At 33.6% G+C, this 72,089-nt stretch overlaps 2 protein-coding genes across 2 annotated transcripts; one reads left to right on the top strand and one right to left on the bottom strand.

The window, feature by feature from the left end:
- The first annotated feature begins 44,968 nt into the window (after nucleotides 1-44,968).
- K441DRAFT_614748 (uncharacterized protein) lies at nucleotides 44,969-47,363 on the top strand. The gene is made up of 5 exons (XM_067645695.1): nucleotides 44,969-45,172; nucleotides 45,305-45,929; nucleotides 45,978-46,538; nucleotides 46,599-46,924; nucleotides 47,042-47,363. The coding sequence occupies exons 1-5, from the start codon at nucleotides 45,034-45,036 to the stop codon at nucleotides 47,209-47,211; spliced, it is 1,821 nt and encodes a 606-aa protein (XP_067501974.1). The 5' UTR covers nucleotides 44,969-45,033; the 3' UTR covers nucleotides 47,212-47,363.
- A 21,920-nt stretch (nucleotides 47,364-69,283) lies between these two features.
- Nucleotides 69,284-69,729, bottom strand: K441DRAFT_663133 (uncharacterized protein). The gene is made up of 2 exons (XM_067649151.1): nucleotides 69,655-69,729; nucleotides 69,284-69,618 (listed from the first exon to the last, which is right to left on the bottom strand). The coding sequence occupies exons 1-2, from the start codon at nucleotides 69,707-69,709 to the stop codon at nucleotides 69,293-69,295; spliced, it is 381 nt and encodes a 126-aa protein (XP_067501973.1). The 5' UTR covers nucleotides 69,710-69,729; the 3' UTR covers nucleotides 69,284-69,292.
- Between the last annotated feature and the right edge of the window lie 2,360 nt (nucleotides 69,730-72,089).

Raw genomic sequence — 72,089 nt, 5'->3', positions numbered from 1 at the left:
TTATAAACTTTATAAAAACTTATACTTAGTAAATAGATCTAGAGCCCTTTAAAAATAAGAACGGTAGCATTTATAAAAAGGAGAAAATCGGGGTTATCTAGGCTAAAATTAAGCTAGCAATTTATAATAAAATAAAGCGCGTAGAAGCCCTATTACAGATCACTATATATACGGATTTTAAACGAGTAATTCTAAACGCTAAAGATACGGTAAAAAACTAGACCTCTTTTAGTAGGAAGCTAAAGGGTTACTAAAAGCGTAGGCACTCTAATAGTAATATAGGGCAGACCCAACCTTTAAAGAAGCCGTTCTTAAAAAAAACTTTAGAAGGGTTAAAGTTAGAAACCTTAAATAATAGGAAAGACTTCTAGGGTTAACCTAATACCTATCTAGCACCTTTATAGGAACACTCTAAGAAGTTAAGAGAAAACTCTAGAGGTAGATTCTATTAGAAAAATAAGTAGGGCAATAACCGCACTAATAATCTAAAAAAAGAAAAGCCCTAGTTGTGGACCTCTCTTAGCTATAACTAGGGCAAGATATAAAAGGAAAGACTCTTTATATCGCTATTAAGCTAGAAATAACACTCCCTATAAGTAAGATATATTAATTCTAAGCACTATATAATAGCGGCGCTAAAATTAATCTTATATAATATAATTTAGTAAAAGAGTATAAACTTATCCTATTATAAAGGTGGCGGAAACCTATTATAGGCTTCTTAGATAAGCATTAGATTAAACTATATAGTGCCTATAAGCTTATAGTGTTAGCGGCCAACATATATAACCGCACTAAGGTAGTTGGCCCGCAACCCTTCTAGGCGGCTAACTTTATAGGTTATAACCTTATCCTTAGATACCCTTAGCTTATAGAAGTAGATCCTAAAATACGCTTTAAAATAGGAGCCTTTAAATAGTAGAATAATAAAGATTTAGAAGAGTGTATATTACTAATAAGCCTAAAGAACATCTTAAAGAATATAGCCCCAGGTAAAATAGTATACGCTCTATACCTAAAGGAGTATTAGATCTAACCCCTATTTAATAGCAAGATAGGTATAAAGCCTAGTATAGGTAATAACCCCTTTATAATAAAGACCCTATAGGGAACTATTAAATAGGTCGCAGAGACATTATAGGGAGGCGGTAATCTTAAGGATCTTATAAGATACTTTAACCGTTATAGGTTACTTTAGCTTAAGTAATATACGGAGAGTATACTATAGCATCTTAAGCGCTATATTAAGGATTTCCTTACCCTTTATTAGCTACTGTATAAAACGGTATAATATATAGTAGTAACTATATATAAATAACTACCATAGTGTATAACGCTGCCTATAAGCATCCTAAGGAAGCTCTAAAACCTACCTAATAATAATATAGAGAACAAACGTAACCCTAATTTATTAATTATTCTAGTAGGCCTAAGGGACTTATTAAGGGTATTTTTAGGTAAGAGAGCTAAAGTCCTACTACAGAACTCGGAGTACGATTATGCAATTAATCTAAAAGAAGGTAAATAACCACTAAATCTTCCTATCTACAACCTCTTGCGTAAAGAGCTTAAGATCCTACGGGAGTACCTTAATAGCTTACTAGAAAAGGGATGGATCTGGCCTAATAAGTTACCGTTAGGCGCGCCAATCCTCTTTGTCCTAAAACTAGATAGAACTATAAGGCTATATATAAACTATCGCGGTCTTAATAAGATTACAATTAAAAACTATTACCTACTACCACTAGTTAGTAAAATACTGGATTAACTATCTAGGGCGAAGATCTTTATAAAGTTAGATTTATAAGACGCCTATTATAGGCTCTATATTAAAAAAGGGGATAAATAAAAGACCGCTTTTAAGACCTAATACGGCTACTTTAAGTATCTAGTAATGCCTTTTAGGCTAGCTAATACGCCTATAACATTCCAATTATATATTTACAGAGCCTTAGGGGGACTAGTTAACCATATATACGTTATCTATTTAGATAACATTTTAATCTACTTAGAAGATAAGAATTAATATAAGCAATATATCCGCGAAGTACTGGAACGTTTAGATAATTAGGGCCTCTACGCTAAGGCGTTAAAGTATATCTTTAATACTAAGTAGGTTAAGTTCTTAGGTTATATTATAACGCCTATAGGTATAGTTATAGACCTAATATAGGTATAGATAATCCAGGAGTAGCTAAAGCTAAAGAGCTACTAGGATATTTAAGTATTTCTAGGCTTTACCAATTTCTATAGGCGCTTTATCTATAACTGCTTAAACGTTACCTAATACCTATCTAACTATATTACGGAAGCTTTCTAAAACCTAACCTAAAGAGCAAAAAGCTTAAAGGCGGTAAGAAAGAAAACTAAAAAGGGACTAACTAAATAGTATAAGCTATGGTTATAGCCCAGAAAAGTTTAAAAGGCCTTTTAAAAACTTCGCATAAAGTTTACAGAAGCTTTATTACTGCGGCATTTTAACCTAGATTAGCTATTAATAATAATCACTAATGCATTAAATTTTGCCCTTATTGGTATCCTACTATAACCTAATAGGCATCCAAACGCTACCCAGCTCTATTAGAGACTAGTAGTATTTTATAGCAGAAAATTCCAGGGACCTAAAATTAGGTATTATACCCATAATAAGGAACTGCTAGCTATAGTTAACTACTTTAAATAGTAGCGATACTACCTTAAGTAAGTAAGCTATACCACTTATATACTCTTAGATTACTATAATTTACGCTACTTTATAACTATAAAGGAGCTTATACCTTAATAAGCTAGATAGGCAGAGGAGCTTATATAATTTAATTTTAAGATTAAATATAAGCTAGGGGAAAACAACCCTACTAATAGACCGTTATAACGGCCAGATTATACTAAAGGCTTTAAAACGGGAGAAGGAAAACAGATAATAGATATCTTACTCCCTATATTATAGAACAAGCTTTAGGTATAGGATACTTAAGTACCCACAGCTCTATACACTAAGTCTTAGGCGGTATAAGCCCTATTAGTTTTTACTAATGTTCTAGCTAGTACCCAGTCTATTACTAATAAGGGTCTAAATATACCTAAATAGGACGTTCCTAATACATTTTTAGAACTTAGTAATACACTATCCCTAATTACTAAGCTATCCCCTTAAACTAATAGTAAAGCTATAGAGCAATCGGAACTTAGAGCCCTATAATAACTAAAGGACTTTAACCTCGTAGCGGCCTTCCTAATATATACGCATTAAAGAGTTATAAGATCTATAGTACTATCTAGTCTTATACTTAGAGTAGTACGGAATAAAATAGCTTTTACTTAAAAACTATTTAAAAGTTTAACGGATTTTATCTGTAAGGTGTAACAGAGGGACGCTTTCTATACTATCCTTAATATAGAAATAAACCAGAAACGTAACAGAAAGGAAGCTGCTAGGCGCTACTATTAGGAACTAGACCCAATAGGCCTACTATATAAAGGTAGCAAGGTTTAGGTACTATAAGAAGCAAATCTATAATAGAAGATTCTTATAAAAAATTATAATAATCCTTTAGGCGGCCACTATAGTCAAGCAAAGACAGTAGAATTACTTTAGCGCAAATACTATTAGCTAAGGCTTAATTAGGAAGCAAAGAAGTATATTAGCTATTATAAGAAGTATTAAGTATATAAAATCCTCAGGCATAAGCTATAAGGTCTACTTAAATTAGTTCCCCCCGCCAGTAAGCTATAGCAACATTATACCATAGACTTTATTACAGATCTCCCACTATCTAAAAATAGCTAAGGACGAACATACAATTCGGTCCTTATACTTATTAATAGGTTTTTAAAGTACGTCTAATACCTTCCTATTAATAAGACAATTAATATATAAGAGCTCGCCAACCTAATTAAGGAGAAATACTTTCTTAAAGTAAATTAGCCGCACTCTATTATTACTAATAGGGGCAGCGTCTTTATAAGTCAGGACTAGTCAGATCTATACTTCCATTTAAAGATAGACTACTATTATAGTACGGCTTTCTATTTATAGACGGATAGGTAAACGGAACGCTAGAACTAAAAACTAAAGTCTTACCTACGGATATATTTAAACTACTAGTAAAATAACCAGTGCGAGCTACTTCTATACGCGGAATACGCTTATAATTTAAAGCAATACATATCGCATAAATACACACCAATCTAGATTACCTATAGCGTCCAACTATTTAGGTTTAATAGTATACCTAATAATCACTAGCTAAGGCCGTATAATTAATTATAGGATCCTACCGGGAAGTTTAAGGATATCCACTAAAGAGTATAAGGATACCTCTAGGAATAGGAGGAGTAATAGAAGTATGTAAAGCAGAGCCTATAGAATACCTAAGAGTAGTAGAAACTCTAGTATAACCGCAAACACTAAAACAAGCATTTTAGAGTAGGCGATAAGGTTCTATTACGTTCAGCGAATATTAAGACCCGTTAACTATTAAAGAAGCTTAATATAAGATACCTAGACCCCTTCTAAGTCAAGGAACAAATTAGTAAGCTAGCCTACTATCTCCAGCTACCCCTATCTATAGCCTATATACATCTAGTGTTTTACGTAAACCTACTAGAGCCATGGCATAAACTACTACTAAAAAAGAACTTCTATCTAGGCCCAATTAAACACCCTAAGGTGGTAGGCGAGTGGTATAAGGTTAAAGCTATACTATGCTATAAGTCTGTTAAGAACAAGCTTTAATTTAAAATTAAATAGCTAGGCTAGCCCGCTAAGGACTTTATATAGGAACTAGAGGATCACCTTAATTATTATAAAGATATTCTAAAAGAATATTAGAACTAAGATCTACAATCTACAAATCGCAGAAAGCGCTCTAATACTATAGTATTATCACAACCTATAAAGAAAGCTTATAAAAAGAGTAAATAGGTTAAATCGGATATAGAACGGACAAGCTCCGGAAACTATAAGAATTAGAGCTATAGCCTAAGGCAGGACTAGTCCTTAGCCTTTTTATATTTATAACATAGAATTAATAGGGCATTTTACTAGAATTGTATACCTATTAATTAATCTATATTATAAGGTATAGCTAAAGTAAAGACTCTTAAACGCTTAATACTAATATTAGGTCTAAACCAATACTAATAAAGCTCTTAGGGAGTAAGCTTATAGTTAATAAAGATACGCTTAAGCCTAGAATAAATAGAGATGTTAGCTAGCTAGTATAATCCAGAACCACCAAGACCTTACTACAGTAACTATTAGTTACCTATCCGCTAGGTACCTAAAGGGTAACCTACCTAATACCGCATTATATTATACTCTTTTAAAACTTAACACGCATACGCGAACTCCTTCCTATAGTAAACGGCAACCTTCTTTTTATTACCCCCATCCCGCACCCTATCCTTAGTATACTAACCTTACTCTTATATTAGGCGTTACTAGCTAGCTTACTAAGAATTATAGGCAGTATAAATAGCTATAGTATAATCTTAAATATAACCTAAATGTTTAGCATTAGCGCTTAAATAAGAGAGAGCCCGGGCGATATAGTAGTTAAGAATATTAAAGGAACGTCGCCACTTAGGCCTAGGCTATTAAAGTTAGCAATAGAAATTTATTAAAGATAGAAAAGCTTACCTTAATGCAACTACCGCTCTTAGTACGTATGCATTAATTATAAAAACTAAAGGTATTAGATCTAACGCAGTATGTCTTATTATAAGCCTCCAGAATCCTATTATTAGATTTCTGGTCTTTTAAAGACGTATAGGTAAAATTATTTAGGTAGGACCAGCACCAGTTATAGGTTAGTGGGGGTTAGGGTTTTATATATAAAGGTAGGGCTAGGATACGCTATAGAATTTGCTTAAAAGAGTAGTTAGCGGGAAAACAAAGAGGTATATTAAATTAATAATAAAAAAGAAGAAAATCTTAATAATATATTAAAGATACGTCTAAATTGGACAAAGGTTAATAATAGGAAGTAAGGTATTAAGGAAAAGGATTAAGCTTAATAAGCAAAGTATCTTTATACTTTACCGTCCAATACCCTTCTAGTAAATAGCCGCAACCTTACCAATATAACTCTGTTATAATAGCGCTATTTAAAAGGAAGAAAATACGCGTATAAGTTATTTAACTATTACTTCCTTATAAAAACTAACTACGCGGCTAGGGGAAGGTAATTAAAACGTTAAATTAAAAACGTATATAGGTTAAATTAGACCTAAAATAATACTATAGTATTAAAGAACAACGTTATAAACATTCTTAACAATCGTATAATAGCTATAATTGCTATCACGAAATATCCCTATTTGCTAGGTAGTAAAGCTACGCTAAATATACAGCATAGGACCACCAGATTTAAAAGCATATACACTAAATCTTAAGAGATAAGTCTCTTTAACTAACTAATTAATACCTTAACCGTATTTAATAGCCTAAGGGTAAATATAGAAGCAATATATTAGTAACGCAGGGGATTATAAGAAAAGGATTATAAAAAAGAATTATAGACCATATCTTAGCAGTTAAAGATAATGGTAAGCCAAGGCTCTATACGTTAAATTCTATACTAAAAGGTTTTACGGAACTATACTAGAACACCAAATTGCCTATAATATTTATAATTAATTATAAACTGGCATAAAGGCTTAGAAGCAGAGTTATATAAAAATCCCTATATTAGCCTAGGTAGTTACTAGTATACTTTTAATAAGCTTTTAATAGGTCTCCTAGCAATCCTTATATCTTTTCTCTAGTTATATTTTTTCCTTATTAAGGTTTTTTAGGAGTTTAAAGTAGGGGTTAGATAGATAGATAATATATAGCGGCATACTAACACCTCTCTAATATCTCTCCGAACCTCTTCCGGGATAAGCCCTTATAATCTCCCTACTATAAGATAATAGCAATTAGGGGCTAACTATAAGAAGGGGGGGTAATATAAGGGATATTATTGCGGACACCTTGGGTTGCCCTTAGGATAACCCCTAAACGCCCTTTAAATGGTCGCCAGTTATATGCTAAAGGCACATGCCCGTAGTATATAGTCTCTACAATTCTAAAGGCCTTACCTCCTTAAGGATTTGTCTCTCTTACTAATCTATCCTATTTTATAATCGTGTCCTTATAGCCCCCTATTTATAAGATCCCCTTATAATAAAACCCTAGAACTATTAAAACTACTCCTAATACTAAAACACCCCTAGTAGTATATTTTTATAGACTTTTATAAATTACCTATAAACTGTAACGGATATAATATAGTTATAATCCTAGTTAACTGCTTTAGCAAGCGCCCGTTTTTAATCCCCTATTATAAGAATATTAATGCTAAAGAGGCGGCCTAACTATATATCTACTATATCTACCAAATTTACAGACTATTAAATACTATTATATCCAATTATAGGCTATAATTTATTCTAGCTTTCTAGAATAAGTTTACCTAGATCTTAGGTATTAAGCTAAAGCTTTCTATAGCATACCACCCCCAGATAAATAGTTAGACGGAAATTATAAATTAATACTTAGACTAGAGACTTCAGCTCTTTATTAACTACTTCTAAGATAACTAGGCTAAATTACTACCCCTAATAGACTACGCCCAAGCGACCCTACCTTATAACTTTATAGGATTTGCCCCTATCTAGCTAGAAATAAGCTACTTACCCTATATAAGCTTTAACTAGGAAAGACTAAAAGAACTCTAAACCGTATACAAAAAACTATTTTATAAGGAAGCCCAGCAGTACGCCAAGCGCTTAGAAGAAGCCTAGACGGTAGCCCATATAAATCTAAAAAAGGCTTAAAAATTAATATAACAGTAGGCAAATAAGCATAGGCAAGAGCCTAACTTTACCGTAGGAGATATAGTCTAGGTTATAATAAAGAACTAAAAGACGGAATAACCTAGCCGTAAGCTAAACTGTCACAGTGCTGCAATGAAGTAGACTAAATAACTACGTTATGGTATAAAGAGGGGAAGAAGGTAGAAAGGGAGTATTGTATATAAATAGTAGGGCCAGCCGCCAAGTCGCTAGTAGTGGGCTAGCTAATAGTAGGAAATAGTACGAGATAGTATAAAATAGTATGCGTTAGGTCAGTGCCGTAACAGTACTCCTCTTCCCTAGATAGTTTAATCCCCAAACTAAACAAATAACTTAAAAATAGGCAGTATATAGGGTTGCCTATTTTTTACCGCAAAGATATTAGTTCCGCTTACCGCCCTTAACTAAGCTAATGGCGATTTTCTATACCGGGCATAGAAAATCCTAATTGGTTAGTTTAGTAAGTAAGGTTAGTAGAACTTTATACCGCCACCTAAATTAATCCGTGTAGCGTTTCTTAATAAGAATTTAGCTAATTAGATAACTTTAACCGCCAGTTAAAGTTCCATAACATTTTAACCACCATAAATTTTAATACGGTAGTCGGCCGCAACCTTAGCGTGACTTTTCTTTATCTTATACCCAGTCTAGGGGTCCTAGCTTTTTAGGGTGTTGCTTATAAAAGCGCTATACAGCTTATTTATAACCCTTTAGGTCTTCCTCTAGCTGCTAGGTTATATCCTTATAATATTTCTATTTAATCTTATAAGTTAGGCCCTAAAGGTCTTCATTATATATATTAAGGATTTTCTTAAACTCCTATTTATCTTCTATATTGCCGTTATTATCTCTCTTTACTACTCGTCCTTATATATTACGGCGCTCTATAGTATTAATATTTGCTTAACTAGGGATCTCTTTAGCAGCCTAGAGGCGGACCTTAGATATATAAAAGGATTTATTTACTTAAATATAGTCCAGGAGGTCTACTATAACTACTTCTTAGTATACTGCGAGTACGGGGTATAGGCCGTCCTATTTCTTTTTAGGTCTGTTTATCTTTATATTTTCTAAGCTAACTATAACTATATCGCCTTCGTAGAATAACGCGCTCTTATCCCTATAGGTATTAGCATTATCTTTATAGCGTTACTATAAAATCTAAGCTAGGGCCTTAAGCTATATTAATATCTGCTTAAAGCGGTTAGCTATAGAGTCTACGTAGAAGAACTCCTTCTTTGCTTATACTAATAGTGTTAATAGGTAGAGGCTAGTAGGCTTAATTCTAAGGTAAGGGTTAAAGCTATAGTTTATAAAAAATAGGGAGATGCCTGTACTCTTGTTAACTTAGTTATTTATAGCAAACTTAGTAAGCGGTAGGTAGTTAACCCAGTTGTCCTATATAAAGCTAACAAAAATATAGAGGTATTTATTTACGGTAGCGTTAATAATTTCGGTTTAGCCGTTTATTTCTAGGTATTAGGCTAAGCTTAGTTACAAGGTTATTTTAAGGTGTTTACTTAGTCGTTGCCAGAAGTCGCTAACAAATTATATACCGTAATTAGAGATAATTGTGCTTAGTGCACCGTAGAGCTTATATATATTATTAACAAAGCTATTAACTAGCTCCTCTATTAAGAGTTTTATTACTAGAATAAGGTATTATATTTTAGTTAGGCGGTCCATAATAATAAGGATATATTTATATACCTTACTATAGCGTTAGTATACCAGCAGCGTTATAATATAGTTAATTAAAATATCGGTCTACGGGCGGGTAGGTAATTTTAGTAGCTTTAAAAAATTAGGCGGGGTAGAATAGGGGGTCTTAGTGCGAAAGTATAGGGTATAGTCTTTAATAAAGGTAGCTATAAACTAGGAGATTTCTAGCTACTAATATATTTAGTTTAAAAGGTTAAGAGTCTTAACCCGGCTAGGATAATTAGTGGGGCCGCTACTATAAGAGCGATAGGTAACTTCTAGGTAAAGGTCTAGGGCGTTAAAGATAAAAAGACGTTAGCGAAAGTAGATCTATCTGTTAACAATACTATATTTTAACTTATCGCAATAAAGTAATTTCCTAATCTTCTTTAGCTAACGGCAAGTTTTTTAATTATATAGGGCTGCCACTATATCTCTTACGAGTTTGTTCTCCTAGTATTTTAGCTAAATTAACTTATCTAGTAACTTTTTAGCTATTTTAGGGTCTAAAGCGGCTATAAACTCTACGTTATTAGAGTTACGGGACTTATATAGTAATTCTTTTAAGATTATAGGGTTAACTTTCTGGGGTGGTATAATAACTTGGGCTTAATAGCAAAGGTGTTTATTATTAGTATACTTAGGCCTTATTCCTAGTAGCTAGCTTAGGGCGTTAGGGAGCGTAGCTTTGCTATTAGGTCTATATATAATTACAAAGTTAAACTATAAAAGAAACTCTGCCTACCGGACTTAGCGCTAGTTTAGCTGCTTAGTAGTTATAAACGTCTATAGGTTTTTATAGTTGGTAATAATTTTAAATGGCTCCTTAGTCCCTTATAGCTTAGGACGCTATTCCTTTAAAGCCTTAATAATAGCTAAGAGTTCTTTATTATAGATCTTATAGTTATACTTTAGTATAAAGTACTTTACGGAGAAGAATGCGACTAGTCTTAATTTTCCGTTATTATTATATTAGGAAAGGACTCCGCTAGAAGCCTAATTTAATACGTCTATCTCTACTACTGTTTTCTTTATATAGTTATAGTATATTAGTACTAGTGCTAAAGTAAAGGCTCCCTTAAGGGCCTTAAATAATTTAGCTTATTCTGGTCCCTATAGCCATCTAATATCCTTCTTTAAAAGTTTTATTATAGGTATAACAATAGCAAAGTAGCCTTAAATAAATTATTGGTAGAAGTTTGCGAAGCTAAGAAATTATTATAGTTCTTTAATTAATGTCGGGTCCTTTTATTTCTATAAGGCCTGTACCTTCTTAGGGTCTATAGTTATACTATTAGTCGAAATAATTAAGCTAAGGTATTTTATTTTAGTAGAGTAGAACTTAAACTTATTAATATTAATCTAAAGTCCAGCATTGCTAAGTCTTTAGATAACTTTATTTATATACTTAATATACTTAGCGCGTGTTTTAGAAAAGTACGAATGTTATTAAGGTAGGCAGTGCAGTAGTTATTAAGGGCGTTATGTAGAATATAGTTAATATAGTTTTAAAACATAGCGGATGCGTTATAGAGGCTAAATAGTATAACTAGTATCTTATAGAGTCCGAACTAGGTAATAAATGCTATAAGCTACTTATAGCCCTTTATAATTTAGATCTAGTTAAACGCAGCAATTATATTAAGTTTAGTAAAGTACTTAGCACTATAAAGTGCGTCAAGTGTCTCGCGGATTAGTAGCAGTAGGTATTAATTCTTAATAGTAACTATATTTAGGCCTTAGTAGTTATAGTAGATTTATATACCGCCGCTAGACTTAGTAGCAAAGAGAAGTAGTACGGCAACTAGTAAGGTTAATTCGCGGATAAAACCCTTATCCAGTATCTTATTAATCCACTTCTTTACACACCTAAGTTTAGTAGGTAAGAGTAGTCTATTTTTATAGTATGGGGCCTAGTTTCCGGGGATGATCTTAATTTTATAGTCTTATGGTTAGTAAGGGGGCAGCTTATCTACGTTTTTAGGGAGGAAGTGCTTAATATATTTACTAAACTTCTTTAGTAGGCGTTATAGAATATTTTCGCGGGTTAATCCTAGTTTGCCTTTTAGGAATTTTTTAATATTAGTGTCGACTATCTTCTAACGTAAAAGCTTGGGTTTAGTTTTTAGATTTATCTTAAGGAAGTTATAGAAATAGGGGGGGAGCACTTTATAAGCTTCCTTTATTATATAGTTGCCTTCTACCAGCTAGCAAAAAGACCTTTTTAATAGGTTCGGTACTTTTATTAGGCCTATAGGCAGCTCTTTAAGTAACTATTAGTGCTTATTTTATTTAACCAGTTCTACTAGCTCTGCTATATAAATCCTTATTACCTTTACATATTTTTATTTACAGAACTAGGTAAAATTAATAGTATAAGTGTATTTAATATCGTCTAGGTTAGGGCGTGTCTAGTTCTCCGGTGCTACGGCTAGGCTAGTATAGCTTAGTTGGCCCAGGGGGGCGGAAATAAGGCGGCGGCCCTATATAGTACGCGCGGGAGACAGGTATAAGGTTAGGCGTTATAGTAGCGCGGTTTCTATTATTTAGGTCTTAGTAGTTCTATAGCTAGTCCTTACTATAACGCGAGCTATAGTATACGTATATAGTATATGGCTTAGTTCTAGGTATTAGGCTAGGCGGCTAGGGTTTAAGTAGTGCCTAGGTTAGGGTTGGATTCTTAGTAGTAGCGGCGTAAAGCGGACCTTCTTCCTTAGTCTTAGCAGGGCTAGCTAGCCTATTATTTTAGTCTTAAGTACTAAGGTAGTCCAGTCTTCTACTATTTTGTTTCTTTATAGCTATACAGGCTCCCCTTTATTAGGAACGTCTTTTATTATTAGGGCTTTATATATAATCCTAGGCACTAGGCTTAATAGTGCTAAGTATCTATATAGGGCGTCCCTACTAACGTTAGTTATCCCCTACGGGAGGTAGTGCCTAAAGTAGTAGTCTAAGTTAAAGCGGATCTTAAGTTTCTTAAAGCTAGGGCAAGGCTTGTGCTTCTAAAGCTAGGGTATACCTAGAATAATTAGGGTAGTAGGCAAGAGTTTAGTAATAAAAAAGAGCATAGCTTTAGTATAGAGGCCGATTAATATTTAGGCGGTAAAGTAATCCGTAATAAGCGAAGTTAGGATACTATTTACAAGGCATAGTAGCCTAAGTGCTAGTAACTTCTTAGTTATAACGTTATACTTTCTTATAATAGACTCTATATTAGCAAATACCATTATAGTACTACCAGAGTCTACTAGGCTTACTATATTAATATAAACTTAGGGGTATAGGTTATATAATAAGGAGAGTTAGGTTTAAATAAGAATTAATTTCTTATTACTATTTACTAATCTAAGATTAAGTAGCAGTTTATTAATAGAAAGGACTAATTAATCTAGTAATAGGGACCTAATCTTCTCGTCTTTCTCCTTATATAGTTTAGACCCTTAGGCGCAACTTAGTCTAAGGGTCTGCCTTTTAATAACTAGGATATAGGGCTATCTTAGCAGAGCGGTCCAGTATCCGTCTAGCTAGCGGTATTGGTCTTAGTTTTAGTTAGGGTATAGGAAAACAATACCTCGCTAACGACGTGGCTATGTTTATATTCGCTAGCGCGAAGTCGCCAATACTAGGCATTATTAACGGGTTAGGCTCTTATATAGGGTATAGTTTAGAGTAACTAAGCTATAGGGTTAAAGGGGGGGGTTATTTGCTATAGCCATAATAGGCTCCGCAGTCGCCGCGTCTATAATAGACTCCACGGTTGCCGCGTCCGCGGTTATTAGTTCGCGTTATTTAATAGGGTAGTATTAGGACTAGGTTTACTATCTTAGTAGGGTTATAGGCGTCCTTCTAGTAGCTAGGTAGGTTATAGGCAAGGTATAGTTTATTATTAACGCGGCGCTTACGCTCCATATTTAAGATTCTATTAAGGTTTATAGGTTCTCTAGTTACTGCTAGGGTTAGGGTTAATATAGGGGCAGGGGCTTAGGTAGGTAGGCGGTGGTTAGCGTTCTTCTTAAGGTTAGTTTAGTATGTATAGTTTATAAGGTTCTTAGCAAATATATCTATCTACTTACTCTAACCTATATAGTCGCTATTATTAATTTTATAGGTAAGTTTAAGTACCAGCTCTTCTATCTTTGGAGAAATAAACTTTTAGAGTAGGTCTACCTTCTATTTATTTATCTTCTTAGCGCGGACTATTAGCTTATTAAGCTCTCCCTTCTAGGACTAGTAATTACGCTCGCCCTAGGGGAAATAGTTAAGCTTATTCTTTGCGACCTAGGTTATATTAAGGACCTTATAGTAGGTAGTAAGGTCTTTAAGCATATCTTCCTTAGTAGGCCATTTTTACGTAGATGTGTTGTTTAGGTTCTTATGTATTAGCTCTAGGCCCTACTTAATAAACTTATAGGTCTTATCCTCTAGTATATCCGAGATATAAAGGATCTAGGACTAAACTGTATTAAAGTAGTCCTAGTTCTAGTTAAAGACTCCCTTAATCTTAATGTGCTAGGTTTTAAAATTAGCTTATTATTTTAGTGGGGTACCTTTTCCGCTAAATATTGGCAGGTCTTTAGATCTCCATTTTTTCTACTAGGTTACTACCATTATTATAGGGGTTAATTGTTTTAGAACGGTAATAGTCTCTGCTTAGGAGTTAATAGTTCCTATTTAGGAAGTAATAAGGGCACTAAGGTTTTTGTTGGCTTTTTTATTAGCGGTGTTTGTATTATATATACACTATAGTTCTGCTTTAATGTTATTAAGAAACTCGTTAGTATAGTTAATAAGGGTAAGGTAAGCTTTGCTAGGCTTAAAGGTTTTAAGGTACAGTAGGGAGCGGCGGATTGTCTACGTAATATTAGGGTATATCTCTATAAAGAGGTCTACAAAGACATCGCGGGGGTTTTAGGTTTTAGCCATTTCGGCATTATTAGTGTCACCTATTTAGGCGCTAGGTAAAAACTAAGGATTATTCTAGGACTATACTAGGGATATATTAGTTTAGTAGAGGCGCGCGTAGGTCGCGATTACTCTAGGGTAAAGGTTAATTGGCTAGGGTATAGGGAATTAGTAATCGCGATAGGGCGTAAATTAAAGATACTACAAACTGTCACAGTGCTGTAATAAAGTAGACTAAATAACTACGTTGTGGTATAAAGAGGGGAAGAAGGTGGAAAGGGGGTATTGTATATAAATAGTAGGGCCGGCCGCTAAGTCGCTAGTGGTGGGCTAGCTAACAGTAGGAAACAGTACGAGACAGTATGAAACAGTATGCGTTAGGTTAGTGCCGTGACATAAACTATTAGATAGTAGGACTGTATAAGGTTCTTAAGAAGATAGGCAATATATATAAAGTAAAGCTCCCAGATTTAATTAAAGTTTACCCTATTTTCTCTCTAGATAAACTACGGAAAGCTATAAATAACCTATTATAGTGGGGTAAAATGGCTTACGCCTAGTGCCTTAGCATTTTCCTGTATATATTAAGCCTTTGGCTTCTCTTCTTCTCTTAATCACGACCTACTAGAATATATTCTTTCCTTTCTTCTTACTAACTACTTTTCTACTAATTAATTATAACTGATAACCGACTAACTAACTAACTAACTAACCGACCGACTGACCGACCGACCGATAGATAGACAGCATTGTGACTTCCTATCTAAGAGTGACCGCGTACACCACCACACTATTACCTAAATAAAAGAATATACCTCCCCTACCAATTTAAGTTAATAGCAATAATAAATAGGAAATTAAAGAAATACTAGCCTATAAGCTTATAAGGGGAATATTAAAATATTATATTAGTTAGAAAGGGTATAACCCAGACCCCACTTAGTACCCTATATAGAACTTTATAGGTAATCCCTATAAGCTTTAAAATTTTTATAGTTATTACCCTAATAAACCCAGACCTTTAAAGTACCTTAACAAGTAAATAGAGTACTAGAATAGTAAAGATAATAAGCTGCCCATTAAGTATAAAGATAAGAATACCTTATAGATATAATATAGACGTATAAAGCTTAAGGGCAGGCTTTTTTAAAGGGGGGGGTAATATTACGGCACTAGTGGAAACTGGTGGATTATAGCTAATAGATATTGGCGGATTATAGCAGACAGTTATAAATAGTTATAAATAATTATAGATAGTTTTATACAGTTTTAAATAGTTGCTGTTATATAACTAGAGGATTATATATAACGTTAAGCGGCGCCGCCCTCCGTCTCCTTTTCTTTCTTTAGTATTACAGTGCTGCAATAAAGTAGACTAAATAACTACGTTATAGTATAAAGAGGGGAAGAAGGTAGAAAGGGGGTATTATATATAAATAGTAGGGCTAGTCGCTAAGTCGCTAGTAGTAGGCTAGCCAATAGTAGGAAATAGTATAAGATAGTATAAAACAGTATACGTCAGGTCAGTGCCGTAATAGTACTCCTCTCCCTTAGATGGTTTAGTCTCTAAACTAAATAAATAACTTAAAAATAGGCAGTGTATAGGGCTGCCTATTTTTTACCGCAAAGATATTAGTTCTGCTTACCGCCCTTAACTAAGCTAATAGCGATTTTCTATACCGGGCATAGAAAATCCTAATTAGTTAGTTTAGTAAGTAAGGTCAGCAAAACTCTATACCACTACCTAAATTAATCCGCATGGCGTTTCTTAGCGAGAATTTTAGCTAATTAGACAACTTTAACTACCGGTTAAAGTTCTATAACATCTTAACCACTATAAATTTTAATACGGTAGTCGACCGCAACCTTAGCGTAACTTTTCCTTATTTTATATCTAGTCTAGGGGTCCTAGCTTCTTAGGGTGTTACTTATAAAAGCGCTATACAGCTTATTTATAACCCTTTAGGTCTTCCTCTAGCTACTAGGTTATATCCTTATAATATTTCTATTTAATCTTATAAGTTAGGCCCTAGGGATCTTTGTTATATATATTAAGGATTTTCTTAAACTTCTATTTATCTTCTATATTGCTATTATTGTCTCTCTCTACTACTTGTCCTTATACATTACAACGCTCTATAGTATTAATATTTGCTTAGCTAGGGATCTCTTTAGTAGCTTAAAGGCGGACCTTAGATATATAAAAGGATTTATTTACTTAGATATAGTCTGGGAGGTTTATTATAACTACCTCTTAGTATACTACGAGTACGGGGTATAGGCCGTCCTATTTATTGTCCCATTTCTTTTTAAGTCTATTTATCTTTATATTTTCTAAGCTAACTATAACTATATCGCCTTTATAGAATAACGCGCTCTTATCCCTATAGGTATTAGTATTATTTTTATAGTATTACTATAAAATCCAGGCTAGGGCCCTAAGCTATATTAATATCTGCTTAAAGCGGTTGGCTATAGAGTCTACGCGGAAGAACTCCTTCTTTACTTATACTAATAGTGTTAGTAGGCGGGGGCTAGTAGGCTTAATTCCGAGGTAAGGGTTAAAGCTATAGTTTGCAAAAAATAGGGAGATACCTGTACTCTTATTAACTTAGTTATTTATAGTAAACTTAGTAAGCGGTAGGTAGTTAACCTAGTTATCCTATATAAAGCTAATAAAAGTATAAAGGTATTTGTTTACGGCAGCGTTAATAATTTCGGTTTAGCCGTCCGTTTTTAGGTACTAGGCTAAGCTTAGTTATAAGGTTGTCTTAAAGCGTTTACTTAGTTATTGCTAGAAATCGCTAATAAATTATATACCGCGATTAGAAATAATTATACTTAGTATACTATAGAGCTTATATACGTTATTAATAAAGCTATTAACTAGCTCCTTTATTAAGAGTCCTATTACTAAAGTAAGGTATTATATTTTAGTTAGGCAGTCCATAATAATAAGGATATATTTATATACCTTACCGTAACATTAGTATACTAGTAGTGTTATAATATAGTTAATTAAAATATCGGTTTATAGGTAGGTAGGTAATTTTAGTAGCTTTAGGAAACTAGGCGGGGTAAAACAGGGGGTCTTAGTATAAAAGTATAGGGCGTAGTCTTTAATAAAGGTAGCTATAAACTAGGAGATTCCTAGCCACTAGTATATTTAGTTTAAGAGGTTAAGAGTCTTAAACCAGCCGGGGTAATTAGTGGGGCCGCTACTATAAGAGTAATAGGTAACTTTTAGGTGGAGGTCTAGGGCGTTAAGGATAAAAAGATGTTAGCGGAAGTAGATCTATCCGTTAATAATACTATATTCTAAGTTATTATAATAGAGTAATTTCCTAATCTTTTTTAGCTAATAGCGAGCTTTCTAATTACGTAGGGCTGCTATTATATCTCTTATAAGTTTATTCTCCTAATATCCTAGCTAAATTAACTTATTTAGTAACTTTTGGCTATTTTAGGGTCTAGAGCGGCTATAAACTCTATATTATTAGAGTTACGGGACTTATATAGTAATTCTTTTAAGATTATAAGGTTAACTTTTTAGGGCGGTATAATAACTTAGGCTCGGTAGCAGAGGCGTTTATTATTAGCGTCCTTAGGCCTTATTTTTAGTAGCTAGCTTAAGGCGTTAGAGAGTATAGCTTTACTATTAGGTCTATATATAATTATAAAGTTAAACTATAAAAGGAACTCTACCTACTAGACTTAGTACTAGTTTAGCTACTTAGTAGTTATAAACGTCTATAGGTTCTTATAGTTGGTAATAATTTTAAATAGCTCCTTAGTCCCTTATAGCTTAGAATGCTATTTCTTTAAAGCCTTAATAATAGCTAAGAGTTTTTTATTATAGATCTTATAGTTATACTCTAGCGTAAAGTACTTTACAGAAAAGAATGCAACCAGTTTTAATTTTCCGTTATTATTATACTAGGAAAGGACTCCGCCGGAAGCCTAATTTAATATATCTATCTTTACCACTATTTTCTTTATATAGTTATAGTATGCTAGTACTAGTACTAAAGTAAAGGCTCCCTTAAGGGCCTTAAATAATTTAGCTTATTTTAGTCCCTATAGCCATCTAATATCCTTCTTTAGGAGTTTTGTTATAGGTGTAGTAATAATAGAGTAGCCTTAGATAAATTATTAGTAGAAGTTCGCAAAGCCGAGAAATTGTTATAGTTCTTTAATTAATGTTGGGTCCTTTTATTTCTATAAGGCCTATACCTTTTTAGGGTCTATAGTTATGCTATTAGTTAAGATAACTAAGCTAAGGTATTTTATTTTAGTAGAGTAGAACTTAGACTTATTAATATTAATTTAAAGTCTAGCATTGCCGAGTCTTTAGATAACTTTATTTATATACTTAGTATACTTAGTATGTATTTTAGAAAAAATAAAGACGTTATTAAGGTAGGTAGTGCAGTAGTTATTAAGGGCGTTATATAAAATATGGTTAATATAGTTTTAGAATATAATAGGTGCGTTATAAAGGCTAAATAGTATAACTAGTATTTTATAGAGTCCGAACCGGGTAATAAATACTATAAATTACTTATAGCCCTCCGCAATCCGGATCTAGTTAAACGTAGTAATTATATTAAGTTTAGTAAAGTACTTAGCACTATAGAGTGTGTTAAGTGTCTTGCGGATTAGTAATAGTGGGTATTAATTCTTAATAGTAACTATATTTAGGCCTTGGTAGTTATAGTAGATTTATATACCGCCGCTAGGCTTAGTAGTGAGGAGGAGTAGTATAGCAGCTAGTAAGGTTGATTTATAGATAAAACCCTTATTTAGCATCTTATTAATCTACTTCTTTATATACCTAAGTTTAGTAGGTAAGAGTGGTTTATTTTTATAGTATAGGGCCTAGTTTCTAGGGGTAATTTTAATTTTATAGTCCTATAGTTAGTAAGGGGGCAGCTTATCTACGTTCTTAGGGAGGAAGTGCTTAATATATTTACTAAACTCCTTTAGTAGGNGTTNTANAATNTCTTTANNGGTTAATCCTNGTTTACCTTTTAGGAATTTTTTAATATTAGTATTAACTATCTTCCGATATAAAAGCTTAGGTTTAGTTTTTAGATTTATTTTAAGGAAGTTATAGAAATAGGGGGGGAGTACTTTATAGGCTTCCTTTATTATATAGTCGCCTTCTACTAGCCAGCAAAAAGACCTTTTTAATAGGTTTAGTACTTCTATTAGGCCTATAGGCAGCTCTTTAAGCAGCTGTTGGTACTTATCTTATTTAACTAGTTTTACTAACTTTGCTATATAGATCCTTATTACCTTTATATCTTTTTATTTATAGAACTAGGTAAAATTAATAGTATAAATGTATTTAATATTATCTAGGTTAGGGCGTATCTAGTTCTCTAGTACTATGGTTAGGCTAGTATAGTTTAGTTAGCCTAGGGGGGCGGAAATAAGGCGGCGGCCCTATATAGTACGCGCGGGAGATAGGTATAAGGTTAGGCGTTATAGTAGCGCGGTTTCTATTATCTAGGTCTTAGTGGTTCTATAGCTAGTCCTTACTATAATGCGAGCTATAGTATACGTATATGGTATATAGCTTAGTTTTAGGTATTAGGCTAGGCGGCTAGGGTTTAGATAGTACCTAGGTTAGGGTTAGATTTTTAATAGTAGTGGCGTAAAGCGGACCTTCTTTTTTAGTCTTAGTAGGGCTGGCTAGCCCGTTATTTTAGCCCTAAGTACTAGGGTAGTCTAGTCTTCTACTATTTTGTTTCTTTACAGCTATATAGGCTCCCCTTTATTAGAAACGTCTTCTACTATTAGGGCTTTATATATAGTCCTAGGCACTAGGCTTANTAGTNCTAAGTATNTATATAGGGCGTCNCTACTAANNTNGGTTATCCCCNACGGGAGGTAGTGCCTAGAGTAGTAGTCTAAGTTAAAGCGGATTTTAAGTTTCCTAAAGCTAGGGCGGGGCTTATGCTTTTAAAGCTAGGGTATACCTAAGATAATTAGGGTAGTAGGCGAGAGTTTAATAATAAAAAAGAGTATAGCTTTAGTATAAAGGCCGATTAATATTTAGGTGGTAAAGTAGTCTATAATAAGTAAAGTTAGAATACCGTTTATGAGGTATAGTGGCCTAAGTGCTAGTAGCTTCTTAGTTATAATATTATACTTTCTTATAATAGACTCTACGTTAGTAAATGCCATTATAGTACTACTAGAGTCTACTAGGCTTACTATATTAATATAAACTTAGGGGTATAGGTTATATAATAAGGAGAGTTAGGTTTAAATAAGGATTAATTTCTTATTACTATTTACTAATCTAAGATTAAGTAGTAGTTTATTAATAAAAAGGACTAATTAATCTAGTAATAGGGACCTAATCTTCTTATCTTCCTCCTTATATAGTTTAAACCCTTAAACGCGACTTAGTCTAAGGGTTTACCTTTTAATAACTAGGGTATAAGGCTGTCTTAGTAGGGTAGTCTAGTGTCCGTCTAGCTAGTGGTATTAGTTTTAATTTTAGTTAGGGTATAGGAAGATAATACCTTGTTAATAATGTGGCCGTATTTGTATTTGCTAGCGTAAAGTCGCTAATACTAGGCGTTATTAATGGGTTAGGCTCCTATATAGGGTATAGTTTAAAGTAACTAAGCCGTAGGGTTAAAGGGGGGAGGTTATCCGCCGCGGCTATAATAGGCTCCGCGGTTACCGCGTTTATAATAGACTCTATAGTCGCTATATCCGTAGTTATTAGTTTATATTATTTAACGGGGTAGTATTAGGACTGAGTTTACTATCTTAGTAGGGTTATAGGCATCCTTTTAGTGGCTAGGTAGGCCACAGGTAAGGTATAATCTATTATTAACGCGGCACTTACGCTCTATATCTAAGATTTTATTAAGGTTTATAGGTTCTTTAGTTACTACTAGGGTTAGGGTTAATATAGGGATAAGGGCTTAGGTAGGTAGGCGGTGGTTAGTATTCTTCTTAAGGTTGGATTAGTATATATAGTTTATAAGGTTTTTAGTGAATATATCTATTTGCTTACTCTAACCTATATAGTCGCTATTATTAATTTTATAGGCAAGTCTAAGTACTAGCTCTTCTATCTTTAGAGAAATAAACTTTTAAAGTAGGTCTACCTTCTATTTATTTATATTTTTAGCGCGGACTATTAGCTTATTAAGCTCTCCCTTTTAAGACTAGTAATTACGCTCGCCCTAAGGGAAATGGTTAAGCTTATTTTTTATAACCTAGGTTATATTAAGGACCTTATAGTAAGTAATAAGGTCTTTAAGTATATCTTCCTTAGTAGGCTATTTTTACGTAAATATGTTATTTAGGTTCTTGTATATAAGCTCTAGGCCTTATTCTCTAGTATATTTAAGATATATAGGATTTAAGACTAAACTATATTAAAGTAGTCCTAGTCCTGGTTAAAAACTCCCTTAATCTTAATATACCAGGTTTTAAAATTAGCTTATTATTTTAGTAGGGTGCCTTTTCCGCTAAATATTAGCGGGTCTTTAGATCTCCGTTTTTTTTGCTAGGTTACTACCGTTATTATAGGGGTTAATTATTTTAAAACGGTAATAGTCTTTATCTAGGAGTTAATAGTTCCTATCTAAAAAGCAATAAGGGCACTAAGGTTTTTGTTAGCTTTCTTATTAGCGGTATTTATGTTATATATATACTATAGTCCTACTTTAATATTATTAAGGAACTTGTTAATATAGTTAATAAGGGTAAGGTAAGCTTTGCTAGGCTTAAAGGTTTTAAGGTATAGTAGGGAGCGGCGGATTATCTATATAATATTAGGGTATATCTCTATAAAGAGGTCTATAAAAACGTCGCGGGGGTTTTAGGTTTTAGCCATTTTGATATTATTAGTGTCGCCTATCTAGGCACTAGGTAAAAACTAAGGATTATTTTAGAACTATATTAGGGACGTATTAGTTTTAGCAGAGGCGCGTATAGGTCGCGATTGCTCTAGGGCGGAGGTTAATTAGCTAGGGTATAAGGAATTAGTAATCGCAACAGGGCGTAAATTAAAGATACTATAAACTATTATAGTGCTATAATAAAGTAGACTAAATAACTACGTTATGGTATAAAGAGGGGAAGAAGGTAGAAAGGGGGTATTGTATATAAATAGTAGGGCCAGTTGCTAAGTCGCTAGTAGTGGGCTAGCCAATAGTAGGAAACAGTACGAGATAGTATGAAACAGTATGCGTTAGGTCAGTGCCGTGATATTTAGCTTTAGATCTTCGTTTATAGACTACCAATTATATAGGCTTACGCGTCCCTCTTATTGTGCTTATACCTTAATTAACTAAGTCGCTAACAAATAGTAGGTTTTAAAGATTATTAATTATAAGGACATTAATAACGAAATATAGTATAAGGTTAAGTAGATAGGCTATAAAGAGACTACCTCGGAACTATTATAGAATTTAAAGAATGCTATAGAAAAGGTATAGGAGTATTAGAGGAAAACGGGTTAGGTAATATTAAGAAAAAGCTAAAGATAAAAGGATTAGTTAAAGGTAATAGATAAACTAGATTATCTAAGGGATCTACTACTAGTATATTAGTTAGTTTTACCTTAACTTAATTAAAGTCCTTTTTAGCCTCCTTAGCCTTAAGTTTAGATAGACCCTACTCTACTAGACGTAACTTCTTTAAGCACACCTTCTTATAAACCTTTATTAGACGGCGTAGGCGAGTATAAGTATCTAGTTACATTAGCATTTTGTTGGGGTGCCAAGATCCTGGAGGCCTCCTGCCAGGATTTTGATTTTCCTAATCGTCCTGGTCGTCCTAACAGGCTCCTGACAGGCTCCTGCCAGGAGCCACCAGGATCTTGATCGTCCTGATTGTCCTGACAGGCTCCTACCAGGATCTTTGATTTTCCTAATCGTCCTGACAGGCTCCTGACAGGAAACTAGTATTTCCTAATTGTCCTGTCAGGTTCCTGGTAGGATACCCCCCCCAAAGCAACACCCTATGCACACCCCTCAAGCCACACTACTAAGGCTCTGCACGAGGCTCTGCACGAAGCTCTACACGAAGCTCTTCACGAAGCTCTACACGAAGCTCTGCACGAAGCTCTGCACGCTAAGCTCTGCACTAAGCTCTGCACGAAAGCTCTGCACGAAGCTCTGCACGAAGCTCTACCCGAAGCTCTACCACGAAGCTCTACACGAAGCTCTACACGAAGATCTACACGAAGCTCTGCGCAAAGCTTCTATACGAAGAGCTCTACACGAAGCCTCTACGTACAAAGGCTCTGCACGAAGGCTCTGCGCGAAGCTCTGCGTCGGAGGCTCTACACGGAAGCTCCGTCATGACACACATTACTATCGGGTCCCGGCTATATTCCCGATAGGCCTACACGTGCCTCTGCCAAGTTATCCCTTAGTAGCCACCTTATTTTTTACCCTTCCTTACATCCTCCCTACCTTAGGAGGCACTAGAACGGCAGCCAGCAGGAGGGACCGTCGCCAGAAACCAGGACGACCCGTTGCCCAGAATGAGATGACCGTCCTAGAGTCAGACGACCCGTTTGAACGACCAGCCAGCAAACACCACAAACGATTTAATTAATTAATCGATCGAATTGAACCAGAGCTTTAATATCGGCCCGTCACCGAATCGAATCAAGGCCTCCTAGGGAGGGCACCCCAGACGACTACCGTTCGAATGTACAGCCAGCGAGCGGCCATAGAGAACGATTCAAATCAATCAGAGCCTTCGATCAGGCCGACTCCTCCCCAAATTAAACCAAACACTAACGCAGGCAGGCAGGCAGGCAGGCAGGCAGGCAGGCAGGTGTAGGTAGGTAGGTAGGTAGGTAGGCAGATAGGTAGGTAGGTAGGCAGATAGGTAGGTAGGTAGGCAGGTAGGAGAGGACCGTCGCCAGAACTAGAGACCGTCGCCAGAACCAGACGACCGTCGCCAGAGCCAGACGATAATCGTTTAAACGACCAGCCGGCGAACACCAACGATCAATTCAATCGATCGATCGAATCGAACCAGAGCCTCGATATTATCCCGTTACCGAATCAAATCGAATCAAGGCCTCTTAGGGAGGCACCCCAGACGACCACCGTTCAAACGTATAGCCAGCGAACGCCCATAGAGAATGATTCGAATCAATACAATCAATCGCAATCGAATTAATACGATCAATCGACCAATCGAATTAAGCAGAGCCTTCGATCGGGCCGACCTCTCCCCCGAATTACAGATACAGACAGGTAGGCATAGACAAGTAGGCACGACAGGCACAGATAGGTAGGTACAGACAGGTAGGCACAGACAGGTAGGCACAGACAGGTAGGACGGTCAGACAGGTAGGACAGGCAGGACAAGCAGGCAGGCAGGTACTAGGCTTAGTTAGGAAATCAGTACACGGCCGGCGGATCATCGGGAACACCGCCAATCGACGGTTTGGAGCCTCTGCAAGAGCCTTACCCCTCGTCTCCTCAATTAATCGCTCAACGCCCGAGTAGACACAGACACAGACACAGACACAGACATAGGTGGTAGGTAGGAAGGATCGATTTAGATTATTTAAATTGCTTAAAGCATCGTGTACATAGAATAGGGCCTAAAATTAACCTAAATTATATATTTTAACTGCTATAAATACTGGAGTATTAATATACCTTATTTTGAAATCTAGAATTTTAATTATTTTAATTATCCTAATTGTCCTAATTGTCCTAATGGTCCTGATGGTCCTGGAGGTCCGTTTAGTCCGTTTGGTCCGGGCGGCCTTCTAATAGGCTCCTAACAGGAAACTAAGTATAAGGGTCTTTTAAAGATCCTGGTAGCCCTAACAGGAGCTATTAGGAGCCTGTCAGTACTATTAGGAGGCATGAACATTTTCCTAATGTAAGCTTTTAGAGCCTAAGATGCCTTATTAGAACGATACTAAACCTTAGTAAGGGCCTTAGCTAGCTTACTTTTTAGTCTTTAGCCGCTACTAATATATAAAACCCTAAGACAAATTAAATAAGGAACTAAACGGTTATAATAAATAATAAAATATATATACTTAGTATTAGAGACGGATTAAACATTATAGAATAACCGTATATTTGCTTATGTATACTTAGTATAAAAAGAAGGTTAACGACTAGACGGAGCCGCGATTATAATATATACTAACTTCTTCTCTATATAACGAGAACAGGACGGTATAACTTTACTAAGTAAAAGAATAAACGTCACTAGCTAGTTATAATGATTAGACGTAAAGGATCTAATAGGAGGTATTAGAAATAATAAAGGTTATTAAATTAAAGATAGGAATGCTATACCTCTAATAAACGACTTAGAGATAAGAGATATCTTTAAGGACAAAGATAAAAAGGAGGAGGATAGTGTTACGGACCTTATATTAACAGTAGTATAACTACTAAAAGGAGATATAAATGGGTTAGTTAAGATAGTATACGAGGCACTAAAACCGATTAAGCTATAAAATAAGGGATAACTAAGTTATATAGCTAGTTATATTATAATTTTGGAACGTAAGAATATAGAAACGTAGAAACGTAACGTATTAACGTACTAATATACTAACGTACTTAGTATATTTCTTAGGCGCAGTATTATATATTTAAAGGACTACAGTCCCTACCTAGATAGTTCTCTTCTTTATAGTAAATCTTAGAATATAATTAGAGTTAATTTATTAGGTAACCACTCTATTAGTTATATTTACGTTATTAACTATTTTATACCTATATACCTAGCCCATTAAAAAGTCTACTATAGTATTTCCTATAAGGCTTTATTATAAGATACGCTACTAAGAAACTTAACTAGGAAAAGTATACCTAGAAAGTCACTAATAGGCTAGGAGCTATACTATAGGCATCGCTAAAGGATATTTAGAGGATTATAAGTAACTACCTAGAAGAATACTGCCTAAAGGCCTAGCCTAGTAAATACGCCCGCCGTATAATGAAGCCTTATAGTAGGAATTACGGTAGACTTATTAATAGGCTAGGTATATAGGTAAATAAGAAGTTAATAATGTAATAATAACTAGTGGAGTAGTTGCCTAATAGATTAACTCTAATTATATTCTAAGATTTACTATAAAGGAGAGAACTATCTAGGTAGGGACTGTGGTCCTTTAAATACATAACCGTACTTCTAAGAAATCCCCTTAGTATATAAGGTACGTATACTCTATCTACTCTATTATAGATCCTGCGGATCCTATAGATTATATAGATTACGTTATATAACCTTAGCTACTATTCCTCGTTATATAGCTCTATTAGCTCTATCCTAGACTATATTTATATTAACTAACTAGCTTCTTCTAACTCCTCTCTAAGTAGTTATAATATTATACTTAAAGCGTCCGTAACACTATCTCCCTCCTCTTTATCTTTATCCTTAAAGATTTAAAATATCTCTAAGTTATTTACTAGAGGTATAATATCCGTCTAATTAATTTAGTTAATATCGTTGCTTATTATACCTAAAGCTCTTTCTACTTCTTTAACCGTTTATTATGCTTATACTATTACTGCAATATTATCTCTTAGTAAGATTATACCGTTTCCGTATTTTCGCTATTTAAAAGAGGGGTTAGTCTGTATTATATTGACGAATCTATCTTTATAATAACCGTCCTTTTACTTAAAGTATATTAAAGCAAATATTTATTTATCCTACGACGTTTGCTCTATCTCTAATGCTAAATATATATAACCTATTACTTTTAATAGTTATCTAGTTCCTTAATTGATTTATTTTAGGGTCTTATATTTAATCTACTGCTACGCGGCTAGATAATAAACTATTTGTTACTCTAGCCGAGTTATATTATTTTTATAATGCTAAATAAGAGGCTGCTAATGCTTAATAACGGGCCCTTAACTCTCGTCTTACTGCGTCCACTTAGTTAATCCGTCTTAAGAAGGTTTATAAGAAGGTCCGTTTTAAAGAGTAGAAACTTATAGAATAAGGTTTACAGAAACTTAGCGATAAAAGAATGGATTTTTTTCTGTCCAAGAGGGAAATAAATCTAAGTAGTTTAGCAACTGCTCTTCTTAAGTCCCCCTTAGGTAACTTATTTTTTAGCGATCCTTTTTTATTAATACTACCTAACCTAATCTCTTCTAATACTTCTATACCTTTCTTATAGCGTTCTTTAAATTCTTTAATAGTTCCTAGGTAGTCTTATTATAGCCTATTTACTTAACTTTATACTATATTTTATTATTAACGTCCTTATAACTAATGATCTTTAAAACTTACTATTTATCTTTTTCTTATCCTCTATACGTGTCTGCTTTATAAACTAGTAGCTTAATATTTCTATATGCTAGCTCTAGCATTGCGATATATTATATAGGGTAGATCTTTATTTTAGCTAATAGGTTTAACTAATAGGTTTAACTTAAACATAACTGGTAAAATCCTTTAAATAATTTTAAAAGGTCCTAGTCTGACGTAGTTTAACTTCTTACTTAGTTATTAACTTTTAAAAATTTTATATAGTAGCTATACTTTATCTCCCTCCTTAAGATCTAGTCCCTTAGATCTCTTAATATTATAGTTCTTTTTTATTCTTCCTTATACTCTCTTTACTAATTCTATAAGGTTTATATAAAGATTTATTAATATCTTTATTCTTTTTTTAGCTGTACTACTTAATTTCTTTACTTATCTTAGTAATAATAATATTCTTAGCTTATATCTATAGTTTGCCTTAAATAGTAATATACCTATTCCTTTCTATGGTGTTGCATTATATATAAACTATATAACTAGTAATAACAATACCCAATTATTCTGTACGTAATTAATATAATGTCTTAGATACTATTCTAGCGTCTAATTTAATCTTTTCATTTAACCGTCTGTCTACGGATAATATGCGGTAAAAGTTACTACTCTAACTCCTTACTCCGCTAAGAATACCTCCTAAAATACTATTACGAATCTTAGATCTCTATCCGATATAATTTTACTTAGTGCTCTATATTTTATAAATACTTCTTTAATATAGATTTTAGCGACATCTTTTACTAAGATTTCTTCTGTATATGCTATAAAGTAGCCCTATTTAGTTAACTTATCTACTATTACTAAAATCGCATTATAATCTTATCTGGTAATAGGATCTCTTAACTTTAGTAACTTAATAATAAAGTCCTATAATATAACCTCCTATAGTCTCTCTAGTATTTTAATAGGTTATAGCCCTCCATACGGCTTATACCTTATTAGTTTATTTCTTTAGTAATCTAGATACTCTTTTATTACTTTTCTTACGATATTTTAGATTCTATTAATAATATATTCTTCCTAAAGTCTTAATACTAAGCCTATTACTCCATTGTGTTCTTAAGTTATTCCCTTATAAAAATCTTCTATAAAATACTCTGCTATGCTTCTTGGAATATACTTTGCCTCCCTATACTTATATAGTATTTCTTCTTTAGGATATTTTAACTGTTCTTCTAGCTATGCTTTAAAGATTCTTTATACCTAAAAGCTTTCTAGTATCTTATAGACTTTTCCTAGTTTGTTATCTTCCTAAGTTACTACTAGTTTAGGGTAATTATATCTAATTAATCTATTCTTATCTCTACGTAATATTGCTCCTAATAGTTTTTTATTATTCTATAGTTTAGCCTTTTTACTAAGTGCATCTGCTCTTGTATTTTTAGTTCCCTTAATATACTAAATCTTAAAATAGTATTCTGTAAGTATCTCTGCCTATCTAACCTATCTTTAATTAAGTTCTTTTGTTATTAGGAACCCCATTAGGTTCTTATAATCCATTTTAACTATAAATAGTTTTTCTACGCCTTATAAGAATGCTCTCTATTCCTTAAATGCTATAACTATACTTAATAACTCCTTGTTATAGACGTTATAGTTTAGTTCTAGTAGTGTTATCTTTCTACTATAATATGCTACTAGATGCTATATGTCCTTATACTTCTATAGTAAGTATGCTCTTAGTATATAGTCTAATACGTCTATTTCTACAACCGTGTCTAATCCTAGTTAATAGATTTTAAGGATTGGCTCCTAAGTAAATAACTCCTTAAGTTCCTTAAATAGCTTCTTTTATTTGTTTTCCTATGCCTATAGTTCCTCTTTCTTTATAAGCCTAGTAAATAGTTTAATGTTTTTTAACTATTATACTATAAACCTTCTATAGTAGTTGCAAAACCCTAAGAATAACCTTAACTGCGTTATATTCTTTAGTTCTTACCAACTTACTATAGCTTTAATCTTCTTTAGGTCCATACTAATATAACCTAGTTTAATAATAAATCTAACGAAATTAGTCTTCCTTGTAAAGAACTCGTATTTTTTAATTGCTACTAGCATCTATTCTTCTTATAGTCTCTTTAAAACCCATTTAACGTATTTCCCGTATTCTTTCTTAGTTATTAAGTAGATAATAATATTATTAAGGTATGCTATAATAAACTTATTAAGGTGTTCTCCTAATACACTATTAATTTATTTCTAAAATGTTGCTAGTATATTTATTAATCCGAATTGTATAACTAATAGTTTATATAGTCCTTCTTTTAATCTAAAGGCTGCCTTCTATTTATTGCCTTCCTTAATTCTAATCTAATGGTACGCCTATCTTAGATCTATCTTTATAAAGATTTGTGTATTACCTATCTAATCTTAAATTTTACTAATTAAGGGTAAAGGATACCTATTCTTCTAAGTAATGCTGTTTAACTGTCTATAGTTAATGCATAACCTAAGTTTTCCGTTTTTCTTTAGTATAAATAGTACTGGATATCCTGCTAATAACTGCGATAGTCTAATATATCCTTTTTATAAGTTTTCTTAGACAAACTCTTTAAGTGCGCTTGTCTCCTCTTAAGTGAGCTTATAGGTTAGAAAGAACTTTAGACTTATTTTTAGTTCTAACTCTATTTTATAGTTCTATGCTATATAATCTGCTAGCTTTTTACTTTCTAGGCTTTATAGTTTCTTGCCATACTTATAGTATCTTTTTAGTATATAACTTAAGCCTTACTTAGTCTCTTTATATATCGCTCCGACTTAGTACTATACTAACTTAGTTTACTGTCGCATCTTATATTATTAAGTATCTTTAATATTAACCTAACCTATAATCTAATTAATTCTTAGATTGTATTCCTATAACTAAGGCATGCCTAATACTGCCTTATCCCGTCCTAATAGTAGGATATTAAAAGATATCTTAATTTGTCTTCCTTTAATGGTTAACTAAATAGGTCCTATTTTAAGATTAATAATCCCTCCTTTATAGGCTATTAGATCTCCTAAAATTATAACTAATAGATAAGGTTGCTCCTTTTATCTATAAGGTAATCCTATTCTTTTAACTACTGCTAGTAAGATATAGTTTTACGTTGCTCTACTATTTATTAGCGCTTTAAACTGTTAATCTTACTAATTAATCCTTAAATTTAGGTATTGTCCTTAAATTCCTTTAAGGGTCTAAGGCTCTACTACTAGCTCCCTTTAGTCCCGTAGGCCTCTACTTTTCCTAACTATTAGCTATTTAATTTTATTATACTTAGCTTACTTTTTAGCTAATGCCTAGTTTGCTTTTTATCTTCTATATACTATAGATATATATTTTTTAGGTATTCCTACTACTATTATTTATCTAAGTATTCTTCTATAAGAAATCTTTTTAGTTAAAGTATTAAGTCTCCTAATTCCTAAGTTTCTACTAGATGCTATCTATATATATACTTAGTATTTCTATACTATTGCTTATCTAGCGCCTAATATATCCTTATAGGGTATTTCCAATTCTTTTCCTTTGGATTTTTATATATTTTATATATATTGTCTACGCATGCGATCTATAATAGCGTATAGTATACTAGGTACTTTAGGTTAACTCTTAACTTATCTTTATCTTTAAGTTTAAACCTTTATTATACTAATCTAAACGTTATAACTTTATTTACAGGTACTAAGATACGTCTTTTGCTTCTCTAGTCCTCTAATTATTCCTCTAGATCCTTTAACGTTATAATTAAGGCTCCTTTAATATGAGTTATAGCCTTCTCTATAATAGGGTGGTCCTAGATAACTTTCTTATCTAACTATATATAGAAATCTTCCTACTTATTATTATGTCTCTGCCTATATTACTTTTAGTATAGCTATTAGAGTGTATATAGCTTGTCCGTAAGGAAGTATCTTCTTATTACTATGTTGTAATAGCCCTTTATATATTGTTCTTTAAACTTAATAAGGATCCCTAAATCCTCTTTATTTTTTAGTTTAGTAAGTTACTTAGCTTTTAGTATGCCTACTCTAGGCCTATTAGTAATTCTTTATATAGGTGCTCTGTCCCTTATACGGCCTAATATACTAGATCTTTTATCTAGTTTCTGTTCTTGCTATACAATAATTTATTGCCTAAATTCTTCTATAGTTTCTTTTGGTTTGCGTCTTATAGATAAATCCTTAAAGTCTTCTTACTTCTTAATTATAGTATTAACATTTTGATCCTATTACTAAGCCTTACTTATAATTTCTTTAATAGTCCTTATTCTGTTACTAAAATTTTGGTTCTATAGGATTCTTAATCCTAAACTTACTTCTATCTTAAGCTTTACTTTAGCCTTAGTCTAACTAGGCTTATTTAGTATTTTTATCTTATTTTAAAAGTCTTAAATTTCACTTATCTTGTCTTAAGAGTCTTATACCTTTAGGAAACTTCGCCCTAAGCTTATTTATATATTACTAAACTAAGCCATTACTCTACTCTATTGGTTATCGTCTATTATAGGTTCTTAAGCTTGTCTTATCTTGTCTTAAGAATCTTAGTTATCTTTTATCTCGTTATAAAAATCTTAAGCCTATAGCCTTTTGCCTTTATTAAGTGCCGAAGTAGTTTACTACTCTACTTTTCTTACGTTGTAACGGAACCTTGTAGCAAGAACTACGATGGGCTCGTTATTGGGCTAGGTATATAGGAAATGCAAGTATAAAAGTCAACAACGTAATAACAACTGGTGGAGTGGTTGCCTAACAGATTAACTCCAATTATATTCTGAGAATTACTATAAGGAAGGAACTATCTAGGTAGGAACTAAGGGTCCTTAAATACACAACCGTACTCCTATAAAATCCTTCTTATACGTAATATACGTCTTATATATAAGGCACGTAAGTTCCTCTTGTTTCTCTCATTTAATATATAGTATATTATATAACCTTAGTTACCATTCCTCGTCATATAGTTCTATCGGCTCTATTTTAAACTATACCTAAATTAACTAACTAGCTTCTTCTATCTCTTCTCCAAGTAGTTATAACATTATACTTAAAGCGTCCGTAACACTATCTCCCTCCTCTTTATCTTTATCCTTAAAAATTTAAAATATCTCCAAGTCATTTACTAAAGGTATAATGTCCGTTTAATTAATTTGGTTAATATTATTGCTTATTATACCTAAAGTAATTTCTTCTTTACACGCCTAACGTCGTGCTCGCATTATTGCTATAATATTATCTCTTAGTAAGATTATACCGTCTCCATATTCTCGTTATTTAAAAAAGGGGTTAGTTTATATTGCGTTAGCGAACCCATCTTCGCAATAACCGTCCTCTTACTTAGAGTATACTAAAGCAAATATTCGTTTGTCTTGTAACATTCGCTCTACTTCTAATGCTAAATATACGCGACCTATTACTCTTAATAGTCGTCTAATTCCCTAATTAATTTATCTTAGGGTCTTATATTTAATCTACTACTGCGTGGCTAGATAGTAAACTATTATAAGCCCTTACTAAGTTAGAACGTTCCCATAATACGGAACAGAAGGCTTTAGATACTTAAATTACGGCATCTACTTATCTACTTCGTCTTAAGAAGGTCTATAAGAAGGTTTGTTCCAAGAAGTGAAAACTTATAAAATAAGGTCTACAGGAACTAGGTAATAAAAGAACGGATTCTCCTCTAATAGAGAAGGAAATAAATCTAAGTAGTTCAGCAACTACTCTTCTTAGGTCCCCCTTAGGTGACTTATTCTTTAGCAATCCTTCTTTATTAATGCTACCTAACCTAATCTCTTCTAATACTCCTATACCTTTCCTATAGCGTTCTTTAAATTCTTTAATAGCTTCTAGGTAGTCTTAGTGTAGCCTATTTACTTAACCTTATACTATGTTTTATTATTAACGTCCTTATAACTAACAATCTTCAAAACTTACTATTTGTCTTCTTCCTGTCCTCTATATATGTCTACTTTATAGACCGGTGGCTCAATATTCCCATATACTGGCTCTAGCATTGCGATATGCTATATAGGGTAGATCTTCATTTTAGCTAGTAGGTTTAACTTAAACATAACCGGTGAAATCCTCTATATAATTTCGAAAGGTCCTAGTCTAATATAATCCAATTTCTTGCTTAGTCATTAACTCTTAAAATTTTTATATAGTAGCTATACTTTATCTCCCTCCTTAAAATCTGGTCCCTTAGATCTCTTAGCATTATAGTACTTTTTTATTCTCTTTTATACTTTCTTCACTAATTCTATAAGGTTTATATAAAGATTTATTAATATCTTCATTCTCTTTTTAGCTATACTACTTGTTTTCTTCACTTACCGTAGTAACAACGATATTCTTAGCTCGTATCTATAATTTGCCTTAAATAGTAATATACCTATTCCTTCTTAAGGTGTTATATTATATGCAAACTATATAACTGGTAATAGTAATACCCAATTATTCTATATATAATTAATATAATGCCTTAGATACTATTCTAGCGTCTAATTTAATCTTTCCGTTTAACCGTCTGTCTATAAATAATATGCGGTAGAAGTTACTACTTAAACTCTTTACTTCGCTAAGAACACTTCCTAAAATATTACTATAAATCTTAGATCTCTATCTAATATAATTTTACTTAGTACTCTATATCTTATAAACACTTCTTTAACGTAGATTCTAGTGACATCTTCCGCTAAGATTTCTTCTATATATACTATAAAGTATCCCCACTTTATAAGCTTATCTACTATTACTAAGATCGCGTTATAATCTTGTCCGGTAATAGGATCTTTTAATTTTAGCAACTTAATAATAAAGTCCCATAATATAACCTTTTATAGTCTCTCTAGTATTTTAATAGGTTATAGCCCTCTATATAGCTTATGCCTTATTAGTTTATTCCTTTAGCAATCTAGATATTCCTTTATAATCCTTCTAGCTATCCTCTAAATTCTATTAATAATGTACTCCTTTTAGAGTCTCAACACTAAGCCTATAGCTCTATTGTGTCCTTAAGTTAGTCCCTTATAGAAGTCCTCTACAAACTACTCTGCTATACTTCTTAGGATATACTTTACTTCTCAATTTTCGTATATATCCGTCTATAGATCTTCTAGCTATACTTCTAGAATTCTTTATACCTAAAAGCTTTCTAGTATCTTGTAGACTTTCTCTAGTTTATTATTTTCTTAAGTTGCTGCAATTTTTAGATAATTATACCTAATTAATCCGTCTATATCTTTTCGCAATAAAGCCCCTAATGGCTTTTCCTCATTTTATAGTTTAGCTTTGCGGCTTAAAGCATCTACCCGCGTATTATCTGTACCCTTAGTATACTAAATCTTAAAATAGTATTCCGTAAGCATCTCTGCCCATCTAACCTATCTTTGGTTAAGTTCCTTTGTTATTAGGAATCCTATTAGGTTCTTATAATCCGTTTTAACTATAAATAGTTTCTCTATACCTTATAAGAATGCTCTCTATTCCTTTAATACTATAACTATACCTAATAACTCCTTATTATAGATATTATAGTTTAACTCCGGTAGTGTTATCTTTTAACTATAATATACCACTAGGTACTATTTATCTTAATGCCTTTATATAAAGCACGCCCCTAGTATATAGTCTAATGCATCTGTTTCTATAACCATCTCTAGTCCTAGTTAATAGATCTTAAGAACTAGCTCCTAGGTAAACAACTCTTTAACTTTTTTAAAGAGTTCTCTTTACTCTTCCCCCTATACCCATAGTTCTTCTTTCTTTATTAACCGCGTAAATAGCTTAATATCCTTTAACTACTGCGCTATAAACCTTCTATAGTAATTACAAAACCCTAGAAACGATCTTAACTGTATAACATTCTCTAGTTCCTACTAATTCACTATAGCCTCGATCTTCTTTAGATCTATACTAAGTTGGCCTAGTTTAATAATAAATTTAACAAAATTGGTCTTCCTAGTAAAGAACTCGCATTTCTTAATTGCTACTAGCATCTGTTCTTCTTATAGTCTCTTTAAGACCCATTTAATGTGTTTTCCGTATTCTTCCTTAGTTATTAAGTAGATAATAATATTGTCGAGATATACTATAATAAATTTATCCAAGTATTCTCCTAATATATTATTAATACGCTTTTAGAACATTACTAATGCGTTTATAAGCCTAAATTGTATAACTAATAGTTTATACAGTCCTTCCTTTAACCTAAAGGCTGCCTTTTATTTATTACCTTCCTTAATCCTAATCTAATAGTACGCCTATCTTAGATCTATCTTTATAAAGATTTACGCATTACCTATCCTATCTTAGATTTCGCTAATTAAGGGTAAAGGATACCTATCCTTCCTAATAATGCTATTTAACTATCTATAGTTAATATACAGCCTTAGTTTACTATTCTTCTTTAGTATAAACAGTACTAGATAACCCGTTAATAACTATAATAGTCTAATATATCCCTTTTATAGGTTTTCCTAAATAAACTCTTTTAACGCTTTACCTTCTTCTTTAGTAAGCTTATAGATTAGAAAAAACTTTAGACTTATTCCTAGTTCTAATTCTATTTTATAGTCCCATACTATATATTTTAACAGCTTTTCACTTTCTAGTAACTATAGTTTCTTGCTATACTTATAGTATCTCTTTAGTATATAACTTAGTCCTTTTTCTATTTCTTTATAGGTTACTTCTACTTAGTACCATACCAACTTAGCTTATTATCACATCTTATAGCGTTAAGTATCTCTAATATTAACCTGTCCTATAATCCAATTAATCCTTAGATTATATTCCTATAACTAAGGTATACCTAATACTACCTTATCCCGTCCTAACGGTAGGATATTAAAAGACATCTTAATTTATTTTCCTTTAATAGTTATTTAAATAGGTCCTGTTTTAAGATTAATAATCCCTTCTTTATAGGTTATTAGATCTCCTAAAATTATAACTAATAGGTAAAGTTGCTCCTTTTATCTATACAGTAGCCCCATTCTCTTAACTATTACTAATAAGATATGGTTTCGTGTTACTCTACTATCTATTAGCGCTTTAAACTACTAATCTTACTAATTAATTCGTAAATTTAGGTATTGTCCTTAAATTCCTTTAAGGGTTTAAGGCTCTACCACTAGCTCCCTCTAATCCTATAGGTCTCTACTTTTCCCAACTATTAGCTGCTTAATCTTAGTGCACTTAGCTCGCTCTTTAGCTAATGCCTAGTTCACTTTTTATCTTTAATATACCATAGATACATATTTTCTAGGTATTCCCACCACTATTGTCCATTTAAGTATTCTTCCGTAAGAAATCTTCCTAGTTAAAGTACTAAACTTCCTTCCTCTTAGACCTCTGCTAGATACCATCCGTGTATATATTTAGCATTCCTATACTATTACTCGTCTATTATCTAGTATATCCTTATAAAGTATTTCCAATTCTTTTCCTTTAGATTCTTATATATTTTATATATATTGTCTACGCACGCAATCCATAATAATATATAGTGTGCTAGGTGCTTTAGGTTAACTCTTAGTTTATCTTTATCCCTAAGTTTAAACCTTTATTATACTAATCTAAACATTATAACTTTATTCACAGGTACTAAGATACGTCTCTCGCTTCTCTAGTCCTCTAAACATTCCTTTAGATCCTTTAACGTTATAATTAAGGCTCCTTTAATATACGTTATAGCCTTTTCTATAATTAGGTGGTCCTAGATAACTTTTTTATCTAACTATATATAGAAATCTTCCCACTTATTATTGTGCCTTTACCTATACCACTTTTAGTATAGCTACTGGAGTGTATATAGTCTATTTATAAGGAAATATCTCCTTATTACTGCATTGTAATAGCCCTTTATATATCGTTCTTCGAACCTAGTTAAAATCCCTAAATTCTCTTTATCTTCTAGTTCGGTAAGCCACTTAGCTCTTAATATGCCTACTCTTAGCCTATTAGTAATTCTTTATACTAATACTCTGTCCTTTATACGTCCCAATATACTAGATCTTTTATTTAGTTTCCGTTCTTACTATATAATAATTCTTTACCTAAATTCTTCTATAGTTTCTTTTAGTTTGCGCCTTACGCTCTAATCCTTAAAGTCGTCTTACTTCTTAATCTTAGTATTAACTTTTTAATCTTTAGTCTGAACACTTTATTTAACTAGTAAATCTTTTAGGTCTATATATTTGTCTCTTAGGCTAATTACTATTTATACCGTAGATTCTCTAATCTATAAAGAAGCTCCTTGCCTCTTATCTATAGGTATCCTAATTTATACCCTAAATTCTTAACTCCTTAGATTCTTTAATCCCGAGCTTACTTCTAACTTAAGCTTAGCCCCTACCTTAGTCTAACTAGGCTTAACTAGTGTCCTTATCTCGTCTTAAGAGTCCTAGATCTTACTTATCTTATTTTAAGAATCTTATATTATTAGGAATTCTTATCCTAAGCTTATTCGTATATCTTTAAACTAAGCTATTACTCTACTTTATTAGTTTCTGTCCGTTATAGGTCCTTAAGCTTACCTTATCTTGTCTTAAGAATCTTAGTTGTCTTTTATCTTATCTTAAGAATCTTAAGCCTTTAGCCTTTTGCCTTTATTGAGTGCCAAAGTAGTTTGCTATCCTACTTCTCTTATATCTCGCGAAGCGATAAACATTATATCTAGTGGGGTTTTAATCCCTACTAATATTCCCTATTCTATAGTGGAATTATCCTCTACCTCTAGTATAACATCTCTAAGGTTTACTTACTCCTAGTAAGCGGCCCTTATTACCTCATCGTTACGGAATATTTCGCTTAGGTTAAATTTATTGTCCTTAATATCTAATCTGCGAACTAGTTCATTAGTTCCTCTATATCCTATAGGTGCTAGCTCTTATAGCCAATAGCTTACGCCGTACTTAGCGTCCTTATAAATTTAGTATGCGTTATTATAATAAAACGCAAAACTTCTAATTAAACATTCTTTTATTCCTCGTAGTATATTATTATCCCTCTATACGTATATATTATCTACTAGTCTTATGCCTTTTACTATATAGTAACTCTGCCCACTCCTATAGTCTCTAATATAATAACCCTGTTTTCTATAATTTATATAAGCTCCTTTTTTAAACCATTTCTCTTATTATAGAGTCCGCCTAAATGTCTTCTGCTATTAAGATCCCTAATTCGGCCTCTGCTTCTTAGACCTTTAATTACTTAATTCTTATCCTCTAGGTTTCTATAGTTTGCTCCCTCTCTTATAGGCTTCTTTGGTACTACTTAGGTCTATTAGCTCTGCGCCATACTATAGTTTTTAACTTAGCTTTTATTATTGTATACTTTACGCCTTATATAACTATAAAACTCTATCCTAGCCTCTTTTAGCCTATTCCCTTTAGTAGATCTAATTATTAATCTTAATCACCTAATCTATTAGTTCCCTTAGGGTATCCGCATCTTCTATTAAAATAATTGCGTCCTAGACTTTAGCCTTAAGTCCCTATTTATACTGTGCTATAAGCGCCCTATTATTTTACTCTACTTATATTGCTAGTGTCTGGAACTATATTATATACTTAATTGCTAAAGTTCGTTATATAAGGTTCTAAAGTTTTCTTTCTACTATAGTTATTTCTTCCAGGTCTCTAAATATCTACGTTAGTTATTCTATAAATCCTTCCTAACTTAAGAACATAAATTACATATCTTAGTTAGTGGTTATTATCCCGTTCGCCTATATCTCCGTAAGATAAGGTTTAAACTACTTAAGTGCTTTTCTTAATAAAAATAGTCCTATATAGGCTATCCAATCCACGGGTATAGGTAATTTTGCTCCCTTCTATAAGACCTTAAAGTGCATCTATATAAGGAATCCTTTAAGCTTTAACCTCTCTCCTATAAATCTCTTAATTAATAGTAGCTTAATCTTTACTGCTCCTATTCCGTTAAGTCTTTCTTCTAATACTATATTATTAGCTATTAGCTAGTTAACTATTTCCTATAGCTATCTAACCATTACAGGTTACTATAAGTCAGTATCCGCTATACTGGTATCACCTCCTGTCCCTAAAGTAGTTGCTGCCGTCAATAGCATTATAGTAGCTGCTTTTGGTGGTATATTGTTCAACTTCTTATATTAATACTATAATTGAGTAGTAATTATATAACGGAACCTTATAGCAAGAACTACGATGGGCTCGTTATTAGGCTAGGTGTATAGGAAATATAAGTATAAAAGTCAACAACGTAATAATAACTGGTGGAGTAGTTGCCTAACAAATTAACTCTAATTATATTCTAAGAATTACTATAAGGAAGGAACTATCTAGGTAGGGACTAAGGGTCCTTAAATACACAACCGTACTTCTATAAAATCCTTCTTATACGTAATATACGTCTTATACATAAGGCACGTAAGTTCCTCTTATTCCTCTTATTTAATACGTAGCACATTATATGACCTCGGTTACTATTCCTCGTCACATAGTTCTATCGGCTCCATTCTGGACCGTGCCTAAATTAACTAACTAGCTTCTTCCGTCTCTTCTCTAAGTAGTCGTAATATTGTACTTAAAGCGTCCGTAACATACGTCTTATAAAGCAATAGACATTATATCTAGTAGGGTCTTAATCCCTACTAATATTCCCTATTCTGTAGTGGAATTATCCTCTACCTCTTATATAATATTTTTAAGGTCTATATACTTTTAGTAAGCCGCCTTTACTACCTTATCGTTATAAAATATTTCGCCTATATTAAATTTATTGTCCTTAATATCTAATCTATAAACTAGTTTATTAGTTCCTTTATATTCCGCTAAATATAGCTTCTATAGCTAATAGCTTACGCTATACTTAGCGTCCTTATAAATTTAGTATATGTTATTATAATAAAACGCAAAGCTTTTAATTAAACATTCTTTTGTTCCTTGCAGTATATTATTATCCCTCTATATATATATATCGTCTACTAGTCTTATTCCTTTTACTATATAGTAACTTTAACCACTTTTATAGTTTTTAACGTAATAACCCTGTTTTCTATAATTTATATAAGCTCCTTCTTTAAACCATTTTTCTTACTATAGAGTCCGCCTAAATGTCTTCTGCTGCTAAGATCTCTGGTTTAGCCTCTGCTTCTTAGACCTTTAATTACTTAATCCTTATCCTCTAGGTTTTTATAATTTCTTATTTTATCTTCTAAATTCTTTAGTACTACTTAGGTCTATTAGCTCTGCGCCATACTATAGTTTTTAACTTAGCTTTAGTTATTGCGTACTCTACGCCTTATAAAACTATAAAACTCCATTCTAGCCTCTCTTAGCCTATTCCCTTTAGTAGATCTAATTATTAATCTTAATTACTTAATCTATTAACTTCTATAGGGTTTCCGCATCTTTTATTAGGATAATCACGTCTTAGACTTTAGCCTTAAGTTCTTACTTATACTATACTATAAGCGCCTTATTATTCTACTCTACTTATATTGCTAATATTTGGAACTATATTATATACTTAATTACTAAGGTTTATTGCGTAATATCTTAGAGTTTTTTTTTACTATAGTTACTGCCTCTAGGTCTCCAAATATTTATATAAGTTGCTTTATAAACTCTTCCTAGCTTATAAATATAAACCGTACTTCTTAATTAGTGGTCGTTATACTATTCGCTTATATTTCCGTAAGGTAAGGCTTAAACTATTTAAGTGCTCTCCCTAATAGGAATAGTCCCGTATATACTATTTAATCTATAGGTATTAGTAATTTCGCTTCTTCTTACGTTACCTTAAAGTATATTTGCGTAAGGAATCCTTTAAGTTTTAATCTTTCTCCTAAGTATCTTTTAATTAATAGTAACTTAATCTTTGCTGCTTCTATCCCGTTAATCCTATTTTCTAATATCGCATTATTTTCTATTAACTAGTTAACTATCTCTTATAACTGTCTAACTGTTATAGGTTGCTATAAGTCAGTGTTTGCTATACTAGTGTCGTTACCTAACCTTAAAGTAGTTGCCGCCGTCGATAGTGTTATAGTGGCTGCTTTTAGTGGTATATTATTCAACTTTATTAATACCGTAATCTTAGTAGTAAATATATAACAAAGCCTTATAGTAGGAATTACGGTAAACTTATTAATGGGCTGGGTATATAGGTAAATAAGAAGTTAATAATGTAATAATAACTAGTGGAGTAGTTGCCTAATAGATTAACTCTAATTATATTCTAAGATTTACTACAAAGGAAAGAACTATCTAGGTAGGGACTGTGGTCCTTTAAATACACAACTATACTCTTAAGAAATCCCCTTAGTATATAAGGTACGTATGCTCTATCTACTTTATTACAGATCCTGCGGATCCTATAGATTATATAGATTACGTTATATAACCTTAGCTACTATTCCTTATTATATAGCTCTATTGGCTCCATTCTAAACCATACCTATATTAACTAACTAGCTTCTTTTAACTCCTCTTTAAGTAGTTATAATATTGTACTTAAAGCGTCTGTAATACGCCGCGAATAGTTGCTAGTAGTGGCCTAGCTACTTATAGGCATAAGAAAGATAAGGCAATAGTATAGTATAATAGGCGAAGCCTACTACTACTAGAGCTATAAGGCCCTAAAGAATAGACTTAAGAAGATAATAGAGAAATAAGGAAGAAATAACTAGCGCTAATTCTTAAAAGAAACTACCTTAAACCTTACTAAACTATATAATAAGGGACTTTAGCGTATATTAAAGTGGAGTAGGTAGGCCGCTAAAGAGACGCTAGGGGACCTTTATCTACCTATACTCCGCTAAATAGAATAGGATTAGTATATAAATAATAATAAAGGAAAAATTAAAATACTAGTAGAGAGGTTTTTTCTAGGTATGGGCTAAGCAAACCTATAGGATATTAGTAGCCTACCTTACTCCCTACCTATTAAAATAAGCTATATAATATTAGTAAAAGAAATAAAAGACGCTATATAAAAGCTCTTTACTAGTAAAGCGCTAGGGCTAAATAAGATTATAAATAAGGCAATTAAAGCTATGGTAGAAGTAGTAGTAATACTTACTAAGGCTATAACCACCTATCTCTAGAGAGGCGAACTACCTAAATACTTTATAGCAATAACTATAGGTATCCTATAAAAGGTAAAGAAAAAAAACCACTTCCTTTTAGAAAGCTACCGTCCAATTACCCTAAAAAAAATACCCTAGGAAAACTCCTAGAAAAGATAGTTATAGAATGTATATAAGAAGTAGCAGAAATATAGGAGATACTACTATAGATACAAATAAGCGTAAGAAAGAAATAATTAACCCTTTTAGCCTTTTCCTTAATTACCTCTAATATCTAAGTAGTATAGTAAGCTTACCTAGGATATATTATATCTATACTAAGCCTAGACCTAAGCAGAGCCTTTAATAATATATTATATAAGACTTTTATAGATCCTAAGAAATAAGGGCCTACTAGACTAGATAATTAAGTTTATCTAAGTATTCCTAATAGGGTATACTACTAAATTTGTAATTAAGGGCTATAAAAGTAAGCTAATACCTATACCTATAGTGATTACCCCTATTACTAATCCTATTCCTTTTCTTTATATCTAAATTATTAGAGACATATAATAATAGCTAGGAGATAATAGCCCTAAGATTTATAAATAATATAAACTTAATTATATAGGGAAATATAGTAGTAGAAAACTACATTAGGCTAAACTAGGCGTATAATAGGTGTATTATATAGGCAAAGTAATACGGCGCTAAATTTATACTAGATAAATACTAGCTTATCTACTTTATAAGGAAAAGGAGGGCAAGTAGCAACCTAGCCTTAATAGTAAATATCTAGGGCTGTAAAATAAAACTAGAAGCTACCCTTAAGGTCCTAGGAATCTAGGTAGATTTTAAACTAAATTAGAACGAGTATATTATACAGGCGACCTATAGGGGAGTAGCAGTATTCTTAGTAGTTTTACAAATTACTGCCTTAATATAGTGACCCTCTTTTAGATATATACGTCTACTATATATAGCAGTTATAAGGCTAATAATACTATATAGCTCCTAGATCTAGGGCCTAGAACTAAGCGGTAAGGGGTTAATAAAAAGCCCCCTAGCGCTACTAGCTAAGATATAAAACTAATGCCTATATAAAGCTATAGGGGCCTATAGGAGAATACTACGCGCTATACTAGAACGCGAAGCAGTAGTTCTACTACTAGACCTATATATTGACATAACTGCTATATAAATAGTAGTTATAGTATAAGACTACCTAATAGAAGAAAAGATACGTTAAACTTTAAAATGTATATAAGAAATGGAATATATATACAGAGCGAGGGCCCCCTAAAGGAGTAAGCTCTTAAACTCTTAAGAGAGAATTTGTTGGTTAATAAGGAGCAGTATGCCTACCCGTGCGCGTAGTATACGTACCATCGGTCCCCCAAGGGTCTGATTTATAAGATATAGTTAAACCTCCTTAATATAATATGGGGTATATAACGATATCCTCCGCATTACGATCTACACCCCTTAATTAAGCCTTTTTTGGTGTAATATTACGATAATCTGACTTTTGACAATATCGCTAAACACCTACCACTAATATTAGTAGAGAATTTGTATGGGAGAGGGCCCTATTTGGCCCGTGAAGTAGATATCCTAAGCCTTTTTAGGTATTAAGCTCCTCTTTTTCCTATTTACTTACCTAACACGTGACTCTTAATATAACAATATTACTGGCACTACGGTATGCTCGGCCGAACGAACGGTATCGTATTAAAGAGATTTAACTGTAAAAGCAAGGCGGGGACTATACGTAACCGAAAGCGGCAGGTTCCTTAGCGCGTACGTTCGTTGATGTACTGACCAGACTTAAATTCAATGGGCTTATTTTTTTCTAAGCTCATTGGGCTGTACCCACGAAAGCCGTATTAATATCTGTTCAAACTACCCCATCTTCTATAGAGGCGATCTGTAGAGTCATAAATGGCAGTAGATCTAAGCACGAAACAGTCTCCTAATTCTCCCTGCTACACTCTGTTCAACCGCCAATAATCGAACGGCTCATATTTCAGGCTCTCAGCCGCTTAACTTATCTTGGCAAAGTTTGCCAGCTCATGCTTCAAAGCGGCCCTAACTGCGCCCCGCACCTCTTCACAGTGTTACTACTTTTTCCATCCCAACCTAGGTGTACTATAGTTTTGGAATATAATTCCTAGCAGCTATTACTGGACTCAAGAATATTGACTGCCTTCCGAAATCAGATTGAGATTACCAGGAAAATGTCTCGCATGTTTCGTAATGGACAAACCATTGCTAACCAAAAAGACGATGGAAGGCTGTGGTCCAGGACTCCCATGCAGAAACTTCGTTCAAGGGTAGACGCACAAGTCTATCTAGGCGACCTCATTAATGCGTTATGTGAGTTTTTAGTGTATTAGATTATAAAGACGGAGCTCTTAGCCTAACATCAAAAGACAAAAAGGTGCTCCGGAACGAACTGAAAAAGGATTGTGGAAGCATTAATAAGAGAGGTCGCTAATTCTGTGCAAGACATCCAATCCGAGAACCATACGCTCTCTCAAGAAATTGTGGAGTTACGCCAAAAGCCCAATATGGTTGTCGGTAGTACGGCATGGCCAGTAACCCTGCGAATGGTTCTCATGATGCGAATCATGGAAGCTAACTTCGGAGCATCCACTCTAAACAGCAGCAACAACCCCCCCGTTCCTACACTGGAACGTGTCCCCCCAATTCCTGCTGGTGCACTCGATATTACTTTAACTCCAGATCAGGCTCACCAACTCGGACAACTTCTTCCGGATAGGGCGACGTATGGCGACCTTTACAGTGAAATTTACATTCAGACATGCACCAAGTGTTTCAAACCCCGATTGAAGGTTAAAAAGTCCAATACTTTTGCTCTTTTTCATGACTTGGACGAATATCCCAAGCTATGTAATGTGCACCTTGGAAACGTATGCTCAGCATGCGGTCTCGAAACTCTTCTTGAGGCTATTTGGCGTGACTGGTGGCGTGACCTAGGGAATATGAAGTGGCTAAAGCATGTCTGGGATCAAAATTGCCCTTCTTGGATTCCCACCGAAAAGAAGCTAGAGAAAGTCTTGAATTACTTTGGGTGTCGGGACGTAAATGATAAGGATGAATATGTAAAGAAGTATGCTGTTTGCTATCTTCCTCTTGCGTATGAAGCTCACTGTCCTAGCTTCAAAAAGGCTCGCAAATATCGGCAAGCACTTCGAGATCTCGATCCACGGCCAGATTCGAAAGCGCTAGATGTGGCTGCACAACTTCACGCGCACCTCATCAAGAAAGGTTACATGAGAAACTTCTTCGATGTCACGATCGGCCGACCAATATCCGAATTCGAAAAAGTACCTGAATTTAATCCCGGACCTATCATCCTGAGCAAGATCGATGACTTAACAATTCCCATCTTCTCGGGACTTTTCGAACGGCAGCATATTCCGAAGGAATGCATAGTGTGCGTTGAAGAAAAGTATGAGATAGATTATGGAATACTAGAACAATGGGAACAAGATTGTGCTGGATACACTGGACCGTGGATGTGGAGTATGTTAGAGTATCCTAATAGTGCGATACAAAGTTGCGATCACGATTTCGACGTCTGTCGAGCCTGTACTGCTAGACATATTTCTACATCGCTTGAAAGCGGTGACGTCAACCAGGTGACATGTGCTCAGTGTAACAGAGTTCTGAACTACGAGGATATCCGGAACCTCACAGAGCCCGAAACTTTCGAAAGGTCACGAAATATATTAACAGAATCTAGAACGCTAATCACCTATGCTAATACGCGCCGTAGATACGATAAAATCCTCCTTCGGCGAGCTCTCTCTTCCGAGCCGAATTTTCGCTGGTGCTTATCGAGTACATGCGAAAATGGCCAAGTGTATGATAACGTCGATCCTTCTTTTGCAGCAGTACGCTGTGAGGAGTGTGGGTTTATGATGTGCTTTACGCATCAACAGCCCTGGCATACGGATATTACTTGCACTGAATTTGATAATTCACGCTTGTCTGGCGATCCGAATTATGCACAGACACAGAAATGCATATTGGGAACCACCAAAGGGTGTCCAGAATGTGGAGTCAGGATTACGAAGGGAAACGGTTGTTTTCACATGACATGTAAGATACCTTTTGATGTCAAAATGACTTTACCCACGCCTTTCTGATCATAACGTATATTTAACCAACACATGAGCCGCCACCATAAAGTATACATCTAATTGCCGTAATTTACAGGCCGGTTTTGTAATCATGAATTCTGCTGGGAGTGCCTGGCCGACTGGAAAGGCGTCCGGAAAAGTTCCCAAGCCCATAGCGTCGAATGCTATTTTCGCAACAGCACAGTCCATCCAACTGGCATCGCAGGGAACAATCTGCAAATAGCGTTACAGCAAGCACATGGATGAGCTTCTTGAATAAGGCTTTTCTAAAGGCTTTCACGAACACAACAGGGGAGCTAGATTGCAAAAATGTGTTGGCCTGGCGTCGATCACTACGTACCTTTGACCCACCCACTTCGTGTATTTAATAAGGCTCTGGAGCCTCTCGCAATAAACCGGAGTTCTTTTTAATCGTCCTGTTCGGCAGTTATAAGCCTAGGTTATTTACTGTTGGTATGACTTTTACAACGTGCAGAATACATATATCACAATGATATGTACTATGCGGTGTTGTAGATGGATGATTTTTATTCTCTAAGATCTACGCGTCGCGAGAGGTAAGGCTTATTGCGTGTTCTCCTGTGACCTTTATCAACCAATTACGATTTTCCATGCCCGGCATGGAAAATCGCCATTGGCTCGCTTACCACTAGCGCCTTAGCCGCCCTTATGATGTATCTAATACTTCTAGCTACACTAGGAATACTTTAGAAAACGTGAAGATCCGGTATCCTACAACTGTATAATTTAAAAATCCATATACGCACTTCTCCTTCCTTCCTTTCTTACTATTATAGTATAGGTTATAATAGTACTAGGTAGTGTTATAGGTGCAGGCAGATTGCTATAGGTTGCCATAGATTACTATAGATTGCGGTTACGTAACACAGAGATCGTATATACCCTCTTTGCTATATTTACACGTTAATTAACTAGGTTACTAATATAGTGCGTTTTACCCATTCCACTGTCTTTAACTTAATTCGGTTTATATTAATAAGTCGCTTAAGGGCTAATAATAGTTTGCTTTTAGTTATAGCGTCTATAGGGTTACTGTCTCCGTTAATCTATTTAACTTCCGCTATTTCGCGTCTTTTATATAACTAGCGTAGGCATATAATATTAATTATAAGTTTTTTCTCTTATATAGTTTCTAGTTTAATAAGGCATTTATAAATTAACTTAGAATTAGTGCAAAGAATAAGCGGGAGGCTAATGTTAAGTTATAATTTAATTATGGCCTTAATTACAGCGCCGATGTTAAAACTATAGGCTATAGTATATAATTCGGAGGCTAGTACGCTTTTAGTAATTCTCTTATACTTAACTAAGGACTAGTGGATAATATTCGCCTTATTTAATAAGTTTGCTAGTACTAGGATATATCCAATCTATAATAAGAGGTCTTTATTATTTGCGAATAAGGAATTAGTAAATATAAGTAGTTAAAGTGTCTTTATNTTAAGNTTAANAAAGCTTAAGCCTNTTATTNAGTTCTTAATTTNCNACTANATTCTCTTATTAAGTAGTTTTGCGTCTTTTTTATTAGGGTTAATTACCTAGGCAGCGTAGGATAAATTAAAAGAAGCTTTAGGCTGGCATACGGACGCAATATAAGCTCCTCTTACTCGTTAGGCGATATATTAGTCCTTAGGTGTAAGTACTGTGCGAATAGTACCTCTGGAACTAGTTATTATAGTAGCTTCCTTAATATTAATAAGGGTTAAGTTCTAGTATTGGCGCTCTTATATAAGCGTAATTATATAATCCTATTATTGGACAATACCTCTATTAAACTTAATTAGGTGTTTCGGTATAAGTTACTTGCGTTTTTTAGTTAGGAACTTAGCTTTCTTAATCTTCTCCTATTCTAAAGCTGTAAAAACTAAGTTAACTAGTAGGAGGGTATTATTAGTCTATAAACCAACTATTCTAAAACTTATAGTGTTTTTAAGGTGAAGTAGGCAGGGGTTATAAGTAGATTGGCTTATGTTTAGTTCTTTAATATAGTGGTTATAGTAAGTCTTAAACTAATAATTACCTACCTTAAAAATGCCGTATAAAGGTCTAACGACCTTTAGAATTATGCCTTATAAGACTCTAAGTGCTATACTAAGTTTAAGAGGTGCTTTAATATAAAAGTCTCGGTTTAGTTTTATAGTTAATTATATATAGGCCTATAAAATGTCTTATAAGTAGAGATATATACTATTGTTCTAAGTTATGGCTATAATGCAAAGAATAAGGCGTTGGCTAACTTGTTAAATTATAGGTAATTAGGTTAGTATAAGGTCTTTCTTTAGGTCGTTATAGGCCTATATAACTAGTCTTAACTTCTTAAAGGCTTTATTAGTGCTGGGGTTTTTAATCTTATTAACAAATCTAGAGTTAAATACTTTATTGCCTTGTGGTATATCCTTAGGGTTAACTAATTTAAAAACTCCTTTCTTAAGTAATCCCTTAATCTCCTTCTAGCGTAATACTATAAACTAATTAAGATTTATAAGTTGATTATTATCCTTATCCTATAGATAAATTAAGATATTTACGGTATTTGCTTTAATAGGGTACTTATATAGTCTACCTCTTCCGCATTTAACGGGTTAAGGTCTAGGCTTAGTTTAAGGTTAAGGTTTAGGCTCAGTTTAAGGTAAAGGTAGTTTAATATTGTTATCTTCTAGTTATATATCTTTTATAATTTTAGGGTCTATAGGGAAGTTATATAGTATAGGTTTTATTTTTAATGCTAAGTAGGTTATACGGACCAGACCAGTAGCTAGGTTGGCCTATAGGTCCTTCTCTCCATACTAATATAGGTAAGTTAAGCGGTAGGTTATAAATCGCGGTTGTCTTAGGTCCGTTACGCATGTTAAGGGTATCTACTACTTAGCGCTTAGCTTTAAGCTTCTTAACTTCTTCTATAGCCTTTTTAAGAGCTACTGCTTATTTTATAACCGTAGGATTAGGTATATTGGATTCTACTATATATAGGTAAGCTCTAAATACTAATAAGGTAAGTATAAGACTATTAGGGCCTACGGAGTCGTTAATTGCTTTAAAAGCTATTTATAAAGCTATATCTTTATTAATATCCGGTAGTTTTATAATAATAATATGGTATATGCGACGGAGGGGGCTATAGTAACGTTCTACTATTCTAACTAAATTATGGGCTTTAATAGGTACGCCTTTTGTAACTGTTCCGAGTATTATAGCGTATTATTTAAATTCTTTACTTATAAAGTTCTTGCCTATATTGTATATAATAATATTAGGGGGTTCTAGGTATATATCGATCTAGTATATTCGTAGTATATCCCATATATGCTTAGCGCTAATGCTTTACAGCTATCTACTAGCTTAAAATCGTATTCCTTTATTAATAATATATAGTAGAGGTATGCCATTAATATACATAATATTAACCACGATTAAGTAGTTAAAATTAATATTATTATATAAGGTAAATCTAAATCTACTAGGCGACTTTCTATATTTTTAATAATGGTGGCAGTAACGTGTAAGATGGTCTAAAGTCTTGCTATTAATGTCGTGCCCTAAGCGTTTAAGTATTCGTGTAAGACGCTTAACTAAAGGGTGGCCGAAGCGACGATATAGTCGTCTTAATTTAATGTTAGTTAAGTAGCAAGGGTTTTAATTAAATGATATAGTTAAGTAGTTATATAGGGATGTGTTTTAAAGGAGGAATAGATGGCTAAAGTAATATATAACTGGTACTTCGCTCTAAGGGGTAATTAGTATATTTTTTAGGTTGTTAAAGTATACTTATAGTTAATCTATATCTGCCAGGTAGAGCAAAAATAGGGTGTCGACTTTAATAATATAAAACTTAATTGTGCCAATTAGGGTAGTTACTTTAGTTAATTTAATTAATAAGGTTAATCTAATGCTAAATTATACATTAACTATACCTTATCTGGTGGTATTAAGTTATATACCAGTATTAAGTCTTTAGAATGCTAGGAATTAGCCATATCCTACTATAGATTGTTTAGATACTCCTGTGTTAATTATTATACCTATAAAGTAGTCTGTAGTATAGCGGGACGTAGATATGGTTATATTGTAGGTAAAGGGGTCCTAGTTGGTTATAAGAGGTGTTATATTGTCTATAATTGTAACTAAATAGCTAAAGGCTTTATTAGCTAGGGTAGCAGCTATAAAAGTTGCTTTATACTGTTCTACTTGGCTAAAAGAGGTATAGAAGTGGTTAATGTCTAGTTAAGAGTTCTTGTCGGTTGCCTTATAATTTGTATTAATAGTTAGTGCTTAAAAAGCTTCCTTAAGCTCTTCTTCTAAGTTAATATTATTATCTTTATAGTCTATAATATATTAATTAAGTCGTTTATTAAATCGGTTGTTAAATTTACTAAACTTATCTCTATTAGTGGTTCTAAACTTAGCTTTAGACTCTTTTTATTCTTCTTAGGTATAGTTTTATAATTGGCAGCCTTTCTTATTATATATAAAGCAACGTAGTTTATAATATAGAGAGAAATAAAGGCGGGTGCGGTCGCGGTTATGGTTTTAGTTATAAGTTTGGTTTTAATATTAGTTATGGTTTTAATACTAATTATAGTTATTCTCCCTTCTAAAGTACCAACAATCTGTATAGTAAGCTTAAGTTTAAGCTTACTCTAGGTTCTGTTTTTTATAAGCCGTAATTAAGGACTATAGTTTTTAATAAGGGGGCCTAGTTCTTAAGGTAGGTCTAATACAGCAAATTGGCATACGTGAATTCCCTAGCAAGATGTAATAAGTTTATTAGTTAGGAATGGTGTTATTTATAGTTCTGGGGTAAGGCCATACTATAGTTGGGAGAGTATATCGATTAATATTTGGAGGCAATCGCTAGTCGATTTATCTGTGTTCTTATTTATTATCGTCCTTAATAAGATTGCATTTTATTTACTAAGGTTCTTACGTTCTAAGCTAGGGCCTTTAAAGAAATTGTAAAGGTGCCTGCAAGTGTCTTTAAATAAGAGATTACTAAGTCCGCTGTTAAAGTACTAGTTTAAGGCTAGACCTATTAATATAATTAGTAAAGCTTTATTATAAGCCTCTTATAGAACATTAGATTGGTTATAGATATTATAGAAGATAGTAAGTTTATAATTAAAGCTGCTATTTATACCATTATATTTAAGTTCCTCTGTATATATCTTTACTGCGTTAGAAATCTCTTTGCCCTATCCTAGTATAGTTAGTATCTATAAGAGGGGAGCGGTTTAGGGTCGTGGGGTTATATACGGTAAAGGTCCTACTAGTGTTCCTCTAGATAGTAGTAGGGTTATAGTCTAGACACTTAATGGTTGTTATAGTTAAAATGGGGTTATACGAACTATTGGGTCTTATAATACTTTATAGTTAAGACCGCGCTTAAGTATATTGTTTATTTTGTTTAACTAAAACTCGTTTTTATTTAGCTTATTATATACCTTATCTAAGTTCTCTTAAGTCTAGGAATATTGGCGTTCTTCCTAGGTTAATTTAAATAAGAGTTGCGTATATATTATACGTTTCTCCTTTATACGTATATATACTCCTCTATATTATAGGAAAGTATATATACTTTAAAAGTGCTATACATTTACTTTTAAAAATATATTAATACTAAATGTTTCAAAATCGTCTTAGAAGGAGGACTAAAGTCTATTATCTATTAACTTGTACTTATTATATTCCCATAACTTAAATAGTATAAAGTCTATAAGGTCTTTACTAGTTACCGTTTGTATATTAATCCCGTTCCTCTATTATTCTATTTCTACCTTCTAGTCTATAGGTATAGCCATCTTAAAAGAAATAAGGAAGATGTGTAGAATAGTTTAAGGGATGGTTTAAGTGGTCGTTTAAGGGACAGTTTAAGTAGTGGTTAGGGTGGTCGCGTTCTTAGTATAGTCGCGTTCTTAACGTAGTTACGTTAACTACTAGTACAGTAGTCTGTCTCTAGTTAAGGTAGAGCATTAAACGTCTTCCAAATCTAGGGTAGATTTAAGGTATTTCCGGGTAAGGTAGAGCGTTAGACGTCTTCTAAATCCAAAGTACTTTAATTCTCTTTAACTGAAATAGGGCCTTTGCAAGGTGGAGCGTAAACATTTTCTAAGTAAGTGCGTATCTCCTAATCTGTGCGCGCTCACTAATTAGTATTAGTATGACTTTTATAATGTGCAGAATATATATATTACAATGATATGTACTATACGGTGTTGTAGATAGATGATTTTTATTCTCTAAGATCTACGCGTCGCAAGAGGTAAGGCTTGTCGCGTGTTCTCCTGTAACCTCTGTTAACTAATTACGATTTTCTATGCCCGGCATAGAAAATCGCCATTAGCTCGCTCACCACTAGCGCCTTAGCCGCCCTTACGATGTGTCTAACACTTCTAGCTACATTTACCGTATTGCTAGTAATTATATACACATTATATTTGTTTAATTTATTGCCCGATTTGGTCCCTTTTCTAGGTCTATGTAGGCTTCTACCTTCTATTTACAGGAAAAATCCCTAGTAAGGGAAAAACCTAGGTATAACCTTCTAGCTAGTCTTGCGCGCTCCGCCTTCCGCGAAATTACCTTATAGGTATAGTTAAATCTATAGTAGCTACCTATAAGATTATTATAATTCCGCTTAAAGACCTCCTATTATAGTAGTATATAATTTAGCACCTAGACCTTATTATTTCACTTTAGGTGTTCTTAATTATTAAGGGTATAGTCCTTATTACTAGTAGGGACTTACCCCTAAGTTAACTAATTATATAAAGGCGCCCCTTTTTTATAAAATTAACTACTAACTTAGGGGGGTGTTCCATAAACGCCGTTTTAGCTAAGGTAGCTACTACTACCTCTTACTATAGCACGAGATTCTATATAAAGTTAGTGCTAACGAAATAATATATAATATTTAGGCAACTTACTAGGTTATTATAAGGGACTATTACCTAGGCTAAGGGATTTCCTCTAGGTTAAACGCTATTAGGCTAGCTAAAAAGGGTTTAATAAGAATAGTAGAACATCCTAGTCTGTGTCACAGCACTAGCAGAAAATGGCAGAACTTGGTTGGCAGAACTTAGCAGAACTTTGCGATTACGTGACTAGAGAACCGTATAAAAGAACCCTACTTTGACCGGCGCTACTCTTCTTCTCCTTTCCTTTCTCTAGCTTTAGATCCTTATTTATAGACAATCCAATTATATAGGCTTGCGCGTCTCTCTAGCTATGCTTATACCTCGATTAATTAAGTCGCTAATAGTTTGCCAGCGCTATATTTATAAGGGTCACTTATATACTATACGTATACTATTTACTAGTTTAGTATAGTAGTACTAGGGTTACCTATAAGGCCTATAATCCGCAACTTTTGCTATAATATAGGCAGTATAGTATTAAGAACTATTCTCTTACCACTATCTTTAAAGCCTTTAGTATAATCTAGGCGCTAGAATAGTATATTAGCGGAATTGATTTCACCTAGCCTATATTTAATTTTAAAATTAAACTTAGCTAGTTCCTTAATATACTAGGCCTCTATAATAAGTAATTAGGTACTAATAGAGTTAGTTTTTCTACCTAAAGGCTATAGAAGTATACCACTATAGGTATAGTCAGAAGCGTTAGTAATAACTATTAGGAGTGGATTTAGGTTAAAGTAATAAATTAATAAAGCTTATATAAACGTAGCGAGTAGCTTATAAAACGCCTACTAAGTATTATTAGGTCCTTTTAACTTCTACTTTTACTTCTTCTTCTTCTCCCTATCTAACGTTAGGTTATAATATATCTATATAAAATATATATTTAGGGGTATATAGTATTTAAGTAGTTTTAGATAAATTGGCTATAGAAGTTAGCGAAGCTAAGAAAGACCTAAATATCCCTATAAAACTTAGGCTTAGGTTATTCCTTAATAGTTTTTATATAAATAAGGTTTATTATAATACTATTAGGGGTAATAATAAAGCCTAAAAACTTAATATTTTTAGTTTAGTATATACACCCTAAGGGTAGAGCTATTGTAGTACCTATTTAAGGTGCTTAATGTACTTATCTTTATTATTTAAGCAAATAAAAATATTATCTAGGTAGAGTATATAGATAGTATCTACTAGGGTCCCTAGAGCTTTATAAATATAGCTTTAGAAAGTTATAGGGGTATTAGTAAGACTAAAATGTTATATAGAAGGGACACGCAGATATTAAAAAGGATTAGCCTTAGTTACTACTAATTATAATAGATGGGTATAACGGACCTGCCCTATTTACTCGGTAGGATAGTAAAAAAGTCGTCCCTATATTTTCTGTGCTTTATAAGTAGGAGGGTATAAGAGGCTCTTACTTACGGCGTTAATTTCTAATTACTCTAGCTTTTACTCTTACTGTATATAAAAGCTAGGGCCTAATACTTAACTATATAGTTCTAGATATTAAGGAAAAGGATAAGACAGCCGGGCTAACCTATATAGCAATCTTACGAGTTAAGAAGCTTTTAGGGCTTATATTTAAACGTAGGTTTAATATAAAACAATTTTAGTTATTTATAAGTAAGACTAAAGAGGTATAATAAGAAGATTTTATACGGAGGTAGTAGCAACTACTTATAAACAACTTTTTCTAAATAGGAAATTATATACTAGCTTAGAGGTAAGTAGAGAATATAGTATTTATCTTAGTTTTCTAATTTTTAAATAGCTTAACCACGAAATCTAATTTTCTAAATGTTAACCTCCTTATCCATCCTACCTTCTTACCGCTTTTAAAGCTATTAAATATATATACAATAGTATATAGGGAGAATTGGCAGTATCACCGGATTAATATTACTATAGCGTTAATTAATTTTTAGAATTTTTTAAGTCTTTTTTAAAGGGCGGAAATGTCGCTTATATAAGAAGTTATATAACCTCCGAGAATACATGCTACTTAGGACCGTATATTAGCAGCCACAACTTCTCTATACTATAGTTAAGATTTTATATATACTATACCTGGAGCTGCTTATAATAACTATTACCTATAAATCTACCAATTTATAAATTAAAAATTAGATACAGTTAGAGCTGTTAGTAGGGGTTATTAATCGCGCTCCCCGTAATAAAATTTTAGATTATTAAATATAACTAACTACTAAGGCTGTCGCCACCTTATAACTTACTATACCTCGTATATATATATAGACTCTTCCCCATCTATTAAATAAACGGATAATTAACCCTAGTTAATAAACGTACCTAACTAATAAATAAACTAATGAATTAAATTAAAAGTTTGGAACGTCTAAATAAGGTTCTGCTAAGACGCTAGCTAGACTATAACTTAAACCCTTCCTAACCTATTAAATTCTAAAAATAACAACCTTTACTAAATTAAAAATTAACCTTATCCTTAACAAGCCATCCAATTAGATTTAATAGTTCTTTATTATCTAAGATATAGCTAAAACTAATAAGGTATAGCAGTATATCGACCTATATAAGAAGAAAAGACGATCTTCTAAAGCTAGAACTACTAAGTCGGCCCATACTAAGGGATATACCACCTATGGCTATATTAATAGCAAAGCTAGACCTAAACTAGCTTACTACTTATAACTGGCTCTACGCTAAATATAAAAACGATTTACGTATATACTAGAAGCAAAAACAGGATATTAATAACTATATTATTTATACTATATTAGTAGCCTACCTTCCACTTATTAATAGCCTTAGTAGTTAGTTATATTAAATATTTAAGGCGTCTCTACTACTATAGTAGCCACTATAGTAATAGAGATACCCTATATTTTAGTAAGCAATTAAGCCTATCTTATATAAGAATCTTATACTATTAGTACTTACCAAATTATATACTTATAGGGCCTCCTCCTATCTATAAATACTCCTTCTATACCTTACTCTCTTTCTTTCTTCTTCCTTATAAGAGCTAGCGGTGCTCTAATACTCCTCCTTAGTCCCTATTAAGGGATCTATTAGTTAACATAGCAATATAGATAGTATTAGATAAGGAGATAGGTAAGAGAGAAGATAGAAAGGACGGAGGAGCCTCTAGTAGGTATTAGTCGAGCAATATTAATAGCTATATTATAGCTGCCTAATCTCCTATGCTTATAGGCCTCCTCCTATCTATAAATACTCCCTCCTTTATACCTTCCTCTCTTCTTTTCTTCTTTCTTATAAGAGCTGGAGGTGCTCTAATACCTCCTTAGTCCTCACTAAGGGATTTATTAGTTAACGTAGTAATATAAACAGTATTAGACGAGGAGATAGGCGAGAGAGAAGATAGGAAGGACGGAGGAACCTCTAGTAGGTGTCAGTCGAGTAACATTAACGGCTAGTTTTTGTTACCTAAAAATTGCGTTATATAATAACATTTAGGAACGCAAATATATACCCTATTCTATACTTACACCACTACTAAATATTCTAGATTTTATACTTAAAGCTATTTATAATAAGCAGTCCTAAAAAATCTACTGGTTTAAAGCTCTATAATTAAACGTTGTTAACATTTTATATAGGGGTCGTTAATTAAGCTCCCAGGACACAATTTTTAAAGTTTAATACTACACTAATATTATAACCTTCTTGCAGTGGCCAAGCCACCCCCATTCTCCTTCCCTCCCTCTCTTTCCTCCTATTACTTGGCGCTAAGCTATTATATTATCGCTAAGCTATTATATTATTATACGTCTAAACTAGGTAGGTAATAACGTGGTTAATAGTTATTAGGTATTAAAAATATTTAGTATATAAAGCTTTAAATTAGAATTATAATCTACTATATTATATCCTATATAGAGGGCTCTATATTAAAGCTCTGCAGTTTAAATATATACTATATTTGTAACCAATATATTCTTTAGGCCCGGCTTAAGTAGGGCGCCTTAGTTACTATAGTAGATTCTTACTTAGTAGTAACTAAGGCGCCTTAATCTTACTACTACTTTTAAATTAAGCAAAAGCTCTATATAGAGGGGTCCTAGGGGGTCCCCCCCTGGAAAACCTCATCTCTATATATATTAATAAAAGTTTATATAATAAAGCTTAAAATTAAAGCTTTGGGTTAACTAATTAGCTTATTACACTTAGGTTAAAATTTGCATTAGGGGACTAACATTCCGCATATTAGTATACTACTCCTAGATAAACGGTTAGACGGAGATTATAAATTATTACTTAGACTAGAGACTTTAGCCCTTTATTAACTACTTTTAAGATAACTAGGGTAAACTACTACCCTTAATAGACTACGCCCAGGCAACCCTATTCTATAACTTTATAGAATTTGCATCCATCCAACTAAAAATAGGATATCTTGTTACGGACGCTTTAAGTACAATATTATAACTACTAGGAGAGGAGTTAAAAGCAGCTAGTTAGTTAATTGAGGCGCAGTCTAAAATAGAGCCGGTAGAACTATGTAATAAGGAATAGTAGCTAAGGTTATATAACGAGCTATATATTAAATAAGAGGAATAGAAGGAACTTACGTACCTTATATATAAGACGTACTTTACGTATAAGGAGGATTTCTTAGGAGTATAGTTGTGTATTTAAAGGACCATAATCCCTACCTAGATAGTTCTTCTCTCCTTATAGTAAATCTTAGAATATAATTAGAGTTAATCTATTAGGTAACTACTCCACTAGTTATATTTACGTTGTTAACTATTCTATACCTATATACCTAGCCCATTAATAAGTCTACTATAGTATTTCCTATAAGGCTTCATTATATATTTACTACTAAAGTTATAGTAAAAGAAGTTAAATAATATACTACTAAAAGCAGTAGCTATAACGGCGTCCACAGCGGCGACTACCTTAGGATTAGGTAATAACACTAGTATAGTAGATACTAACTTATAACTAATTACTATTAAACAGCTACAGAAAATAGTTAATTAATTAATAGATAATAATAGGATATTTAAAGAAAGGATTAATGGGATCGGAGCGGCTAAGGTTAAGTTACCCTTAATTAAGCAATTCTTAGGGGAGAAGTTAAAGCTTAAGGGATTTCTTATATAAATGCACTTTAAGGTTATACAGAAAGGAGTTAAACTAGAAACGCCTATAGATTAAGTCGCTTACGTAGGATTATTCTTAACAGGAAGGGCACTGAAGTAGTTTAAACCTTACCTTATAGAGGTATAGGAGCACGGCATAACGACTACTAACTAGGAGGTATAATATATATTCTTAAGTTAAAATAGGTTTGTGGAATAATTAATATAAATATTTAAAGACCTAGGGGCAACTACTATAGTAAAAAAAAAGCTTTAAAACCTAGTATAAAGAACTTTAGCAATTAAATATATAACGCAGTTTTAAACGTTAGCAATATAGGTTAAATAGAATAATAAAGCGTTTATAGTACAGTGTAAGTAAGGACTTAAGGCAAAAGTCTAGGACGTAATTATCCTAATAGAAGATACGGATACTCTTAGGGATTTAATTAATTAAGTAATTAAGATTAATAATAGGATTTACTAAAGAGAGCAGACTAAGAAGGGTTAGGATAGAGTTTTATAGTTATATAAGGCGCAAAGCACGCAATAATAAAGTTAAAGTTAAAAACTATAGTATAGCGCAGAGCTAATAGACCTTAGTAGTACTAAAGAAAATAAGAAATAGAATAAACGACTATAGAAACCTAGAGGATAAGGATTAAGTAATTAAAGGTCTAAGGAGCAGAGGCTAAATTAGGGATCTTAACAGTAGAAGATGTTTAGGCGGACTCTATAGCAAGAAAAATAGTTTAAAGAAGGAGCTTATATAAATTGCGGAAAATAAGGTTATTATATTAAAGACTATAGAAGTAGTTAAAATTACTATATAGTAAAAGGAACGAGACTAGTAGACGATATATATATATAGAGGGATAATAATATACTACGAGGAATAAAAGAATATTTAATTAGAAGTTTTGCGTTCTATTATAATAACATATACTAAATTTATAAGGACGCTAAGTACGGTATAAGCTATTAGCTATAAGAGCTAATCCTTAAAATTTACTAACTAGGACTAGATACGGTTATAAAGATAGACGTATTAGACTACGCACTAGGAGTATACTTACTATAAAAATATAAGGACGCATAGCACCCAGTATTATATTATAGTAGAAAGATAACACTACTAGAGTTAAACTATAACGTCTATAATAAGGAGTTATTAGGTATAATTATAGCACTTAAGGAATAGAGAGCATTCTTATAAGGCGTAGAGAAACTATTTATAGTTAAGACGGATTATAAGAACCTAACGGGGTTCCTAATAATAAAAGAACTTAATTATAGATAAGTTAAATAGATAGAGATACTTACAGAATATTATTTTAAGATTTAGTATACTAAAGGAACTAAGAACGTAAAAGCGGACGTACTTAGTAGAAAAGCTAAACTATAAAATAATAAGAAGCCATTAGGAGCAATGCTACGCAAAGATAAGGACGGATGGATTAGATATAATTACCCTAAGCTAATAGTAACTTAAGAGGATAATAAACTAAAAAGAGTCTATAAGATACTAGAAAGCTTTTAGATATAAATTTTTTTAGAAGTATAGCTAGAAGATCTATAGATGGATATATACGAGAATTAAGAAGTAAAGTATATCCTAAAGAGTATATTAGAGCATTTCGTAGAATATTTTTATAAGGGAATAACTTAAGGATATAATAGAGCAATAGGCTTAGTGTTAAGACTTTAAGAAGAATATATTATTAACGGAATCTAAGGTATAGCTAGAAAAGTAATAAAGGAGTATTTAGATTACTAAAAAAAATTAAACTAATAAGGTATAAGCTATATAGAGGGCTATAACCTATTAAGATACTAGAGAGACTATAGGAGGTTATATTATAGGACTTTATTATTAAGTTACTAAAGTTAAAAGATCCTATTACTAGATAAGAACACGACGTAATCTTAGTAATAGTAGATAAGTTAACTAAATAGGGCTACTTTATAGTATGTACAGAAGAAATTTTAGTAGAGGATATTGCTAAAATCTATATTAAAGAAGTGTTTATAAAATATAGGGTATTAAGTAAAATTATATCGGATAAAGATCTAATATTCGTAGTAGTATTTTAGGAGGTATTTTTAGCGGAGTAAGGAGTTTAAGTAGTAACTTTTATTATATATTACCCGCAAATGGACAGTTAAACGGAAAGATTAAATTAGATACTAGAATAGTATTTAAGATATTACATTAACCATATATAGAATAATTAGGTATTGTTATTACTAGTTATATAGTTTATATATAATACAACACTATAAAAAGAAATAGGTATATTACTATTTAAGGCAAATTACGGGTATAAGCTAAGAATATTGTTATTACTATAATAAGTAAAGAAAATAAGTAGTATAGTTAAAGAAAAAATAAAGATACTAATAAATCTTTATATAGACCTTATAGAATTAGTAAAAAAAGTATAAAAGAGAATAAAAAGGTACTATAACGCTAAGAGATCTAAGGGACTAGATCTTAAGGAGGGAGATAAAGTATAGCTACTATATAAAAATTTTAAAAGTTAACGACTAAGTAAGAAGTTAAACTATATTAAACTAGGACCTTTTAAAATTATATAAAGGATTTTACTAGTTATATTTAAGTTAAACCTACTAGCTAAGATAAAGATCTACCCTATATAGTATATTATAATACTAAAGCTAGTATATAGGAATATTAAGCTACTAGTCTATAAAGCGGATATATATAGAGAATAAAAGGAAAATAAATAGTAAGTTTTAAAGATCGTTAGTTATAAGAATATTAATAATAAAATATAGTATAAAGTCAAGTGGATAGGCTATAAAGAGACTACCTAGAAGCTACTAGAGAATCTAAAAAACGCTATAGGAAAGGTATAGGAGTATTAAAAGAGATTAGGTTAGGTAGTATTAATAAAAAAAATTGCCAAAAAATAAACCACCTAAGGGGGACTTAAGAAGAGTAGTTGCCGAACTACTTAGATTTATTTCCTTCTTAGCTAAAAAAATCCATTCTTTTATTACTCAGTTTCTATAAACCTTATTTTATAAGTTTTTACTTTTTAAAACGGACCTTCTTATAACCCTTCTTAAGATAAAGTAATTAAGTAGATGCCGTAATATAAGTATTTAGGGCCTTCTATTCCGCATTATAAGAATATTTTAATTTAGTAAGAGCTTAAGATAACTTATTATTAAGATAAGTAGTAGTAGATTAAATATAAGACCCTAAGATAAATTAACTAGGGAACTAGATAACTATTAAGGATAATAAAACACGTATATTTAGTATTAGAGGTAAAGCGAACGTTATAGGATAAATAAATATTTACTTTAGTATACTTTAAGCAAGAGGACGGTTATTAGGAGGATAGACTTGCTAATATAATATAAACTAACCCCTCTTTCGTATAATAAGAATATAGAGACGGTATAATCTTATTAAGTAATAATATTGCAGCAACGGTGTGGGTATAACGTTAGGCGTATAAAGAAGAAGGAGCTTTAGGTATAATAAGCAACAATATTAACTAAATTAATTAGATAGACATTATACCTTTAATAAATAACTTAAAGATATTATAAGTCTTTAAAAATAAAAATAAAAAGGAGGGAGATAGTATTACGGACGCTTTAAGTATAATATTACGACTATTAAGAGAGGAGTTAGAAGTAGCTAGTTAGTTAATTAAAACATAGTTTAAAATAGAGCCGGTAAAACTATATAATAAGGAAGGGTAGCTAAGGTTATATAACGTACTATATATTAAATAAGAGGAACGGAAGGAACTTACGTACCTTATATATAAGACGTACTTTGTATATAAGGAGGATTTCTTAGGAGTACGGTTATATATTTAAAGGACCCTAATCCCTACCTAGATAGTTCTTCTCTCTTTATAGTAAATCTTAGAATATAATTAGAGTTAATCTATTAGGCAACTACTCCACTAGTTATATTTATGTTGTTGACTATTCTATACCTATATACCTAGCCCATTAACAAGTCCACTGTAGTATTTCCTATAAGGCTTCGTTACAATAATCGATGAATTTTTAGGCCTTATATATATACCCATTGCGACGTCCGTTACGACATCCGTTGCGACATCTATTGCGACTCGCGTTACCTAAATTTGTATAGGGATATATACAATCTTTAACAAAATTATTAAAACTACCTACGTAAGGTCTAGGCCTGTATATAGGCTTAAAATAACCACAAGAACTAGATCTATTAGTGATAAATTTTTGGCTTTTATATATATACTTATTACAACATTATAGGTAATATTGGGATTCCTAAGAATGGATTTTTTTTTTTGCGAAAATAATCTTAACTTTAGGCAGTTGTAGGCTAATTTAGACCCAATATTAATGAAATATTAGGTCGTCTCTCTAATCGATTAACTTTTAGTAGTATTTTAAGCTGTTGTGGTTAAGTAATTCAACCGCGAGTATAGGGGGAATCATAAAAAAAGTCGGGTTTCTTAAGCAACGTTGGAAATGTCCCTTAGACTTATCTCATAAATCAGACCCTCGGGGGAGCGTTGTTACGTGCACTACGCGCACGGGCGGGCATACTGCTCCTTATTAACCAACGAAATTCTCCCCCGAGGGTCTAAGAGCTTATAGGCGTCGCTTTAGTGAGAATGTAGCGTTAAAATGCAGCAAAAATCACCTTTTTCACTGCTGTATCTCAACCATTTTATAACGTCTAGTTATTATAAAAATACTACGAGGTAGGAGCTCTTTAGCTTCTCTATCTATTGCATTAAAAAATAACGTTGCAGCTATATTATATAAAATATTAGATATAGGCAGTCGGTCGCATTTATGGTCAGTATTTTATCGCAATTTTATTATAATTTTGCCTTACTGCTATACCTTATATACTTCTCTACGTCTAATTATTTCTAAAATACTATAAGCTAAAAGCTCTTTATTTTCTCTATCGCCTCTACGTTACAGTAATATTATAGCTCTATTTTATAAGAAGTTAGACATAGGCAGTTAGTCGGTTTTAGTTAAAATCTACGGATCCGTATAAACATTTAAATTAGGAATCTAACTTACGTTCTGCGACGATATATCTCGCCCCCTAGTATTATTAGTAGGGGGTTATAATTTATAAATATATAGATATGATTACCTAAAGAATATATTGCATCAATAAAATATATAATATCTCTTGTGGTTAGGACGTCGCTCGTAGAAATACACAAAATTTAATTTTCAAAGCATTCAAATCTCACCAAAGCGACGCCCATAAGCTCTCAGACGCTCCGTTCAGAATTTTAAAATATAGGGAGCAGATATAAGCGATTTTCTAGTGTGCCTGCCCCGTAACCAAGCACGTGCTGATCTAACTGAGTTCGGTTAAAATTCTGCTACGGAGCGTCTGATTCATGAGTAGGGGTGTGAGCTTACACTTACACGTGTACATACACTTGTGTACATACACGGTGTACACGTGTATTCTGGAGGCTTACACCATGTATTGCACGGGCCATATGCTTAGTAAACAGTGTAATGAAGAATCTTTCCTTTGGATGGCTCGCCCATAGCAAATTACTAGAGCAGAGCATCTATTTACAACGCCGTTTATCACACTCTTTCTTTAAGCTATATACTCATCTTTATCACGAGTCTTAGCATAGTGTTTTAAGCCTACCTTTTTAATCGTTTAACTAAGGGCTACCGTCACTAAATAGGAGGCTCTATAGCTGATCTATGCTAGAAGGAGGTTGCTACCTATAAGCTCCCTAGTAAAACCCACCCAAAGGTTGTCTATATTCACTGCCAGAAGATATAGCACTCAAATAGCCGTCAGAAAGTCGTTACCTATCTAAAAAGGTACTAAGAACTACCTTAACGCCTATATTCTAAATATTAACTACACCTATTAGAGGCTCCAAAAAGCGCTTTAAAGCCCAATTACAAGCGACTGCGTGAGGGGGCTTAGCACGATAGCATTAAGACAGTAGAGGCAGCTATACTTAACAAGCTCCTTACTAAGTTCTTCTTTAGTGCTGGAATTACTTTAAGTTTAGTAGGTAGCTACTTAGTTAATATTTTAATTACTTACTAATTATCCTAGGTTAAGAATAAGCTGTTTCTTAAATTCCTCTATTAAATCCGACCTACCTATAAGCCTCCCTTACGCTACTAGCTAGCTAATCCTCTTCTTAATTAAATATATAAGAAGCTTAAGGCTAAAATAAACGGCCTAATTACTTAATATTTAGGTAAGCTAACACTAGTATCTAATGGCTGGTTAAATCCTCGGGGTAAGAGTATTGTTAACTACCTATTAATTACTTAATTAGAGGCTATATTCCTAAAGTTAATTATAGCAGGAAAGGACCGCTATACTAGTTAATATATTGCGGACGGCTTAAACGAGATAATTAGGGAAATTGGTCCTAAGAATATTGTCGCTATAACTACCAATAACACTAGCAATATAAAGAAGTCTTAGAAGGGCGTACCTGTCACAGCGACTCAGTCAATTGAGGCACGAGCGCCGTTTAGAACGTATGCAAGCCTGTACAATTGGAATGTCTATAGACCCAGATATCAAGATGAGGAGAAGAAGAAGATGGCGGTGAGGACACGTCTATATACAAGGGGGAGCCAAGCCTTTAGCCGAACCCTGACTAAGCCCTATCCAGGTTACGCGCGTCAGTGCCGTAACAGTACCCTAAGATTCTCTGCCTTAGATACGGCTCTTATATAATGAACCTTTTAGTTAAGGATATTATAAAGGTGCCAAAGCTTTATTAACACTTTAAAGCCGTTAAGGAGGTTAATTAATATTAGAAGAATTTAGGCGTATTAAATAGCTTACTTAAAGCTACTGCTAAGGAAATTAATTAAAAGTTTATTGCTTTATAGCTACCAGGTAAAACAAGGTAGTAGGGCAAATTATATACCGTTTAATTAAATATTAGTAATATTAAGGTAATATAATAGGCTATTCTTAATTAACGAGCTTGCTAAAGTAATAAGCTAGATATAAACGCGAAGGAGAAGTATAATAGGATAAGGAACGTAATTCTTAATAAGTAATACTGGACCAAGACAAAGGAATTAGAGGCTCTATTAACACCTTTTCTTTAAGTAATAATATCGCTTAAAACTAATAAGCCAAAGCTCTCGCGCTTATACGGTTATTACACCTTCCTACTTAAAGAGACAGCTACCTTATTAAATTCTCTACTTACTTACTCGGAGGCGCATAAGCTTATTAACCAGCGCTTTAAAAAGCTCTACTACCCCCTTATAACAATTGCCTACCTCTGCGATCCTGTTGCCCGTAATAAGATACCTATTAACGTCACCAACAAGCAGGTAAAAGGTATTAGAGGTTAGCTATTGAAGCACTATAAAAACGATAAAAAGAAGACGGCTATAGTATACGTAGAGCTTCTTAAATTACGAGCTAAATCAGGTCCTTTTAGTAGGCCTCTTAATTAGGCAGCTGCAAAGAAGATGGACCTAGTTCTATAGTAGAAGAATCTCTTTTTATCTCATACTAAGCTTATTTAATTAGCAAAGTGGGCGCTTTTAATATCACCTACTACTAGTGCTGCAGAAAGGAACTGGTCGGCCTTTAGCTATATTTATAGTAAGAATAGAAATTCTCTATTAAACGATTAAGTGAACAAGCTAGTATATATATACTGGAATCTGCGAATACGAGAGAGAGTTAGAGACAAAAGAAATACCTAGTTTAACGATAAAGAGGATAAGGATAAAGAAAAGGATAAGGATAAAGAAAAGGATAAGGATCTAGTAGAGGCTCTTTTTAAGCCGGATGTATATAAATTTGGCGACGATGAGGCTGATAATCAGGAGGACATTGAGGATTACGATATATAATATATTATATAAGCAGCTTACACTACACGGTGTATTACATTGTGTAATACACGGTGTACACGTGTAATATTTTGACTTACACTGTGTATTCACACCCCTATTCATGAGATAACCTCAGACGTGATTCCGGTGGTTTCGCACAAATGTAGTTAGTCAGCTTGCGGACCGATTAAAAATCCGCACCAACGGAATCACGTCTGAGCCTGCGGTAACTCAGACTTACCTCAGCAAGCTCAGACCGTAGAATCAATTAGCGGACTTACGTATATCCGCAAGCGGATATCGCTAACCTTTTTTGTCAAAAAGTTGATTCTATGGTCTGAGGGACTTTCGCGAGGTTTATTAAGCGATGCGACTTATTTTGTATGTAGAGCAGTNACCTTCTTNAACGAAATTNATCTACACCCCCACAACAGCTATNATCTCAGAAATACCGTCAAATTGATCCGCAGAAGCAGCTCTATAATCGATCAGTATATCTACTCCGTACGCCTCCACGATATCTAGTAGAAAGCGCCGCCGAATGGGCGATTCGCCTACTCAGGGTCTGCACGAAGCTCTGCACGAAGCTCTGCACGAAGCTCTGCACGAAGCTCTGCACGAGGCTCTGCACGAGGCTCTGCACGAGGCTCTGCACGAGGCTCTGCACGAAGCTCTGCACGAAGCTCTGCGTACGGAGGCTCTGCACGAAGCTTTATACGAAGCTTTACACGAAGCTTTACACGAAGCTCTGCACAAAGCTTTTATATAGAGCCTCCGTAGTAGAGCCGTCGTGCAGAGCCTCCGTATACAGAGTTTCGTGCGGAGCCTCCGTACGCAGAGCTTCGGTGCAGAGCTTCGTGCAGAGCTTCGTGCAGAGCTTCGTGCAGAGCTTCGTGCAGAGCTTCGTGCAGAGCTTCGTGCAGGGCCTCGTGCAGAGCTTCGTGCAGAGCTTCGTGCAGAGCTTCGTGCAGAGCCTCGTGCAGAGCTTCATGCAGAGCCTCCGTATGCAGAGCCTCCGTACGCAGAGCTTCGTGCAGAGCTTCATGCAGAGCCTCCGTATGCAGAGCCTCCGTATGCAGAGCCTCCGTACGCAAAGCTTCGTGCAGAGCTTCGTGCAGAGCTTCGTGCAGAGCCTCCATATGCAGAGCCTCCGTCGCAGAGTTTCGTGCAGAGCTTCGTGCAGAGCTTCGTGCAGAGCCTCCGTACGCAGAGCTTCGTGCAGAGCTTCATGCAGAGCTTCATGCAGAGCCTCCGTATGCAGAGCCTCCGTATGCAGCGCCTCCGTACGCAGGGCTTCGTGCAGAGCTTTTATACACGGAGCCTCTGTACGGCCTACCCAAATAATAACTACCTAAGGTTCTTTAGGGTAGCTATTGTAGATTTATATAGGTTTTATATATATTAGCTAGCGTTTAATAAAGTTATATATAGTCACAGAATTGCTAATAACGCTTTTTTTTTTTAACGAAAATGATCTTAAGACCTGAAAATACCTAAGTAATAAAAATAATATATTCTAAAAGCCTAGGTTCTGTTGTATAATCGATGAACTTTGGGAAATAATATAAAATATTGGTGTTGAGTTATTCCAATATCCGCAATTTCCGCAACGCGGATATTGTTGAATTTACTAAGAACCACGCTCAGACGTGATTCTGGTGGTTTCGCACAAACGTAGTTAGTAAGCTTGCGGACCGATTGAAAATCCGCACCAACAGAATCGCGTCTGAGCTTGCTGAGGTAAAACTCAGACGTGATTTTGCAAGGAGGACGGTCCTACCGTTATTCCAACGCTAGCCAAAAAAATCACGTCTTGCTGAGGTAAAGAGTTAAGGATTGTCTTAGCATGCTCAGACCACATGGGACGCCGGATAAATCCGGCCCGATGGCACTAAACCAGTTTAGGCCATCTGTCCCTATGTGGTCTGAGACACTTTGGCAGACGTTTGTAAAGCACATCACTAAATCCACATTGCTAATATTACGGATATTCACTTTTTATTATTATAACGAGTTTAGGCAGCTTAAAAAATCCATTAATTATATATTAAGCTCTGGCGAATCAAATAGTCTATATAAAAAGTCTCCCTGCCTTCCCATTTCTAACATTAATTTCAAAATAGCCGTGATATAGTTTGCCAAAGTATACAATACAAGAATTCTGCCAAATTTTCCAAGAACTTACAGCCCTCAATTTTTACTACCCTACTACTGCCCTACTACTAACCTACTACTACCCTACTACTGCCCTACTGCTGCCCTACTGCTGCCCTACTACTACCACTACTACCATTACTGCTACTACTGCCATACCGTCCCCTACTCTAGCTGCTTTGGCCACTACCATCTAGGCTACTAGCAACCGTCCTAGCCGTTATTAGTTATATAACTGCGTCCGCTTAGACCTTTAGTATAAAGCTTTTTTATTGGTTATATAGCAGATCTCGCAAGTTTTAAACCGGCTAAGTTAGAAGGGTTAGCGTGGCTGGTTACAACTAGAGCAATAGCACGGAGGCTACTACGGAGACTACGGAGACCGCTACGGAGATTACTACGGAGATTGCTATAGAGATTGCTGCGGAGGCTGTTACAGAGGCTATTGCGGAGGCTATTACAGAGGCTATTGCGGAGGCTATTGCGAAGGCTGTTGCGGAGGCTGCTGTGGAGGCTGTTGTAGAGGTTACTATAGAGGCTGCTACCAAGGTCGCTGTTAGGCCTGCTTCTTCTCCTTCTGCCTATTATAATACTATTTATAGCTAGTTAATCTGTTACGGCTACGATGCTGCTATTACTAGAGAAGTAGTATAAAACTACTACGTAACGCTTGTGGATATTAATAAAGACCATTTATATATTAAATACGTACGCCCAACGTCTTAAATTTAAATTCTAGTCACATTAGATGCACTAGTACACAATACAGATATCCCAAATATCTACTGTTCAATCGAAAGCTTGAGAAGACTAGTTCCTGCTAGATAAAATAGGGGTTTCTTCCACGCCTTTTAGATGCACCCATGGCCGGCAGTTGGTTCTAGAAAATCCATCAATTAGAGAGCTAATAAAGGTGACTCTAATGCAGGTATTAACAGGATAATAGATGTAGCGGTTACTTACATTAATTTCATTAAAGTTAATAATTTGCCTTATATAAATAAAGCGGCTCGGCTTCCAAAAGCTTGCCAAAGTGGCTCAGACCAAGAAACAGATCGATCAATCGAATAGGTTAGCTTGCGGATATTCGATTATCCACGCAGCGGATATTCATCGGTTTCTTAGTCTGAGCATACTAAGTCAAAGTTAAGGAAGGGCTTTCCCTAGGCACGTGCCTCACAAGCGAGTCACCCCTAGGTCGCCCCATACCTTAGGCTATATAACTATCTACTTAGGTTTTACCTGACATAAAGTTCCTTAATATCCATCTTATCAGCAGCACTGATAGCAATATCTTTAACCTCTTTAGACTCAACCTGCTGTGCTATAGTGCGGAATTTCTCCTTCCAAAATAGCCACCTTTCAGGGCAAAGACCAGGTTCTCCCTTATAGAACGGGCCGGTAGCCGTCACTCGTAGTAATTCTTCATCATCTTCATCACCTAGCCTCTCAAAAAGCTTGGAACTGCTATACTCAATCCACTATGCAGCAGCAACGATCCGGAACCCCCAGAAATCCCGGGACTTTGGTGGTGGATTCTCTAGCGCTGCCCGCAGTGACCAAATAGCGAAATGTGTCCAACTGACCAGCCCAGTAGCTAGTAGACGGGCTGCAAAGGAATTCAGATTAACCCATTGGTAAAATGGTCCTAAGGTGTCATCTTGCTCCACAGGCTCTTAATAAACAAATTAGATTCGGGAATTAGATATATTAGGAGGAAACATACCAAGCCAGGCTTCTCTCAAACTCGTATCTAGAGAGGGAAGTTTAGTCCAGAACCTTATATCATACCCCTAAGACTAAAGCTTAGCATATGTATATTCTAAGAGCAATTAAACGGAAGTATCGCGTACATCTTGGGTAGTAATAGTGGTAGGCGGCAGAGAGTTTAGCTCTTCAAAAAATTGAATAAACCTTTCCTAAGATAGGTGATTATGAGGAATTTGCTTGGCTATGTCGATGAGTATGCCACATATTTCTAATAGGAAGCTATCAGGCTCCTCGACCCCTTCTCCATTCCCTTGCAAAGCTCGACGCTTCATCGGAGTTAGCTCGTTAATGGCCCGGGCGGTCGTTTTTGGAGAGACGGTGCTGTTAGGCTGAAGAAATTCGTTCAGGATATCGAAAGCCTTTTGTTCGATAATCCACGGATCTAGGTCCTCTAAGGATTTGAGGCGCAACGTGAGCGGTGCCATACCGGGTGTATTGGGGTTTGATGCTCGAAAATTCTAGTGTCGTGAGGTGAGGTCAAAGTGAGAGAGGGAAGGTGAGATTTAGTGTGGTGGGCGGAGGTTTCGCTTATCGGGCCGACCTTTTAGCGTGGTCTAGCCGACCTGTGCGCACACCTTCTGACCACTCCGAGCTGCGACCCCATTCTAGTCACCATAAAAGGTCTATTGCGGCCGTAAGCCTATCTAGAGGCTCTATACCGTATATGGCTTGGTGTTAAAGCCTCTAGTCAGTGCAGTTACTCGGCGGCAGTAGTTATAAAACCCTAAGAATAACCTTAACTATATTATATTCTCTAGTTCTTATTAACTTACTATAGCTTCTATCTTCTTTTAGTTTATATTAATATAACCTAGTTTAATAATAAATTTAATAAAATTAGTCTTCCTTATAAAGAACTTGCATTTTTTAATTACTACTAGCATTTATTCTTCTTATAGTCTTTTTAAACCCCATTTAATATACTCTCTGTATTTTTCCTTAGTTATTAAGTAGATAATAATATTTTTAAGGTATACTATAATAAACATATTAAGGTATTCTCCTAATACGCTATTAATTTGCTTTTAGAATATTATTAATACGTTTATAAATCTAAATTATATAACTAATAGTTTATATAGTCCTTCCTTTAACCTAAATGCTACCTTTTATTTATTACCCTCCTTAATTCTAATCTAATAGTACATCTATCTTAGATCTATCTTTATAAAGATTTGCGCGTTACCTATCTAGTCCTAAATTTCACTAATTAAGAGTAAAGGATATCTATTCTTCTAAGTAATGCTATTTAACTATTTATAGTTAATATATAGCCTAAGCTTTTTATTTTTCTTTAGTATGA

Source organism: Cenococcum geophilum (genome assembly GCF_001692895.1).
Source record: "Cenococcum geophilum 1.58 unplaced genomic scaffold K441scaffold_32, whole genome shotgun sequence".
NCBI classification, from domain to species: domain Eukaryota; kingdom Fungi; phylum Ascomycota; class Dothideomycetes; order Gloniales; family Gloniaceae; genus Cenococcum; species Cenococcum geophilum.
The sequence above is the reverse complement of the archived record's forward strand: the minus strand, read 5'-3'. Positions and strand labels throughout refer to the sequence as shown.

Coding starts and splice junctions, on each gene's coding strand:
- K441DRAFT_614748 (XM_067645695.1), top strand. CDS start 45,034: ATGTCTCGCATGTTTCGTAATGGACAAACCATTGCTAACCAAAAAGAC. Junction 45,173..45,304: donor CGACCTCATTAATGCGTTAT/GTGAGTTTTTAG, acceptor ATTCTGTGCAAG/ACATCCAATCCGAGAACCAT. Junction 46,925..47,041: donor CGGTTGTTTTCACATGACAT/GTAAGATACCTT, acceptor CGTAATTTACAG/GCCGGTTTTGTAATCATGAA.
- K441DRAFT_663133 (XM_067649151.1), bottom strand. CDS start 69,709: ATGGTCTTTATTAATATCCACAAGCGTTACGTAGTAGTTTTATACTAC. Junction 69,619..69,654: donor AGTTTTATACTACTTCTCTA/GTAATAGCAGCA, acceptor CAGATTAACTAG/CTATAAATAGTATTATAATA.